We start from the raw sequence: 56722 nt of genomic DNA, 5'->3' as shown, positions 1-56722 counted from the left end.
CTGGATTTTAAAAAAAGCAAAACGTAAAGGTAATTTCAGATATTTCTTGACCCAGGTCTGGTGGTTGGGAAGGGGTAGTGAAATTGAAGTATGTCAGACAGGGAAGGAGACCAGACGCAGGACACAAGACAGACTCTCTTGAAAACCATCCACTGACAAGCAGCTCCTTCTTCCCTCTCATCACCCTGATAAGCCCTCCTCTGCAGCCTGAGCCACACACCTCATCACAGGCTGGCTGGACTGAGTGAAGCCGACAGGTCTACTAGCGGCGCTGATGTCGTTATCAGTGTGAACACAACAGGGATGTAGGGGAGCTAATGATACCTCTTTCTCACAACAAGTGAGAATTACTGAAACAATGCAGGGGCTCAACCGGTTCTTTAATTACTCAACAGATTAATGAACTGCAGTTGTGTCAGGTTGAAGGTGTATGGGTGATTAGCACTGTGGAGAGAAAGCCGGAGTGGATGTACATGATTCAAGCTGAACAGAACGACAAAACTTTGTCATAATGAGTTGTCACTCCCGTCCCTAGTTGGCGCCCTCGAGTCAAAAATCTCGCCCCTCATCTTGTAAGTCTCTCTTTTTCCTGCTGCTTTCAACACTTGTTTCTGGCGTGTTCCCTATGTCCCCCTGTCTCACTCTCCCCCCATCTGTCTCACTGATTGCTCTCCCCCTACGTGCCTCCCAGGCCTGGCTCTCCACCTCTCCCCTCTCGCTCTCACTTCTCTAATGAGAGTGTGTGTTACACAGGCATTCAGAAAACCTCCTCGGCTAATTACATGACAAGCATCTCGTTCTGGGACACTAATGAAGAGGAATAGCGAGCGGTAGACGCCACTGGAGTGGTGATGTGTGTGTGTGTGTGTGTGTGTGTGTGGCGGTTTGTTGGGGGGGTCAAGCTGGACACTGGGTGGGGTGTTTGTGTGCATGTGTGTGTGTGTTGGGGGGGGCGGGAGTATTCTGGCGCCAGTCCAGCAGCTTATCAACCGGGGCATGTTGGACTCAGCATCTCGTTCTCTCCCTCCCTCCTCGTCTTGCTTTTTTCCTTTCATCTTACTAAACTCTCATCTTTTTTGTTTCTCACCAAAAATCAGGGGTTTTTGTCAAGCAGCATTAAATTTACACTCATTAAAGATGGTGTATAGTCTGAAAAGCACGCTCATTCTCTCAGTCTTTGAACCGTGATGTAAAATACATGTAAATCCATGATCTGTCACTGCTCGCTGGCCTCTGTGCTTTACTGGCTTTTTGCATAAAACTGCTAAATGTGCGGTGTTTGTTTCGATAGCAGAATCAGTTGGTCATGGGCACGGCATTAATTAAACACAACACTGACAAAAGCTACAGTATTTGCACGCGCGTAGCCTACAGATAAACCCACACACAGCGGAGACAGAAATGGGAGCGAGAGCGACCTAGGCAGAGATCCAACGACTCAGCATGTGGTTTGGAGGAACTCGTTCTGTCAAGAGGCACACTCGGACAGAAGATCGCTGTCCCGTACCATCCCCTTGTGAAACGCTTGAGAAACACAAACCATCTGGAGGCTATAGTGCACACTCTCGACCCATCAAATATCGAGGATGTTTGTCTGATTTACAGGGCCTATTTAGAACTGTTTGGACAACTTGGCTGAGGGATTGGTGCTTTAATTAAAGATAATATCAAGAGCTAATATTGGCCCCAAGACCTTTGCCTCGCAGTCAACAGTGCAACAAAGTCATGGTTCTGTGGGCGAGGGTGAGAGTCTTGGCCACAAACACTTCTAAATGAATCTAGTCAGGCCCGATACAAAGGCTTCTCCATGTTCTTTATTTCGCTGAGGTTACTGCCCCATATTACCCCCAACTCTCTCTCAGCCGATGCCAATAGCAACGCAGGCTTTTTCAGGCCCAAGCCCACCACAGTGATGGCATATTGATACTGTCATAAAATATTTCATCCTCACTTTATTCATTAGAACTGCGCTTTAATCTAAAAATATCACGGGCAGAGAATAAAACAGAGTTTTCAGCGGCAGAAAGATTAGGCCTGTGCTCCTCTCACTGAGAACCACAGCTCGGAAACACTGAGGCCCAAAATAGATGTTCTTCTCATAAAGGGCTCCTTCTTTGTAGTCGGCATACAGCAACAACATCTGCAGGGCAGTTTCTATGGGGGGAACAGATTCGGGCAGGCTATCAAAGAGAGAGGCGATCTCCTGTGAGAAGTGGTGGGCGGAGGACTTCCATATTCTCTTTCTTTCTTTTTTTTTTTTTTGCTCTTTCCCTCTATCTCTCGCTTCCAAAAATCTGTAGCAATCAGGATGATGCTAATAAAAGACCATTAATATCACCTGTCAGCGCTATCTTTGGAAGATCCAAAATGAGAAAATGAGACAAAAGGATTCACAGTCTGGAGCTGCTCACTGAGATGCAGGGAACGAATGGGGGACCGACAGCAGTATGGTTCGGTGTGCCGATTTAAATAAAGCATTGGGATGACAGAAATCCATCAGTGCTCCAAGATAAAGACAACACAAGGGCTACAGGATGATTCCGTCCATCATTTGGTTTGAAGCATCTTCAGAGTATTTATCTTTTAGTCTTAGAGATGTTTCGGCAACCTCAAATGGGGTTTGAATTCAGCAGTGCACTCAATGGTGGGATTGTCACTCCTGAACAGATGGTAAAAATAAGAATATGACCTCTTACATGACTCCAGATACTGTAACTTTCAAGGTGGAGAGTGAATCTGTCATGGAAACATTCTGTCAAAATGTTTATGTCCTGGTGGTTTCAGCTGAGGAATATGCCATTATGTCAGCATAGTACAGATAATCATTTATTCAAGCATTGTTTCAAAGGTCCAATTTGTAAGAAAGCTGATTTTTCAGTCCGATTCCCAAACCATCAAACACTGACGCTTTGGGATTGTAGGTTGGTGGACCGCTATCCCAAAGCGTCAGTATTTGATGAGTTGGGAATCAGGCTCAAAAATCAACTTTCTTACAAATTGGACCTGTAAAGATTTCAGATATTCAGGTAGAAATTGACCTCTATCAGTTAAATAGGTCTAATCAATCTGCGAACAAACAACACAACGGCTGTAGCTCAGGAGGTAGAGTGGATCTTCCATTAATCAGAAGGTCGCTGGTTCGAGTGCCCTGCTCACCTGGTTGCATGTCGAAGTATCCTTGAGCAAGATACTGGAGCCCAAATCACTTCTGAAGAGCGGGTCGGCACCTTGCATGGCAGAACTCTGCCATCAGTGCGTGAATGGGTCAGTAGACTCGAAAAGCGCTATAGAAAGTCCATTTACAACTTTGTAATTGGGTGCAGTACATATGCAGGTAGTATTCAGGTGATACACCAATACTTCCCTTTCACTTTGGTGGACAGGTGACCTTTGTTTTCATGGCAACAAAACAGAACGAAACATGTAATAGTTGTGTTTTGGTTAGGTTCAGGCAACAAAACTACTTGGTTAGGTTTAGGAAAAGATGACGTTTTGTGCATCATCGGTCAACTTATGGCCTTGCGTATAAATAAATCACCACTGACCTTTGGTTTCATGAACAGCATGAACAGCAGTGTCCTGAGTGAAAGTCCCGGCCCATCCACCAACCCCCACCTCCACCCCGTTTGGAGTTTCTCGCTCTTTATACAACATCACCTGACAATGTTTATGCCTCATATTTGTACACATCTGTTTTCCACATAACCTAAAAAGGATTATTGGTGTATCACCTGCACGCTAAATTGGACTTTGGTATTTACAAGACGCACTTCTGAAGTTGTGCAATTTGTTAACAGATTGAAGCGATTGGCCTGGTTAAATTCACAGCTGATGTAGATGCAAGAGCGCTGTAAGATTTCACCAAGCAAGTGATGATGGAGGCCATAAAAACCCCTGCAGGTCTTTTGACTGATGGCTTTTACTGGCGGTGACGGCGAGGCGTTCACTATCTGTTTAATGCAAAACATGAGCCCCAGCCGGCACATAGATGGGGGCTCTGATCGGAAAAAGGTGGCACCATTCTCCCATAATCGGGGGGCGAAAAGGCAAGGGGGCAACATGATGATAGTGGCTTCATGCGGAGCAGAAGTGTATCGAGGACCTCGCCTTTGAACTGGTGAGCCAGCTAATTGAAACAGCATTGCCGGGGCATCGGCTGGAGATCTGGATCGCATTCATCGCCGCTTTTATTCAATTTGGTCTCATCGTAGGGGCGCGTCCTGTGCTTTTCTCTCCACATGGCAATAAGTCATACCCTCGCCTTTTGCCCTCGACGTGTTGCCCATCTGTGTCCCCCGGGGGCCTTGAGGCGCTGAGGCCCGCTGAAAGCAGAGGGATTCAGACGAGGTCTTGAGAAAATGCAGGCTCCCTGCCACTGAGCCCCTTATGGTACTTCTTCACGCCTCTCACCTTGGACTTGACCCCACCCCGCTCTTCACTCACACAGTCACACACACACACACAGACACACACACACCTCCTTACTCCTACTTTCAAGATTTACTGTTAAGAGCAGGGGCTGTCAGGAAGTTTGAACCGTGCACTTTCTAATTCAAACAAATGCTGCACTGGGGTCACGGAATTATCATGGAGTCACAAGGTGTTTCAGATGACTCGCAAGTGTTGAGTGTTAAGCTGATAGAGAGAGAGAGAGAGAGAGAGAGACTGCACTCTGTGCTGTTAGGTAGCAATGCAGCGGAAAGCTTGTGACCTTGCAGCGTGGAAATAAATAAACAAATAAAGCGATAAATAAGCACACAGATAAAGCTTCTCACTCTTACCTGGTTATCACTTATTTCTATCACAGCAGGTGGATGTAGATCTTGCGTTGTAGTGGGGGTGGAGGGTGGGGGGGACTTCTCATTTCGCAGAAGAGTGGTCAACATTTCTGTCATAGCTTTAATCAGCGGCCCACACGCCGTTGGTTGGGCTTAGGCGGTAGACAAGGTGGGGGATGAGATGATAGTCAGTGATGTAGAGTAAATAAATATTCAAGAAGCAGACGCTTCTCAGGTGCATTCTGGCAAGACCAGAAAACAAATTGATTTGACAGTGACAGTCCCTCAAATGGCTCGCCCTGATGCCAGATTTTAGAGGTTCACCACGCAGGACTATTGGAATCTACACCAGGAGATATTCAGCAGAAAATGTAAAACATAATATGATGGTTTGATTGAAAAATGGATGAACATAAATGTCCAAACCTCTACCTGATGTGGCACACGAACGCACACACAGATGTTTCACAGGAAGATCAGCCATTGTCATTAACATCACACCCCTCCTCTCCGTGTGATGTTTTCCTGCCTCTTTTCCTGCTATTTTCCACAGCAAGACTTTTGTCCTTACGTGAGAGGAAAACAAACCAACAAATAAGCCAAACTTCATTCAAATTTTGCTTCATTTCAAACAGGCAGTTTTATTAAACCGTTGCCCAAAACAAGATTAAGGGTTATTTAAGAAATTAGTTTAAAATGACACATCAGTTGTTACCTTCTGTGTTTCATTGTGTAACTTCCCTGCAAACCTCCCAGCTGACTAACTGGATGAACATACTTCACCCACGGATGGATATTAGACTGGGAAAAGTTAGGTCTACACTACACCCATACTGTATTGCCCACTTCACTACACTCTCTCTGCAAGTTTACACCTGTGCTGCGGCTGCATGTGAAGTCCACAGACTGCACACACAGTCAGGAGAGCAGAATTTGGAGAGGATCACCGTATGATTGAGGGAGGAGGGACTAAAAGTGTGCTTAATATTCCTTCCTCTGTGGGACTCGCTGCGAGCAGGTACAGCATCTCTGCAGTCCACCGCTCCTCAGCTGTCACACCGCTCAGCTGCCCGGCGCCTCCACTTCACAGGAAACTTCTCATTCCGCCGCGGTCGGTCGGTAAGTGCAAACTTTTTTTTTTTTATTCTACCAACATGGACTGATGAGGGTGAGGAGATGAGTGATACCATCGCTGCTGCTTTGATGCGTCAGGGTGAAAGTGTTGGCTTTTTAAAAAAGTTGTCTGCTTTTCTTCCCGTCAGGAATTTCTCACGAAGCGTGCAGCAGCGCGCTTTTTTCTTTTTTCTTCTTTTAATTGAGATGCTCCGCTTTCGACCTGATTCATCTCTGCTTATTGCCGCAGCAAAGTAAAGTTGCATGCGCATTTTTACGCTTTTTTCCAACCTGAACTTCACCTCTCTCCACATTCTTTATTTTGATTTTTCCTTCATTGTGTAAGCTTGAGACCGCCTTCAAATACTCTAAATACACAATGTGTAAGTAGGATCTATTTATAGAGCTAAATTAGATCCATAATTGGAGCCATATGGATGCTTTTCTCTTTTATTTCTTTTTTTCCCCCCTCTCTCCCATCAAATCAATGACATTGTCAAAGCCCAAAGGTGCATGCGTGCAATTGAATGACAGAACTGATTTGCACATTCTTCACTTACTGTAAGGGGACTTTTTTTCCCTCCAACAAGAGCATCCGAATCTTTTTGAGCCCGTGAACATCTGCACGCATTGAGCAGTTGCGCATCTCCCCTCAATCTGTCAGCAGCTGCCGCCAAACTAGATATGCCAAATTGCTTAACATATGAATGTGAGGAGGATGGGACCTGCCACTGTCCATGTACACCATTCCCCCCCACCCACCTCTAATGCAATCCTCCAGCTCAGTTTGTGCACTCTTTTTGTTGACGCTGCTCCAAGTAAACAATGTTAAGTGATAAGCAGAGTGTGTAGGAGGGGAGGGAGGAGAGGAAGAGGAAGGAGGAGAGGAGGATGAGGAGGAGGAGGAGAGAAGTGATGGAAATGCTTCATCCGAAATCCCTTTTTTTTTTTTTTACATGAAAATCAGCAGGCTTTACTTTAAAAGAGATACATCAAAACACTCCTGTAAGAGCTGTAACCTAAATCTGATCCAATCTGGATGTGATGACGTGATATTGTGTGTTTTAAAACTACAGTTTTCAGCCTTGACGCTGTGCAGCTGATGTTGCAGCTCAAATGTCTCACTCTCCTCTCTTTCTCTTCTTCTTCTTTTTTTTTTTACCCTCTCCCCCCTCCCTCCTCCTCTCCCACACACCTAATGCACACACACACTCATAGTATATACCACACACTTGCACACAGAGTGTAAACAGCGTGTGATAGATAGGTCACTCCACCCTGCCTCCTCTGTTTGCGTGTTGATCCCTTCAGCAGGCCCTGCTTCTCCTGTCCGCAGCGTCCGTGATGAGTTACTACATGGATCCAGTTTCTTCCTACCCGGCCCTTCACCCCTGTGACCGTCTGGGCGCAATGGTAAGACCTCCCTCGTAAATTACCCCAGTGTTAGGGCTGCCTCAGCTACCTGCCACACAGCCGGCCAGGAGCGTGAGGGAATGAGAGTTTGTGTGTGTGTGTGTGTGTGTGTGTGTGTGTGTGTGCGTGCTGCTCAGCCACATGGCAGTGCAGGAATGCGTGCAGGAGGTGCATATGAGCTGTGTGCTCGTATGTGTTTTAGCAACTCTGGATCCCATCACCTCACAGGAACACGCTCTATCTGAGTATTTTTCCTGTTGAGGTTGGTCCAGCAGAGTTGCACTAATAGAGCCTGTATCTGTACACACTGTTCTTCATGATTTCGTCAAAAGTTAGGAAACAATGTTGAACAAGACGATTTTCTACAAGGCTGTGAAATCGCCTGCGTGAGCTCCTCTGTGTTGCACAACCACCCCGCGCCGAGTTGCACTTCTCTTTAGCGGGTAATATTGTAAATACAGAGACCTGTAGGCCTCCAACCTTGCCACTAACCAATCAAATTGGAGTCCGACCACCCCTGCTGAATAACACTTTCCTCGGCTGAGACACCCGCACAGTGCTCTGCAGCGGTCTGTTTGCAAGAACACCAAGGCTCTTAACGCTTTCCAAATGAGAGAGCTGAATACAGAGTCAGAGACAGTGGCAGCCGGGAACATTGGGATTCCTGTCAGATGAGCATTTGAAGGGTGAAGGCCAAGGAGCGGCAAAATAAATGCCTCCATTTGTATGCAGAGCGCCGGCACATTAGGATAAGAGACTGAGGTTATATGCAAATGTAACCCCACCCTGGCCTGATAGAAAACATAGAAGGATACAGCTCCCTGGCTCCTAATTGGCTCAGGTGGTGGGGCTTGCCTTTGAAATTGAGACTACTGTATACCAGGGCAGACGTGGTCAAAAAGGTGATCCTGGGTCAGCCAGGTGGCACCATTCTCTTGAATTTACATGAAACATGAGCGAAAAGCAGCAGGGCCTGATGTGTTTACACTTTAGTCATTGTCAGTGTGTTATATGCTTCACAAAGACTGCATGCAGAGAACAGTGCAACAAATTCAGGGCTTCCAAGCAGCCTGAAGTACTGTTGAGTACTGTAGTACATGAAATATAAGCAACAGACTTTTAGCTCCTCTGATTTAGTTTTCTTTACAGATATTGATATTGCAGAACATGACTAGGGCTGTGTCAGAGATCAGTCCTTCGTTCACACGTTCCCCTCGTCAGTAAGTGTGGCGAAATGAGTAGTTCTTAGTACGACACTAAGTTGTTCACTCAAAAGTGAGTAGTAAATCGAGATCTCAGACCGTCTCGTGACGGTGATTTTCACAGTTATAAAATGTATTGTTGCAGGATTTATAGCAGAAAGTAATATACATGGAATGGGTTACTTTTTCTGTGACTTTCTGAATGTACTGTACAGTGCATGAACTTAACACCGGACATAATAAAATGCCAGAGGGGAAATAAAGTGCACTAAGATAAAAAGAGAGTGATTCCAGACGCAGCCTAGGCCTTTTTTTCATGGCAAATATTTAATTTCGTCAATGCAGGAAATCATTAATGATATTAACAAGTTCCATAGAGATCCAACATAGTGGGCCAACATGCACAAACTGCAGCCTATTACTATTGGTATTAATTACATCTGTACGATTCCCTTAAAACACAGGTACCTTTCGCTAACTGAATACGCTGCAGTTCCTTCTTAGAACCACTAGGGGGCGAATAACCTAAACACACCTGATAACGAATGAATGATTGAAGAAATTAATACTGCAATGTAAAGTATATTCATGTGACACTATGTGAGAACAGTGAGTTGCAAATGTCTTGCTTCCGAAACAAATGCACACGCCGCCGGCACGCGCTAGCAAAGATCTTTAGAACAGCAGGTGCTTTTGTCAAAAGGGGCCACTAGAATCAACAAAAACTGAAAGTTCCTCGTAGTCACTTTAAAAAAAAAATGTACCTTTCAATTTACTTACTCCATGGGTAAAGTTAAGAGAAGTGTGATTGAAAACACGTCAATAAGCAAATCTGTTATGCCATTCAAGACTTAATATAGGCTTCTAAAAGCTTTAGACTCGAGGCACAAAAACAAAAACCTAGTACATTAATCAGTCAGATCATTTGACCTTGCACAAGATATTGCTGGATGATCCCGCGGAGATAAAGCATGTAATCAATGTCTCAGCCTAGTCAGATGTCAAAGGAGTGAAATGTGGAAGACTGCTGGGCTTTTTTTTATTCAGATGTTGACTTATTTGCTGTTATTTGTCAAGGTCTTGGTGCTTTCAATATGACACAGACTATTAACTTATCCTGTCACAAGCATTTGGCATATAATACACTCCCATTCTAATCATTGTATTTATGTAAAACATTATTTATAGCTGTAATCACATTTAAGACCATGCTGGTGTCTGTGTTTGCTTCAATTACTATAGCACTACAGGGTAGAAACGGACAAGCATCTACAGAGCCAATTAAATCAAATCAAATCAATGATGCTGTTTGGTCTGGTTGTGGCTGATAAAGGTCACATTTTAATGTTAATATGACTCAGATTGATTAAAGGTGCAACAGGCAAAAATTGTTCACCTGTCGAATTCATACTCAAAACAAATAGGGGGCAGCATATGACCAGAGTGACCGCTTACTGCTGCCAACTGTAGCCGCATTAGCTTGTTAGCGTAGTTAGCCATGCAGCTAGCGGTACAGACTGTGAACTGGGAGCCCCGGGGGAGTGTTTTTCGAACTGGGACAGGGTGAGGCTAGCTGGTTAGCATGCTAACTTCAGTAGATATCTCTGCAACGCAATACAAAGACATCATAACGTCAAAACTGTTATTTCCTCACATTCTGTTGATCATTTTAGTTCATTTTTGAATGTTTTCAACTAATATTCTTACATATTGCACCTTTAAGATGTGCAATTGTGGACTAGAAATACATATATAAATGGAACATTGTACAGTGTATGTATACTATTACTTAGTTCTAATTGAAAAAAGCATTTAAGGCTTCTTTGAGCTTATCATTAGCCGTCCCTGTTCATTTTTACAAACTGTTGACTGACCACCACTTCAAAGTTATTCTAGACTTGATCTGATCAAAAATATTACGGTGTCGATAACATCTCCACCGGTATCTATCGCAGCCTATCTGTCTGATCCATAAATAATCCATGTGGCTCCCTCCATGCCTATCTAACTTGGACCTGGACTGATAGGATAAGGCAGCGTCCCACGCAAAACCTCTAAAGGACGTCGTAAACTGGCCTCCCTGATCTGGTCGTGTTTGTCATCCATAAAGCTGGCTGGCTACTGATAAATGCTGCTGTGCTTAAATGGGGCCGGGCTTATCAGATCGGCAGTCACTCTGTCAGCCAGTTTATCACTTACATATGACATATAACATATGACAGACAATTTCACGTCCTTGAAGGGAAATGATCAGTTCTTGCTCTTTAAATGACAAAGTCTTAGAAACTTTTGTGAAATGAATATGTACTTTCAAAGAAGGGACCAAAAAACATTTATGTAAATATATATTTTATTACGTATTTTGCATGGTAAGTTCAAAAGAGCACATTATATCTAGTGAGACTGTGAGAAAAATCTGAACCCCATGTTCACACCACTGTCAAACACAAACATCCAACAATATCTATTGAGTTTTTTTGTTTGTCGTCGAATGAAGGTTTTGATATGCTAAAAATGGCAGAGTGGCTATCTTCTTCCTATACTATCTCTTGTATCCACACAGAATTTCATATCTCTTCGAGAGAGAGTCAACTGTTGACTGCTGACTTCCCCTTTAGTGCAGCCTCTTACGTGAACACTTCTGTGATAAGCAGGATAAAACAACACGGCGAAGATAAACTGAATGAGTCAAATTTAGCTGCAAGGGTTATCTGTGCAGTAAAACAATGAAAAAACAAATGTTTTTTTTAAAACCCAAGGTCACGCTATCGGCCAAAGCCACTGGACAGTTTCATCAGTTGTTTCCAGCTTAATCTTTCACTCCATCCCCATCCACAGAAATAAATGTTTCTCATTGGTTAACAAATACAACTCTGATTAAACTTAAAGGTCCAGTGTGGAGGATTCAGGGGCAGAAATGGAATATGATGTTCATAATCATGTTTTCATTAGTGTATAATCACCGGAAAGAACGGATTGTCAGGTTTTATTACCTTGGAATGAGCCTTTTATATCTACAGAGATAGTGGGTCCTCTTCCATGGAATCTGCCATGTGGCACCACCATGTTTCTACAGTAGCCCAGAATGGACAAACCAAACACTGACTATAGAGAGGACATTTTCAATTCTCACCCCGTTCGGGAGAGTGAGAAAAGGGATGTTCAGTTGGTTGCAATCTGCAAAATCACCACTAGATGCCTCTAAATTCCACACACTGGTCCTTTAATTGTTACAAAACACACACTGATTTGTTTTCAATCATATATGAATAGTAAAACACTCACAAATTGCCCCTTCAGTGGTTTATGTATGATTTCACACTGAGCTAAGTGATTTGTACAATATAAGTTTAACAGCACCCATAAGCAGATAAAACCAAACATACAGATGCAAACTATCAGAATAACAGCATGGATCTATTCGATGTTGCTCAGTTCATTTTAGCCTTACCCATACTGTGTTACAATTGTCTCCAGAGGCAGAGTGGAGGGGTGGCAGTGGGTCCTCACACCCAGTTCCCAGGTGTGGTTCACCCTCAGCAGCAGTACTACCCGTCACAGCCCCTTTACATCCAGGATATAACCCTGCAGGAGGTACCCAACGGACACGATGTGTGCCCTACAGGTAAGAAACGGACACAGATACAGTACCGTGAGATAACAGATAAGAGGTACTGGAAGAAAACATTTACTGTCCTTGTTAGACCCTTACCTTGACATTATTTTTTAAATGTAATTATTTTTGATAAAGTTAACCTTCTATAAAATAATCATTTCCCATCAATTATAATAGATAGCTATGCTACTTGTTAGCAACTTTGATGCAGCTGAAAGGTGACACAACTCACCATGTTTTTACTCACACTGTGCATGCTTCATAATGATCAAAAATAGTCAATTGTTAACTGTGAATAAACGTCTTCGAGCCAACAAAAGACTTTGTGTTAACCGGAATGCTGAATGGGCGATTAGTCACACTCTAGCATTCATGTCTGTGATCTTGACACACACATTTTTAACTCCCTCATTTAGATTTTCAGCGTAGGCACACACACACAGTTTCCACTTGGCGAGTTGGTGATGTTGACCCTGAGGGCAATGCGTTTACCAGATACCCCCTCTCTCTCTCTTTTACTCTCTGCCTCTCTCCCTCTTTTGTGTTGGGGACAACCAAATGTCCTGCATTTTCTTGCTTCTTTCTATTTTTTTTTCTTTCCCTTTTTTCAAATGAGTTTTATTTTAAACTGGAACATTCCTTCCAGTGCATTTGCCTGTGTTTGACTCCGGCCTCTACTCGTCCTCAAAAGTGATTGATGCTGCTGGACTGGGACGCACGCCACGGGAGTAGGGCAGGGGTGCTGGGGGGCACAAGCTTTCTTCCGTCACCTCCCTGAGCTGGATGCAGGGGGCAAGACAGGGGGCCAAAGGGCGGCCATCTTTTTCCCAAGCCTCTGGTTTGGTCTCTAGAGAGGTGGAGGGGGGTTGAGTGTGCGTATGTGTGTGTGTGTATGAGAGGGAGTCAGGATTTGATGGGATTTGCTGATGTTTGTTGCCAGAGACACACTCCTTCGGAGCCCTCACTTCATTGCTCCCAGCGCTAAACCGTTGACATAAACATTGCTGAGTGGAAAAAAATGACCGAGCGTTGACCTTTTTTTTTTTCTCATCCTTCTCCTAAATCCTACACGATACAGAGCACAGGTCTAAGAGCATTCGAGCCACCTGGAGATGCTGTTACAGTCATTTTGCTCTTGCCGGTGGTGTCATATCAAGCTGCTGAAGGTTTTGTGCCACCGGATTACAACGTTATGAGTCTGTGCTAACCTCAGAAGCGGCTACATAACCCCTGACACAGTCTCTACTCCCTGTAGCGGTTGCTTTGACTCATTTCTCTCAAACTGAAAACATGGTCACCCCTTGAATAATTTGCACTTCCTATTTCAGAACCCTCGTATTCAATTAGTATATAATTAGAAATAGAGGTGCAACCGTTGTCAGCTTCCTCCTGCTGTGTTAGTGATTTGGCACTTCAGAGAATTCTGCTTTGTAGTCACACGTGTTTACCATCCATTTTTGTATCCAATGAGGTTGTGCTAGTTTTAATTATGATGATGTTTTTCTTTCTTAACAGTCAACAATTACTTTATTTGATCAGCGGGAACATCTGAATCAATCAACTGAAAAATTAACTCAAACCTCCTCCTCTTACAATATTCATTTAACTTTCATAATTGATCATCTATTGTGATTAACTAGTAGGCAAACATTTGCTTATTTACACATCCAGATGTGACAAAGCAACAATAATTTGGAGTTGTGTTTCTGATCACCTGGTGAAAATTAACTCTCCGTTTTTGGTCTCCACCAACTCCTCAGGGAAATATCTGTCTCTTTTGCTGCTAAGAATCCCACTATGGTTAACCAGCTAATTGCTAACTGTGTCTGTCGTTCGGTGCTAGTAGTGCACACTGATTTTCTGGAGGTGTTTTTGCTGAAAAAGAGGCCGCTGTGGCCCAAAGGATGCTATGAGAGTGGTGATCCAGGAAAAACACCCAGTTGTGAGCTGGATAAACCATTGCTGTAACTCATTGCCATTGCCGTAACTCATTACAACATAACAATGTTGAAAACTTTAATGTTGAATTAAACATGTTTGTAACACTGTGATCCTACCCTCTCACTGAAGTTACATAGTGCACGAACAAGTGTGTGTACCATCAACATGATTTTGAAGCTGATATTGTAAGGTAAAAAAGTTACATAATGTTGTTTGAAAACCTTTTTACTGGCACAAATAGTTACTAGGTGATCACAAATAAAAGTAAAACCAGTTACTTTTAAAAGCAAGTATAGCAGGTAAGTCCTTGACAACACTCTTAAGTATCTTGCAAACTAAATCCACTGTCCTGGATATATGGCTTGATATATTTTATTTAACCTTGAAAGTTAACAAGCTCAAGTCACTTCTCCGAGAATGGATTGGGTGTTGTTAAAATGAAATGTGCGAGTGTGAGAAAGAAAGAGCGCAGAGCAGATGTGAGGCGGGGATGTTGGACGTTAAAGGACCATCGCATGTTTGGCCCAGAGCCCAATGTCACACACACTGCTTCCTGACAACAGCCATGCCATGGTGATGTTTACACTAACCCAGCTCTACTCTTCACTATCCAACACTCACACCACAGGGCCTGCTGTAAACTCCCATTGTGGAAATTCACTGTATGTGTGTGCGTGGGTGTGTGTTTCTGTGCGATCTCATTGAAATCCAGGCACAGATATCACACACATGCAGACACACTCCACCAACATCCTGCAGTGATGCACACTCCACATATTCATTCATTAAATTCACACCCTGCACTCTGGTGTGTATTGTATTACTGCATCCTCCCATTCAGTAAAGCGGGCACAGACACACACAGACACACACACTCAAAACACACACACACACATCCACTCACTCCCAGGCACTCATGAGTTCACTGTACATTTAAACATACCCTCCCATTTAGTACACGCAGACACAGCTGTGATCTGGCACTCAGGGACCATTGGCCTGTTTTATTTGATGTGATTTGACAGCTGGACAGTTGGAAGAGAAGGGGGGACGGGGTGGAAAGCAACGGAGAGTGGGCGGAATACAGTTTGAGGAGAGAGGACGGATAAGGAGAGGGATAAGTCACAGGACTAGCATTGGTGGGAGGAGAGGAGCCGAGGGGAGGAGGATCTGAGATGTGGGGCCTTGGGGTGGGGGTGGGGGGTGCTTTCGCCTCTGATGAGGGGCACGTCCTCACGGGCGCAGGCCCATTTTTTATTTCTAAAAGTAAACAGGCAGCCTGCGGGGGTCTGGGGGGTTATGGGAAAGGAGGAAACAGTGATGCTAATCAGGCCGGCGCACACTTCCCCCTCCAACAATAAAACAAAACAAGAGTGGAAACACGGAAAAGCGACAGACAACTGTGGAGGAATGGGCTACACCGCTGCCATGGTCCTAGATTTGAACTGCACAGTGCAATGATGGTTCTTAGGCAAGAGGTGTCAGTCAGTAAAAAGAGGAAAGAGACAATCTGTTACTACTCCACTGTACATTTGTAAGTATTCTTAGAAATCTGGGTTACAAAATTTTGTAACCCAGATTTAGCACTGGACTTCTGAGAAGTGATTGCATTGTGCATTGAAATCAGGCCATTCACAGATAAAGTCGCCCTGGAATTTCTATCCCACAACTCAAAGTACTAAAAGGAAACTATCTCAAAGAGTAATTTCTGGTGAATATACTTTTTCTTTTGATAAGCCATTAACGTGAGCGCTTTTCTCAATAAATACTCTTGACCTTAAGAATCAGTATTTTCCCTCACGAAAATACCCAGCTCTTGGCCATGTCGCCTGCCTGAAGAAAGATACTTTCCTGTTTGCCTTTTCAAAGAGATGTTCTGCTCTGAAGCATCAGCAAAGCACCAGATTTTCAAACACCTCCCCTTCCCAGACTTCTACGAGTTTTATTTCTAGGAAGTGTTTCGTTTGGCAAGTTTCTCTTAGCGCGGTGACTAATTACAAACCACTTCAGTTGGAGAACATGCAGTTCTGAAGACGCATGCAATCACTGACGGGTGATGATGCAACAGATGCCAGCTCATCAGGAAAGGTGGTGCTTTAATGAATCCTAAGAGAGACCTCCCATTGTTTTAATGTTTATATCATGAGCGCAGCAATATTCACAGACTGTTAACTACAATGAGTGTAAACCAGTAATGGTTGGAGTGAATACCTCTTACTGTGTCCCGTAATGTGCAGTCATAGTTGAATTCAGTCCGTGCTATAGTAGGTACAGCTCAATTCCTCATAATCACTCAATATAAAGTGCATCGATACAACAGTTAACAACAACCAGCAACTGTATTTTCCCAGCCATACAGATCATTATCTTTTCAAAATGCACCACTCTTTTGAGTGGTTTTTCTTACTATAATGTATAGCCTTCATTTATTCAATGAGAGATGAATTAAAACCGCAGACTGATGTATTTTCCCCTCAGCTACAAGGACTAGTGGAGCTTTATCTGAGAGTGCGGTGGTGAAAGAGAGGAGGGAGGGCAAGACGAGAAGAGGGAGGTCTGGGAGGCAAAGAGACTCGGAGGGGGGTGGGGATAATTGAATTATCTGCACAATGGAGTGATGGGGGGCACGTGGTGCCGCTAATGGAGGAAGAGATGTCCTTTTTAGCGAAGCTAATTGTTCAGAAAAGAGCTGAGCCTTTGTTCAGGGAGGCCCTGCTACTTTCCCAGTGCACTTACATGCACACAATTTAGCAGAGCGCACACACACAGGCACATGCGTGCGTTGACACACACACACACACATACATGCGCGCGCTCTCGGGGGAGATTTGGGAATGTGAGGCACAAGAGAAAGATGTACACACACACACACACACACACACACACACACACACACACACACTCACACACAGGGATACACCGCTCTTGTCCCAGCTAACCCTCTGATCTCAGCAGGAGTGCATCCAGCCTGTGGCACCTTCAGACAGCATCCACCACAGATAGAGCTGAGACTGAGCTGCTAGACAGAGGCCACAAGGACCCCACTGTTTTACTGTTACACTGTCTGCTCCCTCTGTCTCTGTGTGTGTGTGTGTCTGTGTGTGTGTGTGTGTGCTTGAGTGTCTGTAAATGACTGACTGATTGATCACATGCTAAATGCTATCCATTCACACAACACACCAAACCTGTTAGGGCCACATTGTCTTGAGATGATTTACACTTGGATTTTGTCTCGACTGGAGTAATCATTTCTGATTTCACATTTCTACATGTGAAAGGAAGGTCTCATGTTTGAAACTGGAATAGTCAAAGTAACCCAAACTCTCCTGGCTTGCTGCAAGGGCTCCGGCTTCAAAGACAAATATCACTTGACAGCTGTATGGATTGCTCTAAATGGAATAACCTTTCAGTTAACTCTGTGAAAAGTAGCAGGTGCAACGGTTACATGTGAGGATTATAGACAGGCAGACAACACAGATGTGCCAGTGAGAGACAGACAGCGAGCAGGAGAGAGACACAGAGAGAGAGAGCTGCTTCAGCTGGGCGTGCTTTACTGCAACGCAAATGAGTGAAGCCGGCTAACTGTCAAAACCATGGCAACAGCATTTGCCAGGTGAAGAAAAGAGACACAGAAACCAAAACTTGTTTGATCTGGGACATGTGTCCTCAGCCGACAGACTGCCTGGTTGTTTTACCAGTGTAAGACAATTAACAATCCCTCTTTCTAAATAGGAAATGACACAGTTTGTTTCAACAATAGCTGTTTTTTGGGGGGGGGTTCGTATTGTGCAAAACTTTGACACAAGCAGTTGATACAGAGATCTTTATGGAGATAAACCGCGTGTTTAGTATTAAGCTGTTGCTTTTTTTTTTTTTTTAGTACAAATCATTTTTCTCATGTCAGTGTACTGTTCATAAAAATGTGTTTGTCTTCAGGGTCATTGTACAGCAGGCTGTCTAAGCAATAGAAATGGTCATTGCTCTGAGAAACAGTAACACACTGTTCTGAGATACCAGGACAGAAATATGTTCAGTTGTTTCCTAAGAGGAATTTAAAGCAACAATGCTTTTGTAATCAGTTTGTTCCCAACCTTTTTTTTAATAGTTCTGTTTTTAATCATAATTTTCAGTACACAAAACTAGAATACAAATCTGCACCAGGATCAGGTTTATTGCCAAGTGGGTTTTTGGCACTCAAGGAATATTCCAAGGTGTGTCGGTGCAAAACAATAAACATAGTACGTATAAAGAAAGATAAGGAGCAACTGCTGAATGTCAAGAAGCATAGATAGAAAAATGAAAATTAACAACAAAATATGAATAACACAATATGTTATTTAAATGAAAGAACTACACAGATTTGAATAGGAATGTGCAAAATATATGAGGGAAATGTGGAAAATGTCATAACATGCATCATGAGGAACATTCGAAATGTGAAAATTAATTGGTATAAATTCATACTACTAAAATAAAATCCAATGTAAAGAAGAGAAGACAGGGAGAGGAAAACCCAATTTGGAATTGGCTACAGTGACGCCAGCCCAGATATTAGTCAGCAACACCATTAAACCTCTAATGGCTGCCTTCAGGCACGAAAGGCACCCGGGCTGTCCTTTTAAGAACAGATACGAGGGAGTTCATTAACAGAAAACAAAGAGGTCCAGTCACAGAGAGTGAGAGACTGACTGACTGTGATGAAGTGAGAGGTACTGCTCCCCCGCTTCCATTCTTCTCCTCCATCACCCCCTCCACTTTGCCCCTGGTGAGGCTGCTCCTCTCACCGCAGAACCCACCAGCACTCTTCCCAGACGATGGCTCCTATCAGGCCAATGAAACCTGATCCAGGGCTGCTAATGGAGCCGCCGAAGTACCACCGGTTTGAAAATCCATGTGTGATCAATACCCCTGGCTCCCCATTTTCCATGCAAACACATGCAGGGAGTACATGCAGAAGTATCATATTGACGTGCGTCGTGGGTTGCGCCATATGACTCACTCTAACGAGGTTGCATGTGTGGAGGAAGAGGGCTGACGTCTCAAAGAAACCCATCAGATTGTTGCATTAACAAACAAAATAGTCTGTACTATTCCTTTAGTTTCTTATTGTTTGAGCACTTTCATTATAAGCAGTAGGTTCCAGTGGAACTTATCACCATTATAATCTATTTCTGATGCCATGGGAGGTGTTCCCTAATGGCAGTGCTTTGCTCAAAGTGGAGCCTTGCTGTGGCTCGAGAGCCCAGTCTTGCTCTTAGTCTTTGTTCTTTTCCAGTGGCAGAACAAATTCTTGATTCAATTTCCAGTAAGGCATGGTCATTGTTCCTGATTATTGCAGATAAGAAAGCACGAAAGTCTAAGAAAAGAAGAAAAAAAACAGGCAGAGAATTAGAACAGGCAGTTTGCCCTGTTCAAACTGAATTTCCATTGATAGTCTTGATGACAGGAGACCCAGTTCGATTGATATTAATATCCAGATGTTTTGTTTTTTTTAAATATATGTGTATATACCTCATTTTCACTTGTATAGATATGTTCCTGTTTGCAAAGATGTGCCTCTTTATTAATTCCTGATGCAGCTGAGTAAAGAGACGTGGCTTTTATTGATCAGGACAAGGTGAACAGGAAATACTCTGAGGTGTTTATGAGGGTGAGTTACAAGTTATGAGGAAGCCTGGACCTTCAGAATATAGGACAGTCCTTTTAACTCGGATAGTTAACAGTTCTTCACACATGAACCACAGCTAAACTTGTTGGTACACGGCTATTTTAAGATCTAAAACGCATCTCCAGAGACAGATTGCTTTCTTACGAACACAATACTGTTCCTTAAACATTCCTAAAAGGGCTCACAGTGTTTCAAATATGGCAATTATATTGTACTCCATGCTGTTTCTGTCCCATTTAGTATGCCTGTAACATTCCAGTACAGCTGCTTCAGGGCCGTACATGGTGTCATCTGTAATTTAAAAGGTGCATTACGTAGTTTGTGGAGAAGACGTTTGAATTAATTGACTGATTATTTCATGCCTTAACAAACTAAGTAAAACAAACTCTCTTTGTTTTCATGACCGAATAAACTGAACAAACAAACTGACATTAAAGGACGAAACGACTCATACTGTTTTACTTTGTTTATATGTGGCGGACCCTGCCACCTTTCTATCTTCAAACAGTGTTCTGGGGAGCTTATTTTCCTCTGAGAACAGCTTGTTAATTGAGTTACGGAAAAACTTTACATTACTGAGTTTGTATTAATATGTGAGTTGGGATGTCTTCCTCAGAACTACACAGTGCCCCTTTAACGATATTTTTTAAAACTTAAAACGTCATAAAGGATGGTACAATGGAAGTTCTGGGGAGCAATAGGAGTAAAACATTACTCCAGTCGTTTTCTCAGGCTACTCGGAAGCTCTTACATCTCCAGAGTGTTTCTCACCCCTGTAAAAACGCCAGCAAATTGCGGGAACATGTACAGTAGACTCCCTAACTGCGTCTGATGACGGTGGAGGGGGTCTTGGCACAAGTGGGTTCCCACAGAGACACGGGGGAGGTGGTGGTACTGTAGTAGTGTGTGCATGTGTGTGTGTGTGTGTGTGTGTGTGTGTATATATATATGTGTGTGTAAGGGTTGTGAGAAGGGGAAGGGGGAGCAGCATTGTAATTGAATTGTGAATCAACTGGCAAGTCAGCCTCCAAACACCGCCCCCTTCAGCTGTCGTCGCTCTCCGGCTCTGTGCAAATGCAACGCCCATAGCCACAGATAGAGAGGAAGGAGTGAGTGTGTGAGTGAGTGAGTGAGTGAGTGAGTGAGAAAGAACGAGGAAAAGAGGGAGTGTGTGTACATGTATCGGAGAGGGAGAGAGGGAAAGAGGAAGAGAAGTTGAAAGAAGCTGAATTTGTAGAGAGAGAAGGTGACTCGGCCGGTACAACTGAGCGGGGGCACCGACGGAAGAGAAGATTTTCCCTGATATTGTTTGTAGGGGGGCTTTTTTTTAAAAAATTTTTATTTGGAGCTGTTAGAATAAATTAAAAAAAAAAGAGGGACGCTCGGCGTTATTAAGTCACGCTGGTCTGATGATCATGACGGCAGCTGTCGATATGAAACCGACGTTAACAATCATAAAGGCTGAAAAGATGGACGGTGAGTAATCCAACTCTTCTCTGACAGCTAACACGAGACTAACTGTACTACTCCGAAATGTTTCTCCCTTGTAACGTAACCAGCTGGTGACAGATCGCGTCGATGCTAAACCACACTGAACGGTAATTAGATGCGCTGAGAGGGACATTACGTCCCGAGCGAATTTCAGTGTGAAGACGGTGCTGGTTGCTCAATATTGGACAAAACGCAACACTTGAGACAACATGCAATCACGCCGGAGGCTCCACAGTCATGTAATAAGCCCCTGTAAGCAGTGCGTGTTACTTATTGTGATTGAATGGATCAGCCTGTGTGTGTTTGTTTTTAACAAAATAATTCACAATGTGATGATTCGTAGAAAACAAACTTGAAAACAAATGTTAAGTTCTCTCGGAGATGACTCTGACATGTCCAGTGTTTAGATATCCTCTCATGCTGCTGACACACTTTCACACACCGCATGTTTCAAAGTAACCCAGCTCTGAACTAACCACTTTTTTTCAGATGTGCTTGTTGTATCCCTGCTGTAAGTTTCCTCACATTTTGTGTTGCTCAAATGAACTGCTGCTACATGCTGTGTTGGCTCTGAGGTTTCTCAGTGACACCCCTCTCTTTCATCCTGCTTTCATCTCACTGGGGATCTGTCTCCATCTCCCCTCTCTATTCCCATCTAAGCACCCATCTCTGACCCCCTATCTTCGGTGCCACACACTGGGAGAAGCCAGGGCGTTCTGCCCAGCCGGCATGGGAGAGACAGGCAGTAGTGCCTAATCACTCCCCTCCCCGCCAACCCCACTGTCTCCTCTCATCCCCCCTCCTCCTCCTCCTCCTCCTCCGCAGTGGTTGAAACTGACTTTCCAGAGGGAAGGAGAGGCAGGCTGAGGTGATGATTATGCAGTGCTGAGGCTTGCCTCTCTGACCCCGCTGCCTGGAAGACTTGGCTTGCTCCAGGGGTAGTCCAGGGCACATGCAGGGAAACCCACGGCCGTGAGCTGTGTTTGTGTTTGTCTTTAAAACCCTTTGTGTGGTTTCACTTCTCACTTTTACCCAGAGCGATGTTACACATGGTGGCACGTTTGGATAATTTGCATTTAGAAGCTTTTTTTGTTTTACATGAACTAATCCCCCTGTGCTTTTGCAGCTCAGGTGGCGTCAGTAGAGCAGCAAGCAGCGTCGGTGCATCATAGAAATTTGATACTAATTGCTAGTGTTGACCCACAAAGAGGCTGTGACTCACCGCATTAACCACCTTCTCCTCAGTGTCAATACCTGCAGAGCCTAGATTCACACATGCACATCTCACAAATGCACAGAAAAAAGTGCTGACAGCTGCAGTAAAGTTGCCAAAGCGTAGCGCTATCTTGCAAAACCATTTCGCAATGCGCGCTCCTGCTCGCGCTCACTTGGGTGCACCCGGGTCAAGCCGAGGCTGCCAAGGAGCAGTTCACGACTTCACACAAACACTTCTTTTTCTCCACGGCTCTCTTGGCACACTCTTCACACGCCGTTCTGTTCGCTCCTCGGTATTCCCATGCTTAGAAGATAAGTGTGCCACCAGTGTCCAAGGCTGTTCCTGATCAGAAGAAGACACAACAGGGATGTTCTGTGTCGCAGCCATGCAAAGGACCATGACAGGCTCTTTGCTTACAACTTGCTGAAAGAGATAAGTGCTCCATACGAAGCCAGAATGCATTTGTAGATTTGTGGGATTGTGAAAGTTGCAGCGGTCCCAGTGGACAAGGCTGCACGGCTTTTCACAGGCAAGAGCTTGCTGTCTTTTTTCTTTTTTTTCCTCCAAACACCTGCAGCCACAGACTGTACATGCATACATACCCCACTAACAGGCTTAAGTGGCTGCCAGCCCACCTTTCTTTATTGTTTGTTTTCCCTGCGACAGAAGTGAAACTAGTGTCAGCTTACCCAAGGCCTGTCCTCTCTCCCTGCAGCAGAGGTAATTCCTTTGAAAGTGCTCACACGCTGCCAGGGTCAGAGGTGCACCCAAACAAGGCATCTAAAGTTCCTCAAAGCTTTTATTTCTGCTGTGTGGTTCAAGTAGCCAATTCACTGACAGCGCCGCCGCTTCAGCGTAACACAGATCATGGTAGCTTCTTGTGAAAGCATCATGTAACCATAACAAAACTTTCAGCCCTGGAGAGACAGGTTTTGGAGATAGGGGAGATCATTACTTAATGGGGAAGGTGTTGTGAAATGGCAGACATGAAAGCACAAGCACCTCATGTTTCTTCTAGTCTTGTATTATTGAAGTTTTTATTGATTGTGCACTTGAGTAACATTTTTTTCTGTGGTTAAGCTCAAGAGAGAGTTGTCAATCATTTACATTTTGTGTTTTGCTTTTTTAGACCTGAGTGAGTCGTCCCTCTTTTGCTTTCCTTCTCTATTCGTCAGGCCTGGAGGTCGGGGTTCAGTGACTGACAGGAATGCTTGTGAGCATGCCCTGCTGGGTGGCATGCATGGAGGCATAGAAGGAGCATGAGTGGGAGGCCAGCTTTTTATCTGATCAAATCGCTGCTGTTTGTTGTAACTGCCGTGCCTGATGCTTCTGCTATGAGCCCTTATAAGGTATCCCGTTCCACGCCCGCCACGTACAGTATGCACGCACAAGCACGCACAGGCCGCGCCACAGACAAATGACTCCTGGAGATGCTTCGATGAGTCTCTTTTCCACAAGGTGCCTCCCATGTTGGAGAGTGGTAGCCTGTGTTAGAACAGAAGGTGTTACATAAGCCTCAGGTTTTTGCTTCGGTGTGTTTGTGTCAGCACTCCTTCAGTAGAGCACTGTAATATATGCCAATATTTGAGTGTGCGTGGCTGCCTGGCAGCTGTGCAAACACTGTTTGGGTGATCCAGGCTTCTCTTGATGTGGTGTGTCAATGAATTGGGCCAAACAGAGCGAATCAGTCCGTTTTTCATCTGATGTGCGCCGTGTCAGACTGAGGACAAGATGGTTTGCCGGATCAAAACTCGATTAGTCAGTCCAGTGTTCAGGGCATTACCCATATATCATTAGGTAGTGTTTGACAAGGCCATGTCTGTGCCTAGAGGGCAACAGATACCAGCCTACTCAATGGGCCTCCCTGTGCTGGTCAGCCTTGTCAACAGACTGGGTGGATACTAGTGAAGTAGCTGCCTGTGTGTTTCCACAATGACCTCGTCTTTCTTTCTTTCTTTTTTTCCATTGATGCCAGTGTGTTACATCAAATGGGTTATTCCCCCCATTCAGCCAGCGTTTCATTCATTTCTCCTTCATTCAGCTCGTCATCTGCTGTGTTGCCCATATAAACATAAAACAATTATAGTGCGTGGGTCCTATCTCAGTGCTTCCCTGGTGACTACACGCCTTAATCTTTGCTTATAAAGCTTAGTCATAAAGTAAGGCGTGTTAGCACCAGATACAGCAGTCTGCTAAATAGTAAGCATATGGTGAGGGAGACAGAGAGGGGGGATGGAGGGATGGAGCGAAGGAGATCTTTCAAGGTGTGGCCGATATAATAATGAATAGTTCTGGCTGTGAAACAATAATGAGAGATCAAAAAAGATTACAGGACAAGCTGTCTTCAACAGCTTCTTGTTTTACTCACATTCCACAAAAAGCCAACAACAAAAACAAAGGAAAATATGTTCCTTGGATGGGGAAATAAGGCATTTACAAGCTTTTTTTGTAACAGACGACTCTTTTTTCAATCATTCACCCACCCACTCACACAATTCCTCCTCTAGTGTTCCTCCCCCTCCTTTCCCTTTCTCCCTCTGTTTCCAATGTCTTTCTGTTGGCCACATGAGCTTCTCTCACGACGCCTTGATGTGGTGTATAGTGAGTTCCTGGTGAGTGCACTTTGTCCCATCCCCAGTCATTCCTTGCTTGTAATCCCTGAGTCATGGCACAAGACGCCTGCTGCACCACACGCCACTGGCTGTCCGTCTGTGTGTCTGCTTGGCTCGCTTACTGGTTTCTGCCACCACAGGCCTACATTACCAGTCTGACTGTGAACCCGAACTGGCCTGACGCTGCCCCAAAATGGCTCCAACGCCACCCACTCATCTCATGATCGTCCTGAGTGCTTTTTAAACTTTTTTTGTCCTCTTGCTCTGTTGCTGTTTCTGTTTTGTGGTTCCATATTTAGGAGCTGTGTTTCCTGTAACGAAATGAAAACTGGGCTAGTTTAGAAACGCGCCTGCTTTGAGAATCAGCGAGGCCATGTCGCTCGTTTAGTTCAGCGTGTGTTCCAGATTTTCTTCCCTTGTTTTCTCTTTTGTCTGTGTTCGCTGCACACCACCTGTTTTTGGAGTCAACATGCATCGCATGCTGCTTTTGTAATCAGGTGAACAAATGGGGCACAACCACAGACCTCATGTGTATCAAACCTACAGCATCAGAGTTGTATTGATTGATTGGCCTGCTAGAGCAAAGAATGATAAAGAAGGGGAGCTGGCTCTGCTGTGTAGGTGCAACTCTTTGGCGCTCATGATGAGTTTGGCCTCAGTGACGCAGTCAAATGGGAGGCACATGTGTGTGTTCTGGCAGCCATGGGGGAGGTCGGGTAAGAGGACTTTGTGTAAGTTTTCAGACTGCCTCTGGAGTTTAGCTACATGAGTAAAAGCAGCTGGATTCTTTTGTCTGCCTAGCCTGACCTGCTCAGTATTTATTTTGTACATGCTGAGTTTCCTTTTAATGTCTGCTGTCTACACATCCAGAAAATAATCATAACTTAACTTTGTTAATACTCGTTTTCAGGAATGCCATTATGTTGGTAAAACATGGTACTTTGATAAAGTTTTTGTTACATAAATGCTCATTAGCTGTCATAAACATGTGTTTATTTTATGTATAGTTAAAACTCATGGTGACAAAGTCTGAGTCACTTGACAGGAATTTTATGAGATATGGTCATTGCTTTCATCATGACCAGTCACACTGTCAAATGAAGCAGCACGATATCCCCTGAAGTCCAGTCATTCTTTGATGGAATGAGTCAGAGCCTGTCTGTGCGTGTGTGTCTGCATGTGTGTGTCTGCGTGTGTGTGTGTGAGAGAGAGAGAGGTGAGCACAAGTTTACACATCTGCAATGATAAGTGCTTGATTTCAACGTTACTTCCATGTCTTATTGCAAAACACTGACTTGTAACTTTCCAGTTATCAAATCGCGGTTTCCATCTCCTAATCAGCCGAGTCAGCCGAAGCTGAGGTGTTTCACATCGTCATGAAAAATAACACACATATCTTAAATAAGATAAAACCAGGGAGATGTAGCCAGATGTTTGATGTTCTATGCTCCCATTAGCCATGGAGCCTACACTGAGCCTAAAATAGAAGGGTAATTCATCATATTGAGCTGAAACCATTTTGCCACTTGGACCACAAGTCATTTTTGGTCACATTAGAGGAAAACAAGAAAGCTGTGAGAAGCACATTAGCGATTGTAAAACAGAGGTGGAATGCGAGGCACGCAACATGAAAACACTGCGGTCTGGGGGGAATTTATTTATCAAGTATCCATCTGTCGCCCATAGCTTGCCTTCAAACAAGCAACAAGCTCTCATATGTGTGTGATGTATAATTAGACCCAGCCACTACAACACTTACATGCATATGGACTGCGCTGAAGAACGCTCGGGTCGCTAACAATCCCATCGGTGTGTGAACGTGTGGCCGTGTACTGTCCCGCATAATTCACACTTACATCAGGATCCTGGTTGTGGAATGCACCAGTTTGGACAAAAAATGGGTCAGGCACCATGTTTTGTGGAAAAAATGCAACAGGGAGAGTAAACTGTTTGTCAGATATGTCGTGTGTTTGGTTTAACGCCTAAACAGTTCCCCCAGAGCATCCCCTTTCTGTTTACAACACGGATGGAGCCTGGGAGGGCAGCTAGCCTGGACACAGCTAGGCTAACACCACCTGCACTCTCCAGTACTGTGCTCGCTTGTCACCTCCCTTTTCTCACCGCTATGCCTCACGCTGATGGATAAAACAAGACAGTCAAAACCTTTTGGACTAATGGTCCTTTCATTGTAAATATTTAACATATATGGAGGTCAAGGACAGCCTTCAAGTTGTGTGAGATTTGACAGATCTCTGCTGTTCGTGCGGTGCTTTAGCTTCTTCCCAATATTATTTGTGTGCCTTCTCGAAGTTATGGAGAAATAGAAGGTTGCGCAACGGGCTATTGTGAGAACTACATTGCTGTTGCTCAACCTCTAATACTTGAGCCATACCTAAAAACCAGCACTGTAAAAGATTACAGAACAACAAAGCTTTGCCAGTCAAATGAGCAGCAGCCAAGATCTTTTCTGCCTTCTCTCTGTTCGCTTGGTCTTCTGGAAAGGAAAGACTTTCCATCGAGCTTTTAGCAAAAGATATGTTTAACGTCTGTTGGTGATGGCGCGTATCATTTCAAGCTCAGAGGTAATGTCGTATCAAGCGCTGAGACTTTGGCATAAACAGTAGAGTTAATGCACTTTCACATCATAGGCTAATATGATTTCAGAGATGGAGCGAGTGGAAGAAAGAAAGACAGCCAGGCAGCTATGGGGTATTAGTCTCACTTACAGTCTGCTTCAGTAGCCGGTATGTCTGTGGTGGTGATGATCCTGGACAACTCTAGTTTCATGGCCAAAGACAGATGTCAGCAGCAGTGGCCTCGTCCCATACAGCTGCTTTACACCACCACAGGCTTGTGCTTAAAGAGGGCAGCCAGAAGCCAGTGGTGGAGACCTAAGAATAAAACTAGTGTTTCAGCACAGTTGTCCATGATAGTGGGATGGTGCTGGTTTGAGCGCTGGATCTCTTTTGGTTAACACTGCTCTGCGTTGGTGCAGGCTTGGGTCTAGGTCCGGTCTGGCTTCTTCATGTTGGCTTGAGCCAGGCCTACGCATCTATTCCTGGTGCTTGGCATTGAGATGGAAATCTAAACAGCGGAGCGGCTGGCTGAACAAGCAGCCCTCTCAAAACCAGACTGCCACCCCGTCCTCCTCCTCTTGCTCCACTGAAGCCCTCAGCTACCACTTTATCACCCCGTGGCACTGAATGGGCCCCCTTCATGTCGGTCGGGTTTATGACCCTGCGTTCTCAGACCGGGGGTCCAGATACGGATCTCCATCAAAGGCTCTCTCAGATACCACTGTCACCTCTGGTCTGCTGTGGGCAGACTGGTCGGCCTTAAAGAGACGATTATAAGCCTCTTGGCAAGTAGCCAAGACCTCCTCTCTTTTTTCCCAGTGCTGTGTCGTGACCCCACTGATATGTACCTGTATGCATGTTGGGATATTCAGGAAGGGTGTGAGGCCTTAGCGGTGGTTCTGAAAAGTTTGACCCTCACCTGAACCCACAACTCACCTCACTTCCCACAGGAAGTGGCAACCTAGCCACAGGAAATTGACTCTTTTGCAGACTTAAAAAAAAAAAAAGCCCACCATACATTCAGCTACAGAGGGGCACAGAGAGGGACACATGGATTACCACATGCTTTGACACTGATATAAATAAATGACTTAATGTATTTCACTTTTCCAAAAGCCCAGCCTTGAATAGCCTTTTAGATGACACCCTCATTTATTTTTTTCCACAGCCAACTGTCTTTTCCCTGCACCAACACACCCACTCATTGGATAGGGCAATATAGGGCTATTTATAGCTCGATCACATGATAGAAAGCATATTGTCCCTTATTTGTTGAGTCTGGTTGCCTGCTCTGCTTGTGTCATTGCATCATTCTGTGTGGAGGCAGCAGTCCAGGCTTTATGAATGAACTGAGTCTCCGCCAGAGGCTGGGAGATGGCGCTGATCCCACTGTGATGTCACTCCAGAGACAAGGAGAAGAGAGGGAGCTTTATGAGACCTCCCATTCATTCTTCCGTCTCCCCCTCTCCTCTGTGCCCACCCCCGGTTCTCTTGTGTCCTGTGATGGGCTCATATTACAGGCTGGTGACTCATCCCCACCCCTCACCCACCCGAGATGCTCCCTTGCTATCTTCCCCAGCCCTGCCCTGCCCTGCCCAGCCCTGCCTGTCTCAGCCACCATGGACTTTGGCCCCAGTCGCAAAAATCCCAATTTCACGCCAACGCTCTGGCGCACAGGCGAAGAAGGCTGCTAATTTAGTTTGTGTGTGTGTGTGTATGTGTGTTTTATGTCTGTCAGTTTATAAGACCCTCCGTCTAAGGTTGGGCTGGGGCTTGGTCACAAGGGCAGGGCAGTGAGGGTGCACAGCCCGTCAGTGAGAATCCCTGGGGGGGAATATCGCCGTCACACTCAGCAGCCTGTCCATTACTCATATCATGGCAAGAGGGGAGTGGCTAATCAATACCTTTTTATTGTACATCCAGACTAGACATCAGTCTCACTTCATCAGTGATTCTTAGAATAGATTGCCTACTTATTCCTTCTACATCATTACGAGAAATTTGGTTTCCTTTCATACTTTTCAGCCCAGACGCTCTTTTTAGTCCGAGCCTTGTTAGTGAAATGCGAATGCCATAATGTTGCCTGTGATTTACACCCACTCCCACATTTCGTGAGCTAAGTGGCTGGGACTCATTTTGCGGACAGACCCACACCGTCTAATGTGGAAAGTGATGACTTGTGGATGCTCCAACTCTCAGTGCATACTGACCGTTCTGTATCTAATGGGACTCGCAGGCATTGAAATCCTATCAGGACTTCATCATTTACTAGAGATCGTCTAGATCCGAGCGCGCCCCTCTCGCTAATGGATGCACGCTGTACATTAGCTCTGCCGCAGATAACTTTCATATGGATCATTCACCATGCAGACTGCTCTATTACCGCTTCACTTTCAGGGCTTTTGTTTGCCTTTTAGTGGCGCTTTGTCTTCTGCTTCACTTTTTAAGATTTCAGTTCACCAAAAATGCCACAAAGCCATGCACATGAGTACTGTATGAGAAAAACTGTTGTTGTGCTTGGAATTGCTGCGTGACAATCAACAGAAATCCCACTTCAAACTCATTTGAGACGGACGAAACAATCCATTCAAAATAAAAACAAAAGAAATCACACAAATTGCAGTACACATTTTAATTTGCTCTATAATCATGGCACACATATTTCTGTCTTTGGAGTGGCTAATGGTAGTTCTCATGCACGATGGTGTGTTGAGTGTCTTTGATGGAGGATTTAGTGCTTAAGTGGGTTCAAGTCTTCGTGGGCAAATACAGGCTGGGGCTGGGTTGATAAAAGCGATGGAGAGGGAGGGGCGTAAACGGTTCGAAAGTGCAGACAAACTCCACTCAATCCAGTTTAAATAAACTGCCTCATTTCGCCCCTTGCCTTCACATCAAAGCGCAGACTGTCTGAGCCCCGGTCCCATCTCAGTTTGCAGCCGCTTGCAACATGTACGTTTTTTGCACTAGCAACGCTGCTTAAAAGAAAAATGAGCTCAGTGGAGGCCCACACAAGCATGCTGTCAGGGTTAGCTTGTACACAAAGACAGCTCGCTCAGGTCTTATTTTCAGCGTGAAACTGCACAGTTTATTTTGATGTGTGAAACTGTGTCAGACAATAGTTTAACTGAGGTCTAAGGTGAGATTGTAAAAACGGTGTTTATTCTCAGCTCGTCTACCTTGCGCTGACTTCTGACTCAGATGAATAACTTTCTGTTTGTTCACCAGTGTAACAGAGAGCAATATATTATTACAGGCCTAATTGAATCACATGAAGAAGCAAAGAGCTCTTGTCTGTCCTCTGTCTTGGGCCTGTTGCGAGGAGAAAACGGAGGGAAAAAAAGTGGGAGACCTAATTTTACAAACAGCCAGACAGACATTGGTTACATGGGCGAAGGAGGGACAGCTGCTGTGCATTCCAGACGAGGTCGAGACGTCAGCGAGTGGTGAAAACAAGCGTGAACTGTATGTTGCCCCAGTGTAGTGCAGGCAGATGAAACCACCAGCCGGAGGAGATGCCAGAACATCTGGGTTCGACGAATGGTGGTGCTGTGAGAGGAGGGACACAACTTTTCCTCATCATCGGGCCTTTGGTGATCTGGTTTGTAACAATTTTAACTGATGTGCAACAAGGATGAATACAGAGAAGGACGTGAAAGTGAAAATGAGTGCACCCTAACTTGCTGAAGCCCAAAAATGCCCTGTTGTGGTCTGTTGAAGTCCCCCCCCACCGCAGGTTGATTAGAAGAGACGTGCTATTATGTCATACTGCAGTCTCAAACAGATCATGATATATGTCTATCTTTGATGTGTAAATGAGTGTGGGTGCTTTGCAGATTAAATGATAAAGGCATGCCAGTTAATCGGAACTCCATCAGGCCTTTTTGTGTCTATTTACAAGTCATTTGTTGAGTCTTGGCCAGATTAGTCTTCAGCCATCTATTCTAGTATTAGTGGCCCGGGGGTCTTTCCCCTTCTCCCCTTGTCATCGCCCTTGCTTTCCCCCCCTTTATCCTAAACTTCTGCCGCCTGGTCAATCTAATTAGATGAGTGCGAGTCATCAGGCACTGTTTAAAGCCATCAAAGGGAGCTCTGTTCCACGCTGGGTGCCCACTGGCTGTGAGCGGAGAACAGTAACCCTAGTGTGTGACTGAGACCCTCGAGACAGCCCACCCCCGACTCTCCTAGCCACCCACCAGTAGCCGCGGTGACATCATCACCTCATCCCTCGACCCCCTGACCTCTCAGAATGTTTGACCCTATGCTCGGCCCGGCGACAGTAGGCCCACTGTGTAGGAGCTACATGGTAGGAGGGCTAGCAGGGTCATGGTGTCACTGATGGGCACCAGGCGCTGCTCTCCCACCCAGAATGTGCAGGAGAGAGGTTTGTGTTTGGAGTATTTGCAAACAGACTTGTGTGTTTATTTTAATGCAGAGCGCCAGATGACTTGGATTTGCCTTAAGACCCCCGCATGAAATACCAGAAACTGTAGGCAAAAAGTTGCTGGATGACATTTACTGAACTCAGCATGCGATAAACTCTGCTTTTAAACTGCCAAAAATTCCAATATCTGCTACACAGCCGACTGAAACGTGTGTGTGTGTGTGTCAGTGTCCACATGCAGTGTTCCCTCAGTTGTGATCGGACTGTGTGACAGCTCTTGTTTAAATAGATTGGCTCTGATACGGAGACAGTGTCTGTCTAGACGGGATGTAATTGCCGAGCCATGTTGTTGATCACGGTCAGATACAAGTGTGTTGATTCTGTTTTTGTGTGTGTGGATATCTGACTGAACCACATTCACAAGTCTCTCTTTCCCGCCCTCTCTCCGTCTCAATTCAATTTCCCATTCAGCGAGCTTTATTGGCATGAAATACAATACAGGATGCCTTGTCGTAGCGTGGGTTGTCAATAATAATTATGGTGGTATATAATATTAGCATCATAATTAATGTTCTTTGGGATTTGTGATTGGCAGATCCGGAGTGTGGAGATGTCCCCCTGCTAACTCCAGGAAGTAAAGAGATGATGTCGCAGGCTCTGAAGGCCACCTTCAGCGGCTTCACAAAGGAACAGCAGCGGCTGGGTATTCCCAAAGGTAACACTGCTTGTACTCTCATTAGTTAACATTTTCATCGGGGGGAAAGGAAATCTTATAAGCAACGCACGAGCCCTCAAAACCGACCCCGACATGTCACATGTCAGGCCTGCACATTCATTAGAGCACTTCACATAGTAGCCTGCTTCAGATCATCCAGCGAAGGCACTCTCTTTGAAGGTTCCGCTGAATCCAGGAGACACCCAGTTATCCCAGCAGTGGCCTTACATTACATACATTTCACTCCAGGCAGACTGACTGACGGCAGCAACAAGAGAATGTAGACACAGAGACAGACAGTGAAAATAACGAGTTAGCTGCCTAAATGGAGGCTGACCACAGAGCCTCCTCATGCTGTTTGGAAGCAGCAGGACTTTTCTGTATGTGTCTATGTAATCATACTATATCTGCAAACTAGCTTGTCATTACTGCTGCTGTTGCACCCCCCACCGCCACGCTGTTTGTTGTTGATTGACTTGTTATGGGTAGACGCCGGTGTATATTTACCACGGAGGCGGTGTGATAGTTGCCGGCGTAATAAAGGATCCTCTCACAGTGATAACGATGCATACTACAGAATGTGGTTGCAGTTCATAGTGTGATAATTAGAGTCTTCATTGTCATCGTCAATCACTAAGGTCGAGGCGAGTGTTTGAATGAGTGTGTGGTATGTGAGCAAAATACTGCATGTGAGCTGTGAATATAACAAACCTGATCCTCTTCAGATCCCAGACAGTGGACAGAAAACCACGTGGCTGCGTGGCTAACGTGGACAGTGAACGAGTTCAGCCTGAAGAACGTGGACTTTGACAAATTCTGCATGAACGGAGCCACCCTGTGCGCGATGGGGAAGGATCGCTTCCTGGACTTAGCACCTGACTTTGTGGGCGACATCCTTTGGGAACATTTAGAGATGCTTCAGAAAGGTAAGTCTGAAGACATGTTCATTAACTGATTTCATAATTTATGTGTATTATAAGATGGTTTTAAGGCAAAGAGACTTTTTTTAATCTCACATACAGTATGCGATATCACTTCTTGCACCAATTTAGGTGCTATTGTTCGCATTTGCTTTAGTAACAGGAGACTAACAGGAAGACACAATTTAGCCCGGGTCATTAATTTTTGATAATGCTGGATGCAGTTACACGATACATGAAATCAATGACGAGGTCACTGACGCTCGTTCTCTATCTATTTTTCATGAAGAGGATACAAAGCATTACCCCATCAATGGACTGACCTCCAACTTCCAGGAATCACGTTATACCTCAGACTACTTTGTCAGTAAGTACTCGTCACACTCAATCACTGTGTGTAACACGGGGCTTTAAGTTCTCAGGCAGCATGCCAGTTTTAAATTCATAAAATATTTAATTCAATACATTGTACACATTTCTTCCTGGACAGCCTCTCAGGCACACAAACTTCTCTTTCTTTAATCCTTGGTAATGGGTCTAAGTGTGAGTAAAATATGAATGGGAAGATAAAGGAGGAGTGGTTTAGTGTTGTGAATAAAAGTAAAAAAAAAAAAAAAACATAGATCTATTCCCATTATTCAACATTAATAAAACATGTTTGGATATAACCTGTAGCTATGCTTGCGTGATTGCAGAAGCCCAGAACAGCCATACTGTCTTGCAGTGCAATGACATTTTGAAATGCCCTTATCTCATGATCACAAATTAATTAGAATTTTTATTTTTTGTAATCTTCAGAAAAGCCTATTGGAAAAAAAGCATTGCATTAAAAAAGTATGGCTGTTCTGAGCTTCGGTAACTATGCACCTAGAGCTAAAGGTTATACCCAAACACATTTCACTGATCTTGTACGATGGGAAAAGATCATTTTTAGTGAACAACTAAGCTTGTTTTCACGTGATAACGGATTGATTTATCTCTTTATCTAGAGAAACCAAAGACTGATTAACTGCGTCTTTGGCCGTTCTCGGCTTCTGCCCATGTTAGGAAATCCTATGGCTTCACTGTTGGCTTTGCTGAAGCGAGGCACGCATCTAATCAATATTCCTGCCTCAAATCTACAAGATTCATCTCTTGCATTCATAGCTATTTTTTGTTATGTTCTATTTGAACACAGAGCATTTGGGCAGCAGCTCAGCACAACACAGATAATGACTTTCCTCTCCTCTGATTGATCTTCCTCTACTGTTTTTTTTTTTGTTTTTGTTTGCTCCTTTCTTTCCTCCCCTGCCGTCTATCTACACTCGTTTCCATTTTGTGTCTCCAGGCTACGGTGTTGAGCATGCTCAGTGTGTCCCTCCTTCTGAATACTCAGAGCCCGGCTTCATCACAGAGTCCTACCAGACGCTTCATCCCATCAGCTCGGAGGAACTGCTGACGCTCAAGTATGAGAGTGACTACCCCGCTGTCATCCTCCGGGACACGCCCCTCAACCCGCTGCAGGGAGACTACTTCTCTGTCAAGCAGGAGGTCGTATCCCCCGACAACATGTGTGTGGGACGTCTCAGCAGAGGTGAGGGGTCACGCAACGGATACGAGAAATAAAGTAGAGATTCGAGCACAGCGTAGGATTGGTTTGGAGAAACACTGCTTGATGAAAAATGTGCTGCATTTCTGTCGCAATCAAAAGTTTGTTTGCATCACTTGATAAATGTGTCCACATGTCCATGCATGTGTGAGTGCACGTGAATGTTTGTGTGGGTGTCGGCTGTGTGCGTGTGATTTCGCTGAAGCTACCAGAATCTTGTCATGCCACATCAGCGTGCACGTATTAGAAGAGAAGAAAAGCAGGCCCTCAGGTTGGTTTGCGGTTCTAGCAAACACGTCTCATACAATCTAGACTGGGTTGGGAAAGAAAAAAAAAAAAAAAAGAAAACTGTGTTGTTTTTGTCAGAGTGTTACACGAACCAAAGCCACAACATGTTCTCTTGCCGCCTGTCCTTTATGTAAAACAGTTCAAGTGGTGTAACCTTCAAGAATTTTTTTTTTCCTCGACTCAACTTTCTTGGTAAGGAGATAGAGGTGTCATCCTCAGTTAGCGAGCGTGGGGGTTTTCTCATGAAACTGTTTGCTTTTCTGAATGCACAGGCTTGTTTTCTCTCCCAGTGATAGTTTACAGAGGAATTAGCAGCATGGTTTACATTTATAGCCATAAAAGCCAGGCTTTTCTTCTCACAAATCCCCAGCTGTATAAATGAATAGCATGTGCCATGTACACTATACAAGCCTCCCTCCCAGTGCTTTAAGCATTTGCCTGTAGAGTATGAGGTCCAATCCCCACACATGACACATAGTGAGCTTTTTCTAGCGTTTGTGCACTCCCAACGTGGGAAAGTATTTTGTAGCACGACTGATATCCACATGTGGCTTCAATTTAAGCAGTTGAAGATCTCGGCATCAATGGAGGCGCTGCATTATCTGTCAGTTGATAATGACTCGCTATTGAAAGACTCCTCTTATCTTTGTCAAGGTCAAAAATAGCAAGGCAATTTGTCTTCCATTTGAGCTCAAATCCAAATGGTGGTTGTAAAAGGGAAATGAGGTGTGAAATGGACAGAGATGTGGCACCGTATACAGAACAATGTAGTGTAGTAAGAAGGAGAATCATTTACTTACATAAATAACACTTAACCTTTTGCATGCACTGAAGTACCACAGTGATAAATTGCTCAACATCCATTCTTTTTTAATAGGAACATATGAGTAAGAGAGTACACATAATAAAAATCCAGGCCTTCTTCATAAGTATTAAAGTCTGATATACAATGCAAATCTACAGTTTGCTTCTTTTGTCACAACTTCGTCTCTCTGTCCTCTCTTGACATTCCCTTCATCCTCTCCTCGCAGGTAAGCTCGGCGGCCAGGACTCCTTTGAGAGCATCGAGAGCTTTGAGAGCTGCGACCGACTGACCCAGTCGTGGAGCAGCCAGTCCTCATTCAGCAGCCTGCAGCGGGTACCCTCGTACGACAGCTTCGACTCAGAAGACTACCCCGCCGCCTTGCACGGCCACAAGCCCAAGGGCACTTTCAAAGACTATGTGAGGGAGCGCTCGGACCTCAGCAAGGATAAACCCGTCATCCCAGCAGCGGCGCTGGCAGGATACACAGGTGAGATGTGTAGAGGTCATATTTTTACACACTGTGATTGTTTTCGGGGAGTCCAACCTCGAAAAGTGCTGCAGCGTTTTAGAGACCTTTTTCGAAGCAGACATTTTTAAAATGTCATAGCAGGGAAGCATCAATCATAGCTCGGTTCCATTCAGGTGTACCAGTGAGCTAGGCAGCACGCACAGCGCAAGGACCATGATAGTGGTACACCTAAAAGGAAATTCATTCATTATTGATTTTAGATTTAAGATCCTGTGCTACAAAATGTGTTTCAATTAACACAAAGCTAAAGAAAAGCTTCATTTAAAAGGTTAAGTAGTCTTTTTTTCACAGATTGCATGCAAATAAAACCTGCTCTGTGGGGAATGAAATTCAGTGCAGCTGTAACACTCATTGATGCTCTGCAAAAAAAAAAGCCCCAGATGTGGCAGTGCCTAAATGCACAGCTTTTATACCAAAAAGGAAAAAAAACACAACAACACCTTTTTAGCCTGGCAGCCCGAGTCATGCACTTTACAGGAAACAATAGATCTCTCTCTCGTACCTTCTTCTCCCTCTCTCTCTCTTTTTCGCTCTCACTCTTTTGCTCTGTCTTCACTTCTCATCTACCTCCTTGTTATCTGCTGCCCGCATCTCAACCTATTTTTTCCAGGTCGTCCTAGCAACGCTGCTGAAATATAGAAATTATGGCTGCCTGTGCGTAGAGCGCGAGAGTAGAATTATCTCTACATCACATACTTGTACATGCTCAAAGAGCCGGTTTACGCATGTTCTCCAGGTTCAGTAAGATGTAGAGATATGATCCAAGTCTTATAAAGCAAGTGCACTATTTTAGCATCTGTCATGGTTTTTGGTTCCAAAAAAGGTGCATGCAAAAAACTACCACTGTTACTACTTTTAACATTTAACAGGTTAAGAGCCATAAACTCTGCTTCTGTACTTGGACATTGAACATGAACCTTGGAAGACTGGAAACGGAAACTTTTCTTGCAATGTGTGTTGTGCCTCTTCATGTTAAATATTGTATTAACACGTGAACATGAAACTTTCCAAATCATGCACTCCTTAAGAAAATGCATATCAAACCATGAGTAGGGCTGCAAGAAACATTTATTTTCATTATTGATTATTTTCACAATTCTTTGACATTTTATAAAATGATTAATTGATCATCACAATTTCCATTTTTAAATAAATCTACAAATTGACTCTTTTACTATCATAAAAGGCAACACTGAAGAAGCTTGAACCAGCAAGTGTTTGACATGTTCGCTCAAAGAAAGACTGAAATGATTAATCGATTATCAAAATAGTTGGCAAATACTTTCTTTCAATCGACTGCTCGATTACCCCTCGCAGCTCTCGTCATGAGTATAGGGTTTAGTTTGAGTTGCGTGCTCATGACATACATTTTTGTTTTGAAATCTGGATTGTAAGAAGCGTTGAACAGTTCCAGTGGAGACACTGAATCGCCTCTTAACGCCAAAGTGATTGGGACTTTTTCAGCCGCGTTTAAATTATAGTCACACGACAGCGATATGGCCAGTGTTGGAAAAGGGGGAAACCCGAGCAGATTTCTCAGCATCGTTAACAATGCATAGATCAGATACCAACAGACTGCCCCAAAGTTGGTATGCACGACCTAATTGGTCATCTGTATGGTTCTTAGTTGAAAAGCCGCTTATAGAACAACGAGTCATTCATTTGTAATGATGTTGGAAAGACGTTGTAATGTATGTATAATCAAATAAAGACGAGTAAGATGGTCTGAAAGCCCCTCTAGTAACCATTAGACGCTACTCCCCTGCACCCTATTTGAAAAACGTGGACTAAACCAAGAAACTAAAGATAAATGTAAAGCTAAAACTAAATTAGATAGATTTCATTTTGACGCATTCACCTTCTAGAAACTTGCTTTGACAAAACTCTGTATCCTATCAAAATGTTAACCTCAGCATGTGGAAATGTCTTTTATGACATTCTGACCCAATTCACTGCTTCAATCTTGACGTCTGACATGTATCAGTTATTACGGCATGACAGATGACTCTGAAGAGCTCATGTGTGAAAGCCTGGAGAGTGGTTGCTGCCTAATGCATAGTAATGTAGTCCCACTGAGGAGAATATACTTCCTCTCAGCTTTTACACAATGGGAAAAGGGCACTGCGGGGGGAAAAATTGCGAGAATACCCCCAATTTTCCTGAAAGGGAAAAATGTCAAGCAGCCTTACTCTGGTCCCAGCTATTATTAGGAGGGGCGTTAAGGAGAGTGTAGTCCTTCAGAGATGGAAGCCTTTCGTCGAGCGTTCGTGTGTATGTGTGTCCCCATGTGCATATGTGTGTGGGTGGACGAAGAAGTACAGGAAGAAAGGGAGAGCGAGAGAGAGAGAGAGAGAGAGAGAAACCTCAACCAAAGAAGAAAAAAAATCAAACCTCAAAATAAAGAGACCGACTCTTACAAAATTCCAAATCGATGTTTATGACAGCTAGCTCTGCTCGGCTTCCTGTCCCAGTCACGGGGTGACAGGTGACACTTGAAGCGAGGACAGGGAGCCTGATGATAAGGCTACAGAGAGATAAGTGAAGCTCCAGTTGTCATCTCGGTGGTTTCCTGTGACAATTTGCCATTTACACCTTTGTCTACATTAACATCAGGCAGCCTGAAAACATGATGATCGCAATACTCTGCTTACTCTCTAAGAGCACAAACACACACACAGAGGTACATTATTTGCATTTGCGTCACCGCATTTACGAAAGTGGGGAGACGTGTTCATCTTGATAATTTGTTGTTTGAGTCAAGTTGAAGGCACAGCTCACAGAGTTACAGAGTTATGGAGATGTGCGCTGTAGAGATGTCTGCCTTCTCTCAAAGTTAATGGAAGGAGATGGCACTCAGCTTGTGGTGCCAAAGAAATACATTTTTAAAGCTCAACAGTAATGTCTCTTTCCAGAAATCATGACCTGGTTTCTCAAGATAACCCATGGATATTGTTTTAAACAGTTTCACGCAGGAACTATTTTCTTTCCACCACACTACACCCCTCTTCGGCTGAGGTGTGACGGTAGCTTAGTTAGCAAGCCTCTCATCCATAGTGATGCACACGCACATGTGAATAACTCTACAGGTAGGAGGGGAAATATGTATTTTTATTTTTGGAGTGAACATTTTAGCTGATTCCACCTTTTTCAAATATGGGAATCCTGATTTCAAATACCTTTTTGAGATTTCAAGTTTTACCTAATGTTATTATTCTGAATCCATGACTGCAGCCACAGCCTCCACCCAGCATTCTTGCAGTAGCTGCATATGCTCATTTAGTGTGCCATGGGTCAGATACTTAACGCTGCTGTGAATGCGAGCGCCCACCCCACCCACCCTTTTGCCACACTCTATGCTTTTTCAATGAGGCCCATTGTGCGTGGAGGCTTGTAACATATTTTTGGAAACTTTTTTTTTTTTGTCAAAGGGTCGCCTACATTCTGGCGTGAGAGCACAGGGGGCTGGTAAACGGGCACTGTATCTCCCTTATGTGGGCTCGCTGTTACAGTAGCAGACTTTTGGAATGCGAGTCAAAGCTCTCTGTCTGAAAGAGCCCCAGTGTTGCGCCGCCGCTCATTTTTCCAAAAAAGCCGGGGCGGCTGTTGTCATGCACCTTTCACCGATCCTAACAGGAGCAAAGAGGGCTCGCGAGCGCCATTTCAAGTGCTCAGCCCACGCGTCTGTTTCCCTGAAAGCTTTTGTTTGTGTTGTATAAGGGTACATTTGGTTTTCTGAGGCACTCGAGAGAGGTGACTTTTGCTTAGCTTCAGTTTTTGCTGAGGCGGTGCGCTGCATAGGCAGGTGTGATTTCTACATGCGAGCCTCAAAAGTGGGTGGGTAAGTGTATGTGCCGAAAAAACCACAAGATCAAAGCTTACTGCAGTGAATCTAGTTCAGAGACAAGCCCAGCCTTTTTTTGGTCGTCTTTGTTCTGCTTTCCCTCCCTTTTTTTTCTCCGCGAGGTGTAAGAACCTCTTGTAATAGCGCTGGAGTTCACTTTTAACAGGTTATTATATCACTCTTTATCTGTGAAAAACTGGAATCCATTATAAAATTACAGATGACTTAGCAACCACTCTCTTTCTCGCACACACACACACACACACACACACTCACACACAGAGAGAGAGTCTGTATTCAAGTCCCTAAGATGTGCTGCTGAAGCCTGAAGGCAGCCCCTCTTATTTTAAACTAGTGATTTCATCAGTGTGGAACTCATAGAGACACAGACTCTAGATTCACATACTGCACAGGGCAACTGGCAGACAAGGGAATACATGATGAATGGGACTGTTGTATTTAGGAGGACATTTGGTTCCACTGCTGTACTTCAGTCTGACCCAGATTAGAAGGTTTACTTTGTCCCTCTTCAGACACAAGTGAATAATTGCTATGAATATTGAACACTTTCATACACAGCAAAATATTTCTCCTTTTGACCTGGATTGTACTTCTTCTTTCAATCTCCTCTTATCCTTACAGCGCATTCACAGTATATAGATTTTGCATATTGTTTTTAATTAAATATATAACATAGTACTTAGGAGCGTTGAACTAATAATAGGACTCCAGAACTTTTGTCTGGATCTAGATGTCTTTTCCCTGAGCTCACCCTTATTAAATTAAATCCACACACCGTGCAGTGTCTACACCAACAGCAATGTTTCTCCTCGGTGTAATTAGCTTTCTTCTAAAACGCACACCTTCTCTCCCATCTGTTCTGCAGGCAGCGGCCCCATCCAGCTGTGGCAGTTTCTCCTGGAGCTGCTGACCGACAAGTCTTGCCAGTCCTTCATCAGCTGGACAGGCGACGGCTGGGAGTTCAAGCTTTCTGACCCAGATGAGGTGAGAGGTCGTGACCCCGCTGGTCGCTGGCACACGCACTGGGAGGTCCTAAGTAGTTAGCCAGATGAACAAGATGTCGTCAAAACATTTGCATGCCTTGTTTGGCTCCATCTTAACTTTGCTGGTTTTGTAATAGCAGTGTTTCATTTCACAATACGGATGATTCTCAGATGACGACAAGATTTGGATGTTATTTTAAACTAATTTGTTACACATGAAGCATCTTATTTTTAAGTGTTTTATGAATCATATTTAAAGGATTTTGCCTTTGCTATTTTAGGTCGCTCGGAGGTGGGGCAAGAGGAAAAACAAGCCCAAGATGAACTATGAGAAGTTGAGCCGTGGCCTGCGCTACTACTATGACAAGAACATCATCCACAAGACATCAGGGAAACGCTACGTCTACCGCTTTGTCTGTGACTTAAAAAGCCTGCTGGGCTACACTCCTGAGGAGCTCCATGCAATGTTGGACGTAAAGCCCGATACAGACGAGTGAAAGCCGAGGAGCAAATGAAAGTGGACACAAAAGTGAAGGAGCCACATGGACTGTGGCTCATAAAGTGGTCTTAACTGTTTGATAGAGTCGGTAAAAAACGTTTTTTTTGGGGACCAAAAATTGTTTTTAATGACTAATTGTGGTCTTTGTCAACTTCAAGCTCCTGTCTCTCAGACCATGTTTTAAAAGAGGGCACAAGTCAAAAGCCTGTATTCATACCCTGTTGCATTTGAGATGTGTGTGCGCGCATTTGTGTGTGTGAGCGTGCGTATGTGTGATATGTACCGGTATTATTTAGCAGCTCGAGGCAGATGGAGCGCTATTGGGTAGAGTTCAGGTTCCCTTCTGCCTTAAGTAGCACAGCGGGGAGAGAGGAGGACCAAGAGAGAATGTCTGAGAGGAGCGAGAAAAAGAGCAAAAATAAAAATGATTCATTCCGTTGTTAGGGTAAACAGAGCAGGCGGAAAGTTCCCGCTTAGAAAATCAACGGTTGCCAAAACGTAAAAAAAAACAAGCTACAGAAGGCTTAATGTCATATTTACATACATGCTCACTGTTTCTCTTTGGCAAAGAGAGAGTTTTCAGCTTGGACCAAAAAAGTGTTGTTTCTAATTTGTTGTTTGAGGAGCGTATGCTTGTGCCAGTATTATTATTGATGTGCAGAACACCCAATGTAAACCTACCCGGCATATATTGGAAATGGTATTTTTCTTATGTTGTCAATGAAGGTATTACAGTGGAACCAAACCTTAGCTGCCAAGTCTTAACAGTTCTGTTCTCGAGGAGCCTTTAACTGAAATGTGCTGATTCGTTATCAGACAACACTATAGACAAGGGCCCTGTGCTTTGCAGGGTGTGAGGACCTGTTGAGATTACTCATAGCCAGAGTGTCTGATAGACAGACAACTGAAAGTAGCCGTTGCTTTTGAAACTGACGCTTTCACCTTTACGTACTTGTTTGCCACCTTGTTAGAGACACATATTGTGACTGAAACTTATGCATTTTTGCATACCACCAGTATTAAGAAACTGTAGACAATCTTATCGTGGGGGAAAATCAGGAGTCTTTGGTAAGAGGAGTTGTTTAATGTGCAGATTAGATGCATCATTTGTCGGTTCACTGTCCATGTTCGTGTTGCTTTAGAAGTGTTTGAATAGTCTTGTCTGTCCGTCCGACTGTCTGTCTATACGATAAAATCACAAGTGAGACAGTTGAGAGAGTGATTTTGCAAAATCCTAAGAATGTCTGATTTTTATTTTTATTTTGTTATATAGTAAATTTTTTGTCATAAGGAAGCGGCTGCAGTATAGAATGAAGATACAGTGCAGGAGCAGGGGCAGGCAGTAGAAACGTGTTGACCAGAGAGAATGAGAAGTGTGGGATAGATGAAGGTGACTGAAAGGAATCTGTGGATCACTTGTGAGGTCTGACAGAGAAGACGCAAGTTGGCACTGCTTGGAGGTTTGCATTAACATGGGTTGTGTGCTCGGGTTGCCACCGCCATCGTGGTTGGATGCAGCTTTCAGCTGAAGCCTCATCGGGAAATAGAGACATTAAGGACAACAGGCAGACATTTGTATTTAATTTTTATGTGCTACTTATCTATGACCAAAATAATATTCAGTTCATAGTGAGTAACTCATGTATGATTCCACCCATATATATTTGTGCAGTTTGCTCAGACACGCATAGAGATTCACTGGTTACATTTGAGCAAATTGGCAGCAACAGTGGGAACAGTGGCTGTACACTGGCCTTATGGGAAATGCCAAAGTGGAATATCATCTTAGAATACAATGTTATTGTTTACAGTGGCTGAATGTTACCCATATGGATGAAAATAGCTTTTGAGATGTCTATTTGTACAGATTGTATTTCATAATGCTTTATTGAGACCCAGATTACACAAATAAGCAAGAGACAAAGCAGGAATAATAACCAAAAACCATGTGAGGTCTTTGGCCACGGTGCTTCGGGTATCGTCCACAATGTTGGAAGACAGGGACCAGAATGCTCTCACGTTATTGGAAAGTGTTGACCTTTCTCTCATGTTTTGTTAATATGTTGGAAAGCACACAGATTGAGGACTAAGAGAGAGGCCTTCGCTGATATGAGCGCAGAAAAGAGATGCTGTATGTGTTCATAATGTTTAATTGGTAACAAAAGCTTGTCCGCCATCGTCATTAAGCACTGACTCACCAACCCTCATCCTCATGCTCGTCATCTGACAAACAAACAAATTAATTAGAAATAAGCTGCACTGTACTTTCATTCATTTCTGCATGTTGATGTCAAGGTTTCAAAACACTGTTTCTTTGTTCAGGTTCCTTTTCAGATGTCAGTGTTTTCTGTTAGAAGAGATTTACAGAGTTTTAAACGTAATTGTAATGGCTGTCAATGCCCTGGAAAATGTTTTTTCTTTTCCCCCCCACAAGGACATGGTATTAGTATGGTTGGCTTCATAAGATTAATGTGCTAAAAACAAAACGTTCTGTTACCTAAAATGTTAATATTTTGAAATTTATTTTGTCAGGAAAATATACTATTGTTAAATGTCACAGATTACAATCTACTGCAGGTCTCATGTATTAATGAACCTTAGTCTGGCAAGTGTATACGCACCAGTAGTTTGTGGCATACGCATATCTCAGAATGGATTCAGAAGGAAAACCGTATTATTTTTTTGTTTTTGTTTTTTGGATGTTGTTTTTTGTATATTTTATAGTGTCTCTGTATTTTTGTTATGAGATCATTTTTATTGTATTTAGTTCACAAACATTTGAATATTTTTCAATAATTTATATTTTATAAAAGACAAGAGACGCAGACAGCTGGTGCTTTCATGGGAATTTAAAGGTAGCGCAGGACAAAATAATGTAGCGATTTTTTTTTTTTTTGTTTGTTTGTTTGTTTTTAATTCTTTTTTATACATAAAATAGACCTGTCTGCTAGAGAAAAAAGGCTGATGCTGGCCCATCAATGATTTCTGCTGGAAAGGTTTTATAAACTGTAGCTTCTATTTCTAAAATGTACTTAATGTACTTCAAAATGTTATAAAATATATGTGAACAAAGATTTCATATTTGTGTGTGGTGATTAATGTATGTACAGTGTTATTATATCATGTTATTTGCATCTTTTAGTGCTACTATAGCACTGTATACTATTATAGATGGATAGATCGATGGATCCAATGCACAGTTGATTTTTGCAATCGTCACAAAGTCATAGTGACACAAATCAGTTAAACAAATCTGTCTATTGTTCAAATCACCACACTCTGGTTCTTCAAAGGGGGGCCTAGGTTCCCTTTGAAATGCATGCGGGCCATGGTGTGTCCCAGTTTTAACGAGTGTGTCCCATGCGCACTGATGAGGTGACGTCAAAACAGAACCAGCACACTGGGGCCCATTCATGTGCTTGTAACTCCGGGCTCATATAAATTCCACTGTCGATAGAAAACATACAGGGCCATGGCCTGCTGCCCCGAGCAGCACAGCTGTTTGGCCCTGCTGCAGCAGCCTCGCAATACGGCCAAAATACAGATCCAGTAGGCTGTTTTTCACATTCAGAAAATTGCAGTGCGAATGTAGAAACAAAACACAATGCGCATGAAAATGTCTTGAACATAGGTTTTGAGATTTACTTTGGGACAAACTTACATAAATGACAAATGCAATTTCTTACGGTGTGAAAACGATGCTGATCAAATGAGACACGCATACTGTATAAATAACATGAAACAGAATACACAGACATGAGTGATTTTACATACTTCAAATCACCCCAATGCAAACACAATAGAGCTGTCTCCTGTCAAAATGAAACCCCATATTCTCCTGTTGGACCTGCTGGTGGTGTTCTTGGCAGAGGGCAGGCTGAGGTTACCCAGGTGGTTCTTCTCCTGTTCCACCTCCCTCGCTCCGGCTGGGCTGATGATCCAGACCAGACATGATCGCTAGGCAGGTTTTGAAACACTTGCCCAGACAGCACACGTTCCAACAGACATAGAACGACATCCAAACCATTATGATACCACTCATGCCTGCGTATTCCACGTCTGAACCCAGACACAAAGCCTGCTCACAGTTTTACACACTTTTACACTCTCTGCCTTTTTCAAAGAACGCTTCAACTGATTTAAAGCAGTGTTTAAAAGTGAGAGACAGCAGTGAGCGACATGAAGAGAAGAGGAAGTCTATGCAGAAAGTGAGAACTGTCACACCTGGCAGTCGCGGAAAAGATATCGGATGATTTCTGCCTCTCTCTACAAAAAGTATCACCTCCTGTCGTCGGCAGCTTACAGCTCTCTTGACACTGGAATGCGGCCCGTTTGTCAGATTTCAAACCTAAATATTTATCTAAAGGGTCTTACCAAGCTACATCTGTCTCCTGCATGGAGTCTTAACATGACTGAGGAAGACAGGGAGGGAGATTAAATGATCCACCGGTGTAACCATGAAGTTTGGAAATATAGGGGACAAAATTGCACAAAAACTTAAACCTCTGAATGATTTTTATTAGGTGAAATCAATAAATCATCACAGCTGCCCTCTGGATGCATCTTCTCAGTCTGCTGCATGTGTTTTCCAGTACAGGGTTTTGAGCATTCAGATGATACTGATGAGCACCAGGCTCTCCACGCTGGCACACAACCTATTTCAGGAAGAACCCATTATCACATTAACAGCGCATGGAGGGTAAAGCCTGTACTCTGCGTGCTATTTAACTATTTTGTTTCCACTGGAGTGTCACTGAGCCATATGAGCTCACAAAACGTTGAAGTTGTATATAGTTGAAGGCAGAGGTGTGGACTTGAGTCAAATGACTTGGACTTGAGTCACAAATTTGATGACTATAGACTCAACTGGGGGAAGAAAAAAAAAGCAGACTAACCTTGGACTTTATCGATGACTCATGACTTCACTTGGCCTTCAGCTTTTTGACTTGAAACTACCTGATACTTGCCACCAAGCCCAGAGATTAAACAGTAGTCTGTGTTATTTAAAAGGTGTTCCACGAATCAATTAATTTCCCTTAATTTCCTAAATCAGCAAATGTTAAAGCTATTCTTAGCATAGTTAATGCTTAGCTAACGTTAGCTTTACAGCTAAGTAACTTCAATAAGTGTTGGAGGACCCCTCTCTGACATGTACTGTTCTTCCAAAACAAGATGACAAATCAGTGTGCAACAATCTGCTAATCTGCTACAACCTTACACTTAAAAAGCATTCATGAATTCTGTACTTTTGATATATTCTTATTCTGTTGTTAAAGACTCTTCACTCTAATCTCTAAAGTTGAGGACTTGAGCGCAAATATGTGACACTTCCTTGTGACTTGCAAAACACTGATTGTCACACACAGCATCATTAGAGGAGAGGTTGGGGGTTGTACTTAATACTGTGCCTACATCCTGGGGTTGCTCTACTAAGCACTTTTTTGATGTTAATAGGTCAAATCACGCGTGTCAGTGCTTTAATGTGGGTTACATGACTGAGTAAAATGAGTTTTGAGTTAAAACAACAGCAAATACACACTTCATGTGGAAAAATACAAGAGGAAGGCATGGAAACATGTATATGAATGATTGACCACTGTAAGAAAGCAAACTGCATCTCTGATTGAAGGTCTGGGAAGCCCCACTTATTTATTAGACTTTTTAAATTCAACCTTTTATCAAGCCGGCAGCAGTATTTAACACTATTTAAATATCTGAAGCTCAGTAGCAGAGCTTTCTGTTATGCCCAATTGCTTTCCTGACATGCACACAACACGTCCTTTGCCTTGGATCAAGTCTTAATTAGTAGCATAACATTCAAAATGGAATAATAGACAGCGCTGTGGCTGTGCCAAATTACAGAATCAGTCTTAGCAAATTCTCAACCCTAAATTGAAAACATGTGGCAGCACAAGGTTTTGTGGTTCTGACAGTAATTTGTAATAGATTTAGTAAATCTGTCCTCGTATCTTTTAAACCAGTCACACTCATCAGAGCTTGTGAATGTTACCAGAAGAAACTGCTTTTGTGGTCAAACTACAGTGTATGTAGACCATAAATCTCCACAGAAAGTTACATAAATCTCCATATGAGAATGTTACAGTACATGTGTATGTCATCTAAATGAATGGTAAAGATCAGTGCAGCAGAACTGGTATTTTAATGACACTGAATTAAAGGCTGACCACCCTCTGGCTCTAAAGGAAATATATAGCTTTTTATATTTTAAGAGACATTAATGGATACAAAAATCTGACATCGGAGGGCACAATATAACACAGTCTAAATGTCATTACTGCAAAACCTTTTTACTTAAGAAGATGTGCTATAAAAGCCTACATTCTTTGGATTTAAAGGACCTGCTATGTTCAGGATGAAACACAACTATATCTATCCTCGCTGGCCTAAATTAACATCCTCTTCATAAAAAGAGTATCGCTGTGACGCACAAGAGACAGACTCAGTGGTTCCATTACGCAGAGAAGTTGTGAAATATGACCAGTGTGTCCCAGAGGGCCCTGATGGCCCAACTTAAGACACAGTTGCCTGGGGATTCATTCATGTCCTATTGTCCGTCATGGTTGTGCTGACTTTGGCCTGTGTGGACTCCAGCGGTGTCCAGGGACAAACATAAGTGAGTCCCTGCTAGATCTACCGTGTCTTCTCATGACTGTTACCCCTTTAATCACACTTGGGCCATGGACATACAGTATGCTACATGATGTAATTTCAGTTCAGACTATAAATTAACTCACCACTAGACATTTTCATAATGACTTCATTAGACAAGTAGTTCAGTGGATTATGACTGGATGAGACATCTCTCATTGAGTATATTGGTATTCTTTGTTGTCAAAGGAGAAAAAAACAAGTAGTGTGCACATCCATCTCAGTCGGGTACAGGTGCAGGACACCTGTACTGTAAAAAATTAGATAGCTGCATAAGAAAGTAGGGGTTTAGCGTTACATGCAGTCATACGAAGAATATATCCGACTCAGTCAGTCAAACTGTGGTGAGACCTGATACACAATCCAGTCAAGGTGGCAGTAATGTACCTAAAAGCTGAGCAACAAAAGAAGAAGAAGAGACAATAAAACAAGACGAAAAAGAAGACACCGTGACTGACTATGCCCTGCGGCATGTTCAAATGAGACACAAGTAAAAAGACCTGTTTGCTCCTTTCAAATCAGTTCTGTGGGAAAAGGCCTGGTACCCAGTGAACTATGCCAGCAACGGAGAGCGAGTGGTGGATCTGGCGATGGCGGTGTGTCGGCGTTGCTCTACAGTCGAACGTGTTGTACGTGCTATCGCATTTTAAACAAATAGTAACTTTTGACAACTTGTAATTTGGCACCTGAAGTCTTAGCTTTCACTTCTTTAGTTTCATCACCTGTCTGTCATCGAGAAACACCGGCACGAGTGACTGACAAGCACAAGAATTGCTATAAAAACGCAGGATTGAGAAAATAATAGACGTGCATGGTGTAGTGTCTTCAACAGCATATATTAACTTTCTTATTACAAATGAAACATAATGGAGGCTAATTGACGCTCCAATAATGGCTGTCACAGATAAAACAGCATGTGTCTTAGCTCTAGCACCTATGGTCTCAAGGTTTATCACACAGTCTATAGCTCTCCTGTCCCTCCCCTTCTCTCCTTCATTGTATTGTTGTGTCTTGGATGTGTTGAACCACATGTCTTGGCAGGTGTGGTGACTGTATTATCCAGGCTTATGAAGGGCAGATCCAGGCCATCCCCTGCTTTGGCTGGTAATTTGCATTTTTATTGCCGTTGTCGCATCCTCAGTTAATACACCATTGACTCCCAGAGCCACCCTTGGACCTAACGGCATCACCTTGCTATCCCACCTGAAATGAGAGTGCCTGCTGGCCCCCGGATCTGCATCGGCTGAAGCTCAGGTACCAGTCGACCTGGCATTCTGGGACGGAAATGGAGTGTCCTCTCATGTTAATGTGGACTTTCCATTAGGAAAGATGATTGATTTGTGCTGTGCTGTTGCTGTGAATAGGCAATAGACTGGCACAATAAAGGAGTGAGATGGGGCTTTGTGTGCAGGTGAGGCCGTGTGTGAACTAGAGTGTGACTGAATCAGGGTGCCGACGACGGGGGGAGAGGAGAGGTGAGAGGAGGGAAGAGGGGGTTCGGGGACGGAGACGAAGAGAGATGAGAAATGGAATGGAAGGTTGAATACGGGAGGGTGAAGGTTAGGGGGTGAGAAGGAGCAAAGGAGGAGTGGAGGGTTTAGAGGTGCGGAGGGACGGGGAGATGAGTGGTGGGAGATGGCAAAGGTGTGAAAGCTCTCAACTGCATTCATTTCAAACTAGACGAAAGAGGACAGGAGAAAACAGAGAGTTCTTTAAGTCAGCTTTCTTTCATACAAATGGTTTCTCTTTGGTTTGTACACCTACATCCAACAACACCACATATGTGGCCTCAGAAATGTTGAATCAACACTTCTATTACAAAATCTTATCAAAAGTCTAGCCCTTTTGTGATGTAACTGAATAACCAACGACTTGAAAGCTATTTGATTTGACATCTCAAGGTCTACATCCATAGCTGTGGCATACAGATATTTTATAGTAGTGTTTGCACAGGCACTATGAGAGAGAGGAGGAGGAGGGAGAGTTCAGCTGGATTAAAACAGGCTTTGGTCACTGTCCAGTTGAACAAGCAAATGTTTTCGCTTTTCTTTGACTGTGAGTCGACTGGGATTCAGCAACTTTCCCAGGACATCTGCTCCCAACGCCCACGTTTGAATCTCCGTCCAATAGGAGTGCTTCCTTCACCCCTAAGACCAGCGGGTGCTGCACAGTGATTGGCTGCCCGGGCCAGGGCCCAGAAAGAGAAGGCTGAGCCCTGAGAATTTTCCGAAACATTTTCTCCTCTGTCTTGGCTTTCGCCAACATCTGCTTCCAATCAACGTTAGTGAAAAGACCGCTTCTCTTTCTCCCTGCTGTCTGGGTTACACACACACACACACACACACACACACACACACACACACACACACACACACACACACACACACACCAGGCAACCTTTTTCTTACAGCTTTCTTGTTGTAACTGTCAGGATATTTTACATTTTAAGGGAAATTTAACATGCATTATGTACAGTGTCTTTTAGATGTAACTTTATACAACTGCTTTTCTGACTGGTATCTATATATATATATATATATATATATATATATATATATATATATATATATATATATATATATATATATATATATATATATATATATATATGTTGTTCTTTATATATATATATGTTGTTCTTTATACTTGTCAGATCTGTTATGCAAGTTCTAAACACTTCACTGCAATGAATGATGCATCTTTATTCATGAATCAGATGTGACTGAACTGACTGGGAGCAAAAAGGGCAGTGATTGGTAAAGAGAAAAATATTTTCACACGCAAAGACACTCAAACACACATTGAAACCCCCTTGTAAACTGCTGCCCGCAGCACTTCATCCCACCCTTTCCATGAGAAAATAGTACTAAGGGTCAGCTTCCTTGAGTGTCATGTTTTCTTTCTTACTTGCTTTCTTTCATTCATTCACGGCTCGGGCTTTCCTGTGTGGTCATTGCGCCTCTTGCGTGACTTTCAGCTACAACAAGTCAACAAACTGCAGAAAATCCTGCTTATTATAGCAGGTACTTTCCACAGATATTCAGAAATAAGCATGATGATTCACTGTAGCCAAAGAGAAGCACACATTGTAAGCAGCAGTTTCTCCAATCCTTCGCAACAGCTCGCTATTATCAGTGAGGCTGTGTTGTTTTTGCCAGCAAACTGCTTAATAGGCTTTGGCCCTCACGGCTAAACAATCATGGGAGAAATAACTTGGAGGTTATGAGGTTGGTTGAAATTTTGGAGTTATTACAAACAGTTTTGCATCACAGCTAGGCTACCCCTCAACAGATTTCTCACAGACAGAAATAAGAGACATGAAAGTGCTGTCTTTATTAAATAATACAATAAAAATAAATAAATAGCTTCCAGGATATTTTGAATTGAATACCAATAACTGCTTTTATACTTACTACTATAAATAGCCATCATTAGGGTCAAAAACCACACTGTAAACCTGTTGCTAATGAAAGTAATGTCACCTCCAGAGTAGATAAAGATATTACCAGTGATTGCCTGATTTTGAGCTTCCTCCCCATTCACCTTTGACCCATAGCACCATTGGTTTTGTGGTCCTGCTCCTGCTGGGCAAGGACTGATTTACAGCGCAGTAGTGCTGACTGGTCTTCAAGAGTAATCCAGGGTCAGACCGTGCTAATAAATCTGTAACGTGCCACTACAGGAGAGCCTAACCTAAAGTTTGCTGTCGTAAGGATTCATGAAATGGGTTTGCTGTCTTTATTTCCTTCTTGCATTATCTTGCTTTTTTAAAAACCTATTTTAAATGTCTGCCTTTATGTATTTAAGAATCACTATTACAGTTACATGGGGATAGGTTTCTGTGCCAGAACATTGTGTAATTGATGTTAACCATAAATGTGTTAAAATGAAACTTCGTTTGTCAAGAGTGTGAGTTGGGGTGGTGTCAAAATGCATCAAAGGTTTATGATGCACAGATGTAATCAGTGAAAGTATGTCCAAAAACAACAATGCAGTTACAGAGGAGAAGTGCCAATCAAAGCTAACAGCACAGTGGTGCAAGGAAGGAATTAAATGCTCCAGCTGGCTACTTGCTCTGTAGAACAGCATGTAATCGTACCAATTACACACTCAGCCTTTACATGTCTGTCAGCCTTTCTATTACCTGCCTTACAAAAAAGTAACTTGCAATTACCTTGGCTCAAACTGGGCACTTTATACGTGAATACTAAAAGATTGAAAGGGTTTGGAGTAAAAATGGATGAGAAAAGAGAATAAAATGGTAAGGGAAAGTTTGGGGTAAAGACCAAAGGAAAATATGAACACTGTAGATTAATGAGCCATCAACTCTAAATCAACTACCTACCAACCTACTGTACACCCCAAACCATACGTTTGTTTGTTCCAACCCAATTGCCAGGATAAATATTTGCAATGTACATGTCTACAGCATTTGCGTTTCAACATATCGGAATGCTGTGCTTATGGTCTGGTTAGGTTTAGGCACAAAAAGCACAAGCGCAGCTGGAAAATGTCCTGAAATCCTGTTAGAAATATCCAGTGGTGTAACGCTTACAAATAGTAACACCCTCATTAAAATAACCAGTCTTGAACAGTAGCTCCCGGCTTGGCAGCGTCCTCGCCTAGATGCGACACCACAATTACTCCCTCCAACTCCCGACATGAAAGTAAGCGAGCCTGTCCTCATCAGAAAAACGACCGCATAGGTTGGAAACAAAAGCAGATTAATACGACTCATATTTATGTTTGTTGTTAGGCGGTGACCTCTAGTGGCTGTAGTAATTATTACAGCTGAAAAGGAGGAAGTCAGGAGAAGTAGTGAAAAGCGAGGTATTGCAGGTATACAGTATTTGTAGCCGAACAGAAGCAAAGTAGTGATTTTAACCTGGACCATGATGTTCTTCTAATCCTAACCAACTAATTTTAATACCTAAACATAATCAAGTACTTCTAGCCTAAACCTGACCAAACTGAGACCTGTCACATTGTTTTGGGAGATGCTGACAATCAACCTATTCAGTCATTTAGGTTTGAGGATGTGTTGAAGGAAGCTCATATACAGTACATGTAACATCTAAAGAGTTAATATGCAACTCTTTTTGTAAGTAAATTCCACTCTGTATTGTTTAAATATGTCACTTTTTTGTTGTAACATCTTCAGTAACTATCTCACTGCTGTCTGTCTAGCTTGACTATCTGTTTTACTTGCTTCTTCTGACACAGTTCGCTGGGACCAGCAAAACAAACACAAAACACAGAAAAACATAAAATACGATGCAAAATTGCTGGAGGCTGTGAAAAGCCAACTCTCAACACCTGCTGTCCCACTGTTTGCAGTGACTCATGAGAACTGGCCGATGATGTGCTTCATGATGTGTTGCATGCTCTGTTTTGGCTTACCTTGTAGAGGAGGTGGCTGAGTAATGGCCTCATACAGATGAGCTCAGACCAAGATTTTTACAAGATAAATTGGAGCTACCAAAGGTTGGGAAAAGGGAATGATAGTTTGGTTTATAATCAAACCTTCCAGTTTTTTGAAGGCTTTGGAAAAACTCCAGTAAAACTCGTTCTGATTGGACAGTTCAGAGAACAACTAAATATCTTGTCTCCATGAGGAATTTGAGCACAGCCCCCTCTGCAGTGACCACAGTGAGTGAAGTAAGCTGTTTGGACCTTTGGCACTCAAGAGGTTAAGGTTTTGTGGGAAAGGACAGCAGCACCCCGGGCTTGTGTGAAGGCACATGTATACAACATGAATGAACTATTTTTGTAGCAATAACACAGTAAGTACATGAGCTATGAGCTCTAGAGGAAGGGAGTGAGAAAGGAGAAGAGCAGCTCTCATTGGGCTCGGGGGGGAAGGTCGCTGAGACCTGAGAAGTTGACAGGTCAGGAGATGTTATCATGATAGAATCGAAAAACAAGAAAATAAAATTCTGAAAATAAAATGTTCTCTAGTTACTGCACAAGAGTTGAATACTTTTGAGCAGTATATTGTTTTTCAAAGTTTTTTTTTAGCCACGTGAGCAGTATGACTTTAGTAATGTTCATCTCTCTGTCAGTCGGCAGGTCGATCCACCCCTTGAACATTGTTGGAAACATTTGGGATAATGTAAGTGCGTAACTTGATAACATATATAAAAAATGTGTAGTCATTATTAGACATTTTAATGTTACATATTATATCTTTAATCATTACTGGATGGGTCGCCAAAGCTGTTCTTTGTGTTTAGTGTTAATTAGCTAATTGTTGACATGTTACCATGTTAAACTAAGATGGTGAATACAGTCATCAATGAATCGGTTAAACATTAGCATGTTAGTATTACCACTGTATCCATATTGACCTGCTGATATTAGCATCTACCGCAAAACATGACTGTGGCAAACAGACTCAGAGAGCAGCTAGTGTAGCAGCCCGATCCCAATACACCCTTTGCCCCTAACAGTTAGCCCTACCCCTCTGATTTCCGTATTCACGTCAAGCGGTAGGGTGTCCCAATTCTCGTTGGGATAGCAGGGTAGGGCAAAGTGTCTCCAAACAGAGATTTTTTCAGATGCACACTTCAAACCGAGGGCACCTGCCTGCCATTTCAATGTATTATGGTCCTTTTCTTTGTAACAAGCATAAAACAACCACGAGCCAGTATGCTGTTGTTTCAGTAGGTAACTAGCTGGCTTGCTAAAGTTACATTGTTATTGTATATGATGCCTGAAATTTAAGTAAAGTCCAGCAGCGGTTTCAGCACTTGGTACCACTCCTCTAGTATCAGTGCAGACTGGCAGGGTAGGGGCATGGGTACCATACGGGTTCCAGGATTACCACAGTAACAGAGGAATCATCACAATGGAAGACACCATGTTGGAAATGTCCGGCCTTAAATAACTGATGAGATATGTGGGTCTTGAAAGGTTGTCTCATTTCATAGGGGGACATTTCCACCACTATACCTTGAACCTCAGTTCTAAGGGGCAATGGGTTTAATCGCAAATGAGGGGTAGGGGTAAAACTTGGAAATGGAATTTGGCCATAGTCTTGTTCCTTACTGTTTGTTGGTTAAGCTTTTTATGGACACCAGTATAGTTATATTTATAATAATAGAGACCTAGTCATTTGGATCTTTGTTGAGCCATTTAAAGAAACTTTCCCACGCTGATAATGTCTGTGATTAATTATTTGTATTTTAGCAGAGCAGACAGTCTGACCATGCTACAGTGAATGATTTGTTTTACGAAACCGCAACAATTTCCACTCAAACTTAATTTAGCAAATGGACCAAATCATGTGTAGCTGAGTGTCGTGTGACCATGGAGACTTCAGCACTCCATTAGCTTGGACAGATTAAAGCAGGTGTGTTGCAGGGCTCACCTGTGCAGCACCAAGGTCAGCTCCACTCTTCTCGAACACACTGTAAACACCATCCCCTGATGTACAGTCACTACTGGCCTGATATATATCAGGCTGTGGAAGACACGGGTCAGTGATATCATGTGAGTCTCCAGTGCTAATATTTTTTGTCGCCAGAAATGTAATTGTGTTTGGCAGCTGAATTGGACTAAAGGAACTTGAGGACAGAAGTAGCCAGTCTGTGATTTTATAGAAAACAGAGAGCCCCTGGGAATCCTGGGTAGAGGAGACATTTTTAAATTGAGTTTGAGCTGAACTGATCTTGGGAAAGCCAGTGTAGTAATAATCTGTGACTTAGTGTTTGCCTTTCATTTTTAGATGTGTGACTGATAGTAAGCCTATTGCATGAATGCTCTCAACACTGTATGACACAGAAGAGTGTTTTGAAGATGCAAAGTTGTGTTTCGTTATGTAAAAACCATGAAAAAAAAACAGTTTTCTACTGCATA

At 43.4% G+C, this 56722-nt stretch overlaps 1 protein-coding gene across 3 annotated transcripts; it reads left to right on the top strand.

The window, feature by feature from the left end:
- The first annotated feature begins 5812 nt into the window (after positions 1-5812).
- On the top strand, positions 5813-45270 carry ets1 (v-ets avian erythroblastosis virus E26 oncogene homolog 1). 3 transcript variants are annotated; one of them, XM_073484659.1, is made up of 10 exons: positions 5813-5897; positions 7110-7304; positions 11984-12131; positions 32603-32722; positions 33448-33648; positions 33932-34009; positions 35018-35215; positions 36550-36810; positions 41580-41698; positions 41979-45270. In XM_073484659.1, the coding sequence occupies exons 2-10, from the start codon at positions 7236-7238 to the stop codon at positions 42192-42194; spliced, it is 1410 nt and encodes a 469-aa protein (XP_073340760.1). In that variant the 5' UTR covers positions 5813-5897; positions 7110-7235; the 3' UTR covers positions 42195-45270. The 3 variants fall into 3 exon arrangements, with proteins under 3 accessions (XP_073340760.1, XP_073340753.1, XP_073340766.1); XM_073484652.1 differs by having other exon boundaries at positions 34970-35215; XM_073484665.1 differs by lacking the exons at positions 5813-5897; positions 7110-7304; positions 11984-12131 and adding an exon at positions 20888-21207 and having other exon boundaries at positions 34970-35215.
- The last annotated feature ends 11452 nt before the right edge of the window (positions 45271-56722 follow it).

Source organism: Pagrus major, chromosome 2 (genome assembly GCF_040436345.1).
Source record: "Pagrus major chromosome 2, Pma_NU_1.0".
NCBI lineage: Eukaryota > Metazoa > Chordata > Actinopteri > Spariformes > Sparidae > Pagrus > Pagrus major.
This window is presented reverse-complemented; position numbering and strand designations above follow the sequence as displayed.

What these genes read in the sequence shown, in the direction of transcription:
- ets1 (XM_073484652.1), top strand. Translation starts at nt 7,236, where the DNA reads ATGAGTTACTACATGGATCCAGTTTCTTCCTACCCGGCCCTTCACCCC. An exon ending in GCGGCTGGGTATTCCCAAAG is followed by an intron (nt 32,723 to 33,447) that starts GTAACACTGCTT and finishes GATCCTCTTCAG; the next exon opens with ATCCCAGACAGTGGACAGAA. An exon ending in TTTAGAGATGCTTCAGAAAG is followed by an intron (nt 33,649 to 33,931) that starts GTAAGTCTGAAG and finishes TTTTTCATGAAG; the next exon opens with AGGATACAAAGCATTACCCC.